Source organism: Neltuma alba, unplaced genomic scaffold (genome assembly GCF_004799145.2).
Source record: "Neltuma alba isolate B1F8T4 unplaced genomic scaffold, ASM479914v2 tig00010342_pilon, whole genome shotgun sequence".
Taxonomy (NCBI): domain Eukaryota; kingdom Viridiplantae; phylum Streptophyta; class Magnoliopsida; order Fabales; family Fabaceae; genus Neltuma; species Neltuma alba.
This window is the reverse complement of record NW_021635252.1, coordinates 67,327-137,972: the sequence shown is the minus strand read 5'-3', so window position 1 is coordinate 137,972 and position 70,646 is coordinate 67,327. Positions and strand designations below refer to the sequence as shown.

General features: G+C 32.7%; 8 protein-coding genes across 11 annotated transcripts; 3 read left to right on the top strand and 5 right to left on the bottom strand.

Annotated features, from left to right (window-relative positions):
• Positions 1 to 9,495: 9,495 nt before the first annotated feature.
• Positions 9,496 to 11,186, top strand: LOC114755842 (transcription factor MYB20). Its single transcript, XM_028944717.1, has 3 exons — positions 9,496 to 9,780; positions 10,008 to 10,137; positions 10,269 to 11,186. Exons 1-3 carry the CDS (start codon positions 9,648 to 9,650, stop codon positions 10,942 to 10,944), a joined length of 939 nt encoding a protein of 312 aa, XP_028800550.1. The 5' UTR covers positions 9,496 to 9,647; the 3' UTR covers positions 10,945 to 11,186.
• Positions 11,187 to 27,606: 16,420 nt separating this feature from the next.
• On the top strand, positions 27,607 to 30,681 carry LOC114755804 (glucan endo-1,3-beta-glucosidase 2). Its single transcript, XM_028944679.1, has 4 exons — positions 27,607 to 27,843; positions 28,575 to 29,828; positions 30,209 to 30,236; positions 30,354 to 30,681. The coding sequence occupies exons 1-4, from the start codon at positions 27,783 to 27,785 to the stop codon at positions 30,505 to 30,507; spliced, it is 1,497 nt and encodes a 498-aa protein (XP_028800512.1). The 5' UTR covers positions 27,607 to 27,782; the 3' UTR covers positions 30,508 to 30,681.
• A 62-nt stretch (positions 30,682 to 30,743) lies between these two features.
• LOC114755805 (GDSL esterase/lipase At5g37690) lies at positions 30,744 to 32,966 on the bottom strand. Its single transcript, XM_028944681.1, has 6 exons — positions 32,709 to 32,966; positions 32,105 to 32,232; positions 31,887 to 32,013; positions 31,661 to 31,773; positions 31,281 to 31,530; positions 30,744 to 31,190 (listed from the first exon to the last, which is right to left on the bottom strand). Exons 1-6 carry the CDS (start codon positions 32,941 to 32,943, stop codon positions 30,973 to 30,975), a joined length of 1,071 nt encoding a protein of 356 aa, XP_028800514.1. The 5' UTR covers positions 32,944 to 32,966; the 3' UTR covers positions 30,744 to 30,972.
• A 7,887-nt stretch (positions 32,967 to 40,853) lies between these two features.
• LOC114755797 (uncharacterized) lies at positions 40,854 to 44,674 on the top strand. Its single transcript, XM_028944670.1, has 5 exons — positions 40,854 to 41,775; positions 42,117 to 42,175; positions 42,315 to 42,443; positions 42,882 to 43,017; positions 44,096 to 44,674. The coding sequence occupies exons 1-5, from the start codon at positions 41,077 to 41,079 to the stop codon at positions 44,447 to 44,449; spliced, it is 1,377 nt and encodes a 458-aa protein (XP_028800503.1). The 5' UTR covers positions 40,854 to 41,076; the 3' UTR covers positions 44,450 to 44,674.
• Positions 44,675 to 45,569: 895 nt separating this feature from the next.
• Positions 45,570 to 48,252, bottom strand: LOC114755829 (licodione synthase-like). The gene is made up of 4 exons (XM_028944705.1): positions 48,214 to 48,252; positions 47,261 to 48,118; positions 46,494 to 46,916; positions 45,570 to 45,818 (listed from the first exon to the last, which is right to left on the bottom strand). Exons 1-4 carry the CDS (start codon positions 48,250 to 48,252, stop codon positions 45,570 to 45,572), a joined length of 1,569 nt encoding a protein of 522 aa, XP_028800538.1.
• A 4,766-nt stretch (positions 48,253 to 53,018) lies between these two features.
• LOC114755848 (THO complex subunit 4D-like) lies at positions 53,019 to 58,740 on the bottom strand. 2 transcript variants are annotated; one of them, XM_028944728.1, is made up of 7 exons: positions 58,508 to 58,740; positions 56,146 to 56,394; positions 55,192 to 55,335; positions 55,033 to 55,101; positions 54,292 to 54,479; positions 53,993 to 54,052; positions 53,019 to 53,652 (listed from the first exon to the last, which is right to left on the bottom strand). In XM_028944728.1, the coding sequence occupies exons 2-7, from the start codon at positions 56,338 to 56,340 to the stop codon at positions 53,472 to 53,474; spliced, it is 837 nt and encodes a 278-aa protein (XP_028800561.1). In that variant the 5' UTR covers positions 56,341 to 56,394; positions 58,508 to 58,740; the 3' UTR covers positions 53,019 to 53,471. The 2 variants fall into 2 exon arrangements, with proteins under 2 accessions (XP_028800561.1, XP_028800562.1); XM_028944729.1 differs by lacking the exon at positions 58,508 to 58,740 and having other exon boundaries at positions 55,550 to 56,284.
• A 2,157-nt stretch (positions 58,741 to 60,897) lies between these two features.
• On the bottom strand, positions 60,898 to 65,466 carry LOC114755846 (cation/calcium exchanger 4). 3 transcript variants are annotated; one of them, XM_028944721.1, is made up of 3 exons: positions 65,110 to 65,466; positions 64,010 to 64,333; positions 60,898 to 63,249 (listed from the first exon to the last, which is right to left on the bottom strand). In XM_028944721.1, the coding sequence occupies exon 3, from the start codon at positions 63,069 to 63,071 to the stop codon at positions 61,137 to 61,139; it is 1,935 nt and encodes a 644-aa protein (XP_028800554.1). In that variant the 5' UTR covers positions 63,072 to 63,249; positions 64,010 to 64,333; positions 65,110 to 65,466; the 3' UTR covers positions 60,898 to 61,136. The 3 variants fall into 3 exon arrangements, with proteins under 3 accessions (XP_028800554.1, XP_028800555.1, XP_028800556.1); XM_028944722.1 differs by having other exon boundaries at positions 64,010 to 64,217; XM_028944723.1 differs by lacking the exon at positions 64,010 to 64,333.
• A 3,628-nt stretch (positions 65,467 to 69,094) lies between these two features.
• Positions 69,095 to 70,182, bottom strand: LOC114755850 (HMG-Y-related protein A-like). The gene is made up of 2 exons (XM_028944730.1): positions 69,968 to 70,182; positions 69,095 to 69,807 (listed from the first exon to the last, which is right to left on the bottom strand). Exons 1-2 carry the CDS (start codon positions 70,007 to 70,009, stop codon positions 69,340 to 69,342), a joined length of 510 nt encoding a protein of 169 aa, XP_028800563.1. The 5' UTR covers positions 70,010 to 70,182; the 3' UTR covers positions 69,095 to 69,339.
• Between the last annotated feature and the right edge of the window lie 464 nt (positions 70,183 to 70,646).

Sequence of the window (70,646 nt, the reverse complement as noted above, 5' to 3'; positions counted from 1 at the left end):
AGTTCGATAGCAATATTTGACTACTTAATTCATTTATCTAATATCCTAATTAATGAGAAATAATTTAATTGAGTAGGCTATCGTCACTCTTTTTGTTCATGTGCGAAGCAAGTTGCATAAGATCATCTGCTCCCAATATAAATATGTATATATGTATATCAATTATATAAGGAATAAAATATTAATTATGTCAATCCTTTTGGAGACTTAATTACATTCGATGCTCCTCTTTTCATTTATGCTTGATTATCCACATTATTTTGACATAAGCACGCAAAAAAAAAATTCTGTTAATTTATTTTATTTACATTGAAGCAACTACAGTTTAAGTTAATGTCAAACTTCATTTAAAATTTTAATAGATATATAATAAAATTAAATCATTTTATTTTTTAAGAAAATATATATTTATAATATTTATATATAAGTGTGTGTGTGTATAACTATAGAAGGCTATGTGTATGTATATTAATTATCATAAGCATAAATTGTACAACTCAATGTAAATAACAAAATGGTGAGTTTTATTAATAAATGGGCATCATAAATATCTTAATTATAGTGTTCGGTACAAGGAGATTAGTCACTACTATCAGTAGTGGATACCTTGTGCTCAACCAAAAAAAAAATTCTTAATTATAGTGTTAAACATATTTATATAATATATTATTTTTTGCCAACATTTATATAATAAATTATATAGAAATATATAGGCCCACATACACATTCAAAATAAGGAGAATATTTAATGTGATGTACGTATAGGTTAAAAAAATTAGCATATATGTGTGTGTAATTTGTTACTAATGGGATTGGCCCTAATGAAGCAGGTTAGTTTATCATAATGTGATAAAATAAAGTTTGAACTTTCAGGAGAGATGCTTATATTTAGTGTGTAATAATGTCTGTAATATGATTACTTCTAATAAAAACATACATATACTTATGAAAGGAAAGTATGTGTAATTTGTTTCAATTATAATCTTCTGTTTGACCTTGAATAACGTTCTGAGTATTATAATTATTAGAAAGCAAAATACCGTTGCTAGCTCTAATGATAACGATATGGATGAATATTTGTCACACTTGTGATTTAAAAACTCTTGCCATACTAGAATCTCGGTCATTCAAATGTTATTTTTTTAAAATTTAAAATCCTATATTCTCTTGATAATCAAACTCTCTTAAAGAAAGACATACATTAATGTGATTAGTTGCACCTTATGGTGTTAATTAATTCTGCAACTAACCCATAGATAAGATGAAGCTTCCCTCATCAAGTTGTGTTCCTAATCCTTCATATATATAAATATATATAGAATTAATTAAGGATTAACCTGAGGTTTGTCCGAATTATATGCCTTGACTTTGTGGTCACCAGCTGAATCCATATTTTACCAGAATCTGTGTGCCTAGAACATTACAATACCATTATCAGGTTCTTGCAAGTGAAAAACCAAAACAGTTTAGCCCACAACATTGTACCCAACATTCATATGCAATCATTAATGTTTCCTTGAGAACTCATAATTATTTTAGGTTTGAGGACAATAATGATTCTACCGCATGTGTCACGGGTTTGAATCAGCCCCTGAATTATTAAATTATTTAGTTGCAAAGTAATTATTAAATTAAAATTTAATTTGGCCCCTCCAACCCATCAGATTCTTCCTAATGCAACCATGTACAAGACTCGGAATCCAAATTACATTATAAATTCAACGACAGTGCTTTATATTGAACGAAACAATGTGTGCAGCTTAAAATTTAATTTAAAGGAAAGGGATGAATAATTTAATTATTTTAATTTACCCCCAAAGTACGTGCATGCTTGGGAAATAAATGGAACAATAATTATTGCAATTAATGAATATACCTTGGAAGCTTCAAATAATATATGTGCTCTTTTTTATTAATCATGGGATTGTTTTGCTCGATCGATTAGATATGAAGATGACTACCACTCGTCCTCAAGCTTAATATAATAAAATTCCATTTTTGTCACTCAACAATCATTTGTTCGCATTAATATTCGAATCAAATAATATAATGTTGTGTCCTTAAATAGGAGTACAAGTGTTTTTCAGCCTTTGGAATAACCTTCATTTTCTTTTCAGGCAAAAAAACAAATCTTTATTCCTTTGTTGATGCATTGACTTGAGATTTGGTATTAGTTAGGGGTGACTCTCCAAATATGATTTTTTTTATGCAAAAAATTTGAATTTTTAACCATAATGGAAGAGATAAATCAAATTTCTTTCACTGGAAACTAAACTGCCCTTCAGAACACAATATAATTTTGGATTGAGACATATCCAGGATCTTAAAATATTTTGTCAAATGCGTCCAACATTTTAAAGCATTTAGTGGTGCGTTTAACAGTCTTAAGTCTTTTTTTAGATGCGTTTAGCATCCAGAATTATTTTATAGTTTATTTATCATCCTGAAGTAACTTTTTCAAATGCGTCCAGCGCTCTGAAAATACTGAAAATTACGTTTGGCTTCAGTTTTAGTACATTATTCATGAAATATTTATTTCTTTTTTATTTTATATATATATATATATATATATATAAGTCAATTGGAAAAACATAGGATTCAAGTTAGGGAAGCAGGTAAGAAATAGGAGAGGGCCATGGAATTCGTTCTGCACACTTGGATGACTATGATTAAGTTTGACAAAGACTAATCAATTTACGTACCTCAATTGAAAAATTAATTGGTGGTATTGTCTATTGTGGAATAGCCCATAGTACTACAATTTCGATTTTGAATTTTTGTGTGTGTTTGGATTCTAAGTTTCATGGTATGCACATCCGATGACCTAGGAATCTTACTTACCCAATTGTCATATATATTACCAAAGTCATTAGGAGACAAAATTATTAATTGCATTTTCAGCCTGATTGATGCCGAGACACTTTTGAATTATATGCGCAGACCATAAGTCAAAAAATAGTGCCTGCAGAAAAATCATTTTAGCTTTTTTTTTTACAAGGAATATGTCAGAAAATAATTATTTTTCAGTTTCATTTAATTTACACGTCAAACTGATGTAATTAGCTATTTATAAGTGGCAGTAACCGGTGACTCCTTATTTTTTCTTATTTGAAACATGTATGTATTTCTCCCTCTATTGTTATTAATACTACCTCTAGTGCTAAATATAAAAATTAGTTCGGGATTTGGATTTGGTTCTAAATATAAGACTTTCAATTCAATTTGTTTTTTAAATTTATAATATTTTCTCTAAAATGTCCATATTAATTGCAAGGGGTTCTACCAAAAGTAACTCCAATATACATGATTAAGTAGAGTGATTTAGAAAAGTCAACACATATTTTTTTAATTTCACAAAATTAATTATCTAGCTTTTATATTAAGAACTAATATTGATATTACTTGGATTATTATTGTAAAATATAAAATTTGATTAATGGGGATTGAGTTGAGTTTAGTAGAAAGAGAACTCCGTTATGTATGTATAGTATGATAAATCAAAATTTAAATCTATGTTAGAAGAAATATCAATATTTAGTGCTCCAGTAGTAACTCAAACACATCTAATGAAAAAAGTATGTGAGGGCATGCAACTTGTCATATTTACAAGCCAGATAAAAAGTTGTTGGACAATAAATACTTCTTGAATTAGCATATTACTCTATATATATTTTATAAGGATTGTAAAACTAAAATGTCTTAAAATCTATACTTTAAGTAATGCTAGCTATTATTTAATTAACCACTTAGCGTAAGTCACTGAGTGTCTGCCTACATTATTATTTAGGAATTAATGTTGCTCACTCAACCAAAATAGTATATGAAGAATTGTTTAATCAAGTCATGGATCACTCTTAATAATGTGAGACAGTACAAAAAAATAAATAATATATACACGTACATATATTTATGTACATATATAGAATCATGTGTCGTAAATGTGGGAATTAATTAAAGGAGTCCCACTGAGGGAAGGAATATAATTTAAGGGTGGTGATGGAAATTGATAGGTTAGCAGGAATTTTAAAGATGAAAAGGATGAGAAGAGACAACAAATTAAATCCTCCATCCCCATATTCTCTTATGAACGATGATTTCCATATCTCTTTTATTTATTGCGGCAGATAAATTTCTCCATCTTCCTCTCTCTCTCTCTCTCAAATCTCAATCAATTCGTAGATAAGAGTTCTACACAATCTCAATCCATATATACATATATATATTTGTATATATATGTACGTATATATAAGAAATACAACATGCTCATAATCAATAAGTATTGGTCCAAATGCTATATATATGCCCATATATCCCATGCTTTGGTTTCAAATTTTGCTATTTACATGAAGGCTTTGTTAATGGATAAACTTTTATAAATATTACTTCCTCTCAGATAAATAACCAATACAGGAATGTTAAGAGAATTAATTAATTTAGTTATTTGTAATAAATGTATGTTAGGTTTTTAAAATATAATTTATAATCAGTTGTAGGGATATTTTGGAAAACAAATTATTAATTTGAGATATAAAATTGATTGAGATTTTATATTTATAATGAAAGTAATCTTCTTGTCTACTTAGGACTAAAGGTAGTATATATGTGAAGTCTGTCTCAAATTTGGTGAGCCTATGAAATCTGAACTATTTAAACTTTTTCATTAGGAAAAAAAATCCTTTTTTACTTTAAAATAAAATAAATGTACATATATTAAATTAGTTTAATCAAATATAGGGGTGTATTGATGATGAATTTAATAGAGGGAATAAAAATATATATATACACACACAAAATAACATATATATATATATATATATAGGCACACACACAAAATAAAGTATATAACAATTCAAACTTTAAACGAGCTTTGCATTGTATTGTGACTCAATATGGATATAAATTATATTAATCGTTAACTAATTTAAATGGAGTCAAGTTATTAATAAAACCGTAAAATTAATCAGTCTATGCTCTCTTGACAAGTTTTTAGATGTCCCAGTGTGCTCAAGGTTTTAACTTGAGATGATTGGCTGAGCTAGCACAATTTCCTACTATATGCAATTTGTTTATTTTGTATTTAACAAATACCAAGAAACACGCCTGCATTTGAAAGAAAACTAAAAAAAAAAAAAGCATTTTCTCTCATCTTAAATATACAAATTAGATAACTAATTTACATATATTTAAAAAATTAGTTCAATTAGTTATTTGTAATAAAAGTATGTTAAATTTTCTAAAATATATACTTTAATCATGATTTCCTTTAATAGAAAGCTTCTTAATATATACAAACTATACAAACGACAGAGCTAAATTGGGAACATTTATAAATTTGTGAGGTAAAACAGATTAAGATATTGCATTTATGATCAAAATAAATTCATTATTAAATTATTATATTTAAGATGAAATGGAGCAATAATAATGAGAAACAAAAGTAAAGAGTGGGACACGTACAAAGTTACATCGCTATATTATTGGTCAATTTGCAGAGCATACTTGGTCTTTACATTAAGTCACGGTAGACTAAATAATTGAAATTTAAGTATATATGTATATATATGCAGTATATGTTGTGTGTGTGTGTGTGTAAGTTTTCTTTAATTTCGTAGGAGCTAATGTTGTCGTATTTTTGCTTGAAAGTTAAAACAAGAGACTATGGTGTGAGAGTGGGACCATCCTGTGATACTTATGTATTTTCTAACTTCATTTTCTTTTATGTACGCGTATGCAGGCTACTAATTATAACATGTCCTCGCACGTAAAAAGAAATATAGAGAAAATACTTATAAAGTCTTAATGAAAAAAATAATATAATCACCAAAATAAAATCTCAATAACAAATACTAGACAGCACGGATCATTAATGGCGTGAGATTATAGATGAAATTCAACCACGGCCCATTTATTAAAAAAAAACACAAAAAGCTTCTAAGTCATTAGATTACGGTGTTATATTAACGCAAAAATAGAGATGACAAATATAAAAGATCAGCAGTTGTGCTGCGTGCAAATGGGGAATATGTATGGAAAAACCTATTCATATGAAGACTTTTTAAATTTTGACTTCCTTGAATACTTATTATATGTTGGCTTTGTTTTTTTTTTTTTAATAAATGACAATATTTGGGTATGATTTGTTTGGGAAGGAGAGGGGAGGGATTTCAATGAAAGGGAGAGGAAGGGAGGGAAAGGGAGGAGATATACAGAGAGAAGGCGAGGGGAATGGAGGAATTTTAATAATCTTTTGTTTAAATTGATCAGAGAGGAAGGAAGGGAGGCATTTTGACATAAGAGGGGAAGGAATGAGAGCTATTCAAAAATTAACTATTTTACTCTTATAAAATTTAAATAAATTTTTTTATTTTATCAATACAGGCAATTTACAAACTTTGAAAAAAACGCTAGGTTGTGCTTTAGCCGCAAGCACAACTCATTGAGAAAAACAAAACAAAAAAATTAAAATCACATTTCTTTCCATTTTGTTATTTGTTGATTCTGTTGTGTTCAAAAGAAAAATTATATTTTTACCCTTTTTTATCTTTTATTTCCTTTTTTTAATTTTTAACTAATTAAAAGATACTTATTATCTAGCTTAAGTTAATATTGTTCTATATTGATTTTTTCAAAAATATTATAATTCTTCATCGTTTCTTTTTTCGTCCCAATGATTTTTATCATTTCATTTTTGTTTAGCAAAATTTTAAGTGGTTTAATTTTTCTAGTTGAATTATTGAATATAAGAGAAAAATAAAATTGAGTTGATTAGAGTTATTAAAATTGTAAGATTGAGAGAAGTGTAGAATGAAAGGGCCAGAAGATAAAAACAAAATTATATCATTTTATTAAGGTTAATTATGAAATTAAATATTTTCTCCCTCATCTCCTTTTTAAAAAATCCCATTTTTGAAAGAAAGGCTAAAAGGAGAAAAGGAGGGAATAGGAGTCCCTCCCCTCCTTAAAAATTGTTCAAGCCAAACAAGGGGAGGGGAGCAGCTCCCTTTCCTCTATTAAAAAATGTTACAGCCAAACGAGGAGAGGGGAGCCACTTCCCTCCCCTTCTCTTTGAAAACCCTGTACCAAATATAGTGTTAGAAGCTAATAGGTTGTCTTCATTTTGTTGTTGTTAATTTTTCATTTTACTTTCATTTAATTACTCATATTAATATCTATTATCAAGATAAATTGTTCATATGGTAATTCTCTCTTACATTAATGAGGATAATTTGAAAAACAATTATATTGTTAACATATTTATTTCTGTAACTAATGTTAACTAATTTTTTAATTAATATGATTCAATTAGTTGTTTCTTATAAGAAGAAGTGGAATGAGTGCGTATGAGTAGTTGTAGAGTTCATTAAGTGAATTAATGAATTAATATCTAAGAAGCTATCTTATAATTGTGTCCATTTTGGGGCATCTAAATTAAGAGCCAGGCCTAGAAGATACAGAGGCTGCTCTTAGTCGTGTTTGATTAAATGAATGCAAAACATTTTAAAGTTAGTTACGGCTCTCAAAAAATGTTTTATTTAAATGTTATAATTAATTTAATATGGTTTTATGGATACGATTGAAGCTGCAAAAAGCTTGAGGCGGCATAAATAAATAATATATTTCTATATAAATGCTTCTTTCGTGGCCAAAACACACATAAAGAATTCACGCGCATGCAAAGATGGCTTACACTCTCCTTTCTCTCTTCTCCCTTAATCCATCCCTCTTTTTCTTCTCACCGCTTGGGCCACAACTTATCCCATCTTTTCATTTATTATATATTTAATTCAATTATTTGACTATTCTTTTTATATAACTTTATAATATTATTCAGTGCTATTGAATCATATCTACATACTATTTCACTTGATTAGAGGTAATTCTCTTATAATATAATTTTTTCATTTATAATTTTCAAGTATTATTAAATTATATTCGTATATATTATTTTCTACTATCTTTGGTTAATTTAATAACTATTGAGTGCATTAAATGATTTTTCAAAAAAAAAACTCATACAAATATACTTTATATTGTTTTGTCCCAAAAAAAAAAACTTAAGTCAAGTTTCTTATGTCTATTATATCAAGTTCTCTAACCAAATAAGGCTATGTAAGCACATATAGCTATATTTGATTGGAGTGTTTAACATAATAAATATAAAGAACTTGGTGTAAATATTGTCCTTATTTGAAATATATTTTATATTTTCAAATATATACAAGAAAAATAATTGTCAAAATAAAGATAATGTAATTTGTGTATATATATTTTGTAATTTTTTAATGTTACATACAATTGTCCTAAATTTTGTTAAAAGTGTGCACAATGTCATTTCTGTCAATTATTTTATGCAATTTTAAAAGAAAATGATGGAAAATAAAATGATTTGTTTTGGGAATTCGTTCATAAGAATGTCCAGACAGTACATGCTCTATTTTAAGACTCTGGAAAAAGAAAGAAATATTGCTCCCATCTTAAATATAAGACTCATTCTATAATATAATTTACATAAAAAATAAATCTTATATCTAGGATTGAAGTGGTAACAAATAAGTGGAGGATCTCACGCTTCAAACTCAAGCAAAGGAAAGGCAGCGGATGGTGGATGAAGTGGCGCTTTCCGACTATGACGTGCCACGTGCGTCACGCGACGCTTCTCTCCCCAATTTTCTTTGACTATTGCATCACTCTTTCCGTTCTCTTGCGGTAAAAATAAATTATCATTTTCATTCTTTAATCAACTAAACTGTTTGAATCAATTATTCAATCAAAATCAATTATTATTTTTCGAGGGAAATTTTAGCCAAAAATTAAGATAAATAACACCCATTATGTTACCACCATTATCATTATGTATATATTCTTACTTTCTAGTACCTTTTTCAGGCTAATATAATCCTTAGTTTTTCAAGTTTGTCTTCATTTAAATTCTGGTCTTTCAAATTTCAAATAATAGGTTTTGATCCCTTAAGAAGCAAAATAATTCAGATTTTTATTGGATTATAAGGATCAATATATTAAATGTAAATAATAATACCAATTTTGTGGGGCATAAATAAGTCTTTTGTGGGGTGTGTGATAAAAAAACAACAATAAAAGAAAAGGAGAAAAATAAAGGAATAAGGAAAAAAAGAAGGAATATAAGGTTGATCAAGCATTGTAATAAAATAATGGAGGAAGAAAAAAGAAAGAAAGCAAAATAATACAAGAAAAATCCCAAAAAAAATGACAGTTAAATTTCAAAATTCCATATTAGTATTGGTTACTTCACTCTTAAAAAAAATAACTACACTCGAAAAGTAACATATCTTTATAGTAATTCCTGATTTATAATTTAAAAATTCAACAGTTATTTTTTGAGATTTTTCAATAACAAATAGACAAATTGGAGTGAGGAAAGTGGGGCGAAGAGGGGACCTAGTGAGGAGGGGTTGGTACTGCGTTTGATTAGTATATATAAGTAGGTGATGCCATTCTTTTCTCACCTTGCTCCTCTTTGTGCTTTCCACTCTTCCAAGACTTTTCACAGACTCTCTCTCTCTCTCTCTTCCCATCTCTCTCTCGTTGCATTCCATTAACTCAATCGACCTTCCTCCTTAATCTCTCTTCAATCCCTTAAACTGAACACCAATACTTGATCTCTGAAAATGGGAAGGCAGCCTTGCTGTGACAAAGTTGGATTGAAGAAGGGCCCTTGGACTGCTGATGAAGACAAGAAACTCATCAACTTCATCCTCACTAACGGCCAATGTTGCTGGAGGACTGTCCCCAAGCTTGCAGGTCTCCTTTTCTCTCCCTCTTTCTGTGCTTTTCTCAAACATCTCGACCGCATTCTCAAAATCTGTTTCTGTTGTTTTTTTCCTTTAAGAAATAACAAGATCTTCGTTTTTGAGTCAATGGGTTTTGTTATTTCTTCATCATTCACCAGCATGCTAGGTGGGTTCCTCTGTTTTCCTTTGTGTGATTAAGAGTGCTCGGAAAATTCATGTGGGTATGGATGATTGCAGGGCTATTGAGATGTGGGAAAAGTTGCAGGCTGAGATGGACCAACTATCTGAGACCAGACCTGAAGAGAGGTCTTCTTTCTGAATATGAAGAGAAAATGGTGATTGATCTCCACGCCCAGCTTGGCAACAGGTTCTTTTTCTTAGCTTTTCTCTCTGTTCCTGTTCTGTTCTGTTTCTGCATTATTGTCTTTCATTGACCCCACCTTTTAAAGTGAATTTCACCTAAAGTATTAAAATTCTGTTTTTTTCCCCCCTGTGCAGATGGTCTAAGATTGCGTCTCATCTTCCCGGAAGAACTGATAATGAGATCAAGAACCATTGGAACACACACATCAAGAAGAAGCTCAAGAAAATGGGGATTGATCCTGTCACTCACAAGCCTCTCTCTGAACAAACCCAGAATCCCGCATCACAGATTAATCAAGTACAGATAATACAACAACAACCTGTGACGACTAGCCTCAAGATTGGTCATCAAAATGGAGAGCAAGAAAAGACAGACACATCGCATGAGTCATCATCAACCTTAACTGAATCGAAAGAGGAGGACAAGGTTGAAACTCCCACACTTGACGACATCATGAACAGTTTCTGTACTGATGAGGTTCCATTAATTGAACCTGATGAGATTCTATTGCCCTCTGGTCCCACACCTTCATCTTCATCGTCCTCTTCTTCATCTTCTTCTTCAAATTCCTCCAACTTCCTCGGAGACTTGGAGCTCCCAGAATTCGAGTGGGCTTGTAATTACAGTGACGATAACAAAAGCAGCAGCAACAGTATGGGATTGTGGGACGATGATTTTATGAGCGTTTGGGATTTGCTTTTGAATGATAATGACGAGGTTGACAGGAAGATCGCAGATTCTGGTTCTGCTCTCAAACAATGCCCAAAAATGGCCATGGATCAAGAACCTTGGGCATATGGCTTCTTTTGATTGGATTTTTCTTTTACTCATAATATAGGCTTACTTGTATTGTTTTGTTTGCAAGTTCTTACAAAGAATAAAACGTTGTTACCAGAAATGATTTAAAAAAAATAAAAAAACGAGTAAATTATCAATTATCAATCAGTGAGACAGAGAGAGGAACTCTGGTTTGGGATTATCCATTTTATTTTTCCCATTTTATATGAAACAAAAATTTTATTTGTAAATGATTATGAAAGGACGTTGAACTACTCTGTAGTGGTCATATTTACTCTGCCCAGCTTGCCCTTATGATTACTCTTCATATTATTATTATTATTTAAAATAATAATAAATTTTCATTGCAAATAATAGTAATAAAAAACTAAAATAATTTCTCTTTTGAATAAAATAAACATTTCTGTTACATTTATTGCTTTTAGCCTTTATGCGCAATGAACCTCAAGTTGGAGACTAGAAGCTGCATTATTCAGCAGCTTTATAAAGAGTTCACCTTTCAATAAATTTCACTCTACTCATTCCAATTATCAAACTCCATAAGCTCGGTATTTTCAATAATTTTTACACACACGTATTCATGTTAATAATTACAAAATGGAAAAAAAAAAAAGCTGAAATTGTCATCCATGGAAAAATTGCTGAAAATCTCGTATTACAAAATTTATTACCTAAATGTATTTAAATTTATTTAAAAACCCAAATGTAACATATTTTGGTAAGTACAACTTTTCTTTAATTATGTGCAACATATCTATGTAAAACAAAGCTCTCGCTCAAGGATCTGGATACTTTAGATACCTTGGAGCAATAAGTTTTGCAATGACAGATTTTGTCAACAATTTTTCCAATTTTTATTTTGCCTAGGTTTATTTATATGAGTCAAGGTATAAGTTTATGAACTCTTTTTAATGGAATATTAGTTCACAGTCAAATAATAAAATTGCATCCTTTTAATTAACGTGTAGAAATACGCATTAACATGAGCGATACAAGTTACATGAAATAATGGATATATTTTTAAGAGGTGTGATTAACAAGTCGTATTAATTAAAAAAATTATACATAGTACAATTTCTTAATTTATTCAAAGTTTATATCTTATAGGCACAAGACCCGCCTGGATATATGAGTATTGGATAACATGACCTTCTGAAGCTGTGAACGTCATTATTTGCTTAATATAACTTGCTGTGTCTAGCTGTTTGGAGCAACGATAATCTACATAGCTTACGGGACTTGTTATAATTATATTATTTATCTTGATATTATGCTATATATTTTAATTTAATTTATTAATCTAATTATATGACTTTAAACAACTAGCAGATTGTTTATTCTACAGTTGAATACATAGATGCGTTAGGGGAATATAAATGGGAATGTACTTTTCTTATCAATTTTAATTTTCTCTAAGATATAGTATTTGTGATACATACATACACAAATATATATATGTACGTATTTTTGTCAACTACCTTTTATCCGTTATTTTTGTATTGTTTGGAACAATGCAAAATCTAAAAAATGAGTTATATTGTACCGCCTATTAGACTTTTTAAAGGGAAGTATAAATACAGTTGCATCTCTTGGCTCAAATAATCAAATTTTCAAAGAATGCTTTTTAAAAAAAAGAGTTGAAATTAATTTTTTTATTGAATATATATTAGTTTTTAATGTTAAAGGCATCAATATCTTTATTTTATATTTAGAGCATTTAATTATAAAAATTATTTTTAAAAAGCACTAAAAGTAATTTTTGAAAAGTCTTTTAATTATTTTTTTAAAACAAAAACAAATAGCTTGCTTCTTAATAAATTGTACTTCCCCCTTGGTTTGTCACACATAAAGCCACGGCATATTTGACCAAAAATATTTATGTTAAATAATTAGAATTGATAGAGATGTCTTAACAGATTGGAAATAGAAATAAATTTCTATTACCAAAAGCTAATTTTTTAAATTCCGATAGCGATCCAAAGAAATTGTTTTTGACTATTTATTGCATTGTGAAGCAAGCATATGAAATTTATGCACACAAGATTCCTTGGATCAAACTGTTTGACTAATTTAAATATCAGCGATGTCTCTTATAACCTATAAAATTATTTTTAGATTCTAGCTTCTTGGAGGGAATTAAAAAACAGTACTGCTTCTTTCTTTTTTTTATTTGCCATGCATTTCATTTTCCATATAATGAAATTCTTCACACTCGATTGGCCTAAAAAACTCTTCAGCCTTGGCCTATCATCTCCTATAAACCCCCAAAGAATATTGTCTATCATACCTTTTAATTTAAATTAAACATAAATTTTATATTGTCTATCATAAATTAAATCTCAAAATATATACCATGACGCTAAGTCACTAATTTTTTGTTCAAATAATGTGTCGTCCCAATTTAATAACTAGTACTTCCTCAAATCCTAAATGTATGACTCATTTTATAGTATAATTACATTTAGAACTGGATGGAATACCATTTTATCATCATATTCAAAATAATAATAATACTCCTCGTATTAAGATCTATTTAACTAATTTGATTAGATTTAAAAAGTTAGGTAAGTTGGTTAATTATAAGAAATATGATATATTTTTCCTAAAATACTAATTATAAGAAATATGATATGTTTTTCCTAAAATACTATAATCATCTTCCTTAAAATCCTTCTTCTCTTTTCTACTTGATCATAATTGAGAGAATATCCATAAGGACAGTTTAGAAAAAATTGATAAATATAAAAAATAGGTATTATATTTAGGATCGAAATCAACTCAATAATTAGGTTCTATATTAAAGACCGGACGAGTATTATTATTATTATTATTTACTTTTTTGGCCAACATTATTAATTGATTTTTTAAAACAACAGGGTTGTGTCAATGGTTATCGTTTATATGTGATTTATGAATATATTACTAATTAAATGCGTAACTTGGAAATGACTTCAAAGATTGCTTCACCATTTAATTTAAGCCAAAAACTTAAGCTATGAGTAACGGTGACTTGCATGGTCAAACCGTACACTCATATTATCTTATTACAAGTATATATTTGATTAATAAATAATGACAAAGCCCCTATCACCATTTAATTAAAATAGCAAAAATACTAGTATATACATACCACTCATAAGGTACAATTTTTAAATTTTCGGTTATATGCAATATTATCATTTACGCAAATTTATACTCTTTAGTTCTATTTATAAGAAACTTCTAGTATATTTTATCCTAAGCAAGAAAAACTTTAAACTCTATTAATTCTTCATTAAAAAATAACAATTTTTCAACCTTGTCTATATTTAATATATATAGACCTTCCAAAAAAAAAAACTATCTACACTATAATAAATGAAAAAAATAGTATATTCATGATAAAAATTTAATGAAGTCACTTATAAATAGGATCAAGAAAAATCTTCTCTCTGTCTTATAAATAAAACAAGAGGAATATTAGTTAATTAATTAATAGAAAAGTTAACGTCACATGAATTAAATTTTTGTTTGGTCAAATAACGTCACATTAAATTAAAATTCCAAGTTTCTACTTATTTTACCAGTTTCATATTGACATGGATGCATATGATTGAACCTAGCCTTTGTCTTCTACTCTCCAAAAATTGGTTCCATATTTGCAATTTGTGCAAGTTATATTTAAATAAGAACATATAATTGAGTTTTTTAAATTGATGAAAAAATTTCAATAATTCACATCCCCCATCAGGCAAACTATTTAAAAATTAAAAAATAAGTGAAAAAAATTGCGATGTTCTATCCTTGCAGTCAACAACAAATAATAAGAAAGGCACTCAAATAATGCATCATGAGGTCCAAAAGCAGCAAAGTTTAAAGATAGTTCAGCGTTCCGGTCAAAAAAAAAAGATAGTTCAGCGTTTAGGACCCAGCCATATTTACCTTTATAAATTTATAAGAGTATTTGAGTAGAAACAAAATCATAATTTTAAAAATAATTTTATAATATACAAAATAAATATGTGAAAGAATTTATTTCGATTATGAAAAAGTATTTTCAATTTCCAAATACTAACTACTGGCTCTCAAGGCCACAAAGGTACGACAGATCCTGTTCAAGTAAGGTTGCTCAGCAGTACTTTTTTTTTTCCTTGGTTGCCAGCTGCTACTACCCCTTTTTTTTAACCAGCATTCGTATTATTTTTTGGTTTATTAGAAAAATAAACATATGTCGACATTAATCTTATGTTTGACTTGTAAACATTTGTCTTTTCTCTAAGATAAAATTACGATTAGCATTAAAATCAATTACTCAAATCATCCCAAGGTTGTGGCCAAAAAAGACGAGGCTAATAATATCTTGGTGCGAATTGACGGCAGTTATATACTCTCTCCAATAATGTAGAATTATTTGCTTCAAAATATAAATAATTTGGTGAGTAATTAATATTTATTTATCAATTTTATTCTTATAATCAATACTTATGTTAATCTTTGAGTTTCTCTCTCTTTTTTACAACCATATTTAATATAGTATGAGTAAGCTGAAAAAATTTTCAATTTAAAACAAAATTAATGAATTAACTACTATTTCTTTATTCTGGTGAATTAATTAAAGTGGCTTATATTGTGGACAAAAAAAATTAACATTGCTAATTTCTTTCCATTTTCATATATTGAATTGATAGTTTTGAATCAAATCTTAGAAAGTGAAGTGATAATTGAGAGAAAATTTGGAGACTAAAATTTATATTTTCTTGAAAATAACATTGCTAATTTCTTTCCATTTTTAGATTTTTGATAAAAAATTAGATCTAATGTTTGTCTTAACCATGACAGGGGTGTTCATAAACTCAGCTCAAGGTAGGCTAATCCATGGATTTAGCTCTGAACCATGGTTATACCATATTTTTAAATTTAAAATTAAATAACCATATTAAACTTAATTAGCATAAAATGGAATAAAAATAGTGTTTCAATTGTGACTTTAAGCATTTATATAAGAAAGTTTGAAAAAAAACATAGAAAATAAAATCAGAACAATATAAACTCAAAATCTTTTTTTCCTATTCAACCATCATGAAATTGACAAAATTTCAAATATTTCAGCCATTCTATTTCAAAAAACCGAGAAGTGTTGAAAATATTCTACAGATTATGATGAGTACTAAGATTTTCCTTTAATTTTTTTTCCCAAATTCATAACTTTGCGGATTACTTAGTTGGAAACCAATTTGACGATAGATCGATCATTACAGCTAGCTAGATCAAAACGCAATATATATAATCGATCACAACTGGCAAGCAAAATACATATATTAAAAGGGGAAAAAAAACAAAAAACAATTCAAATACGCGTAAGAAAATATTAATATCAAAATAGTTCTCAGATTTTTTTGGGGGCGGGGGGAGAGAGAAGCCAGAGGAGACATGGCAGAATGCTTTGTTTCCTTAATATATTGAAAGTGAAGTGACTGCAAAATCATTCAAAGATTATGACTTAGTGCAACTCATTTATGTATAGCTGTTTGAATTGTTCAAATGTTGAATTGCAGGCGTTCACACTCTTTTTTTCCCATCCACTTCCTCTTTTTTTCTCTCTGTCTCTTTAAATTTCTTCAAGTATCTATATATGGTCTTCCAAGATTCAATAGGTTTCATTCTATTTTCTCATATCCAAATATATATATATATATATATATATATCGTTATCTTTCTTTAATTTCATCTCTTGTGGTTACTCTGAACATTATACATATATACATGCCGTGTCGGCTCCACTCTTTCTTGTACAACTTGTGGAACTTTAGGTCATTAAATTTTGTTATTAATTTTTTAGATAATTCTCTCAAACTTGAAGGGGTGTTTAAAAAATAACTCTGTTAGACTTATATGTAAATAAAGCTTTTATTATGGCGGGTTCATTTGCATAAATTTAAAAATTTACTAGGTTTATTATCAATTTTTGAAGGTTGAGGAGACTATCGCGTATAGTTCAAACTTCGAAATATGGTATTAAAACTCAATTTAGGTTAAGTGGTCAAATCAGTGAATCAGTCTCCTAACCAATTTAGTCAAGAGTTTTGAGCACTTGAATGAGTTGGATTCTATACTATTTTGTCTCCCCTTACTAAGCTTAAAGCAACGTTGTTTTGACTTTAAAAAAAAAATAACAGTTCAAATGTATGGTTTATACATTTGTGTGTGCAAATGTTCTCTTTATTTATGCATTAACCCCCTTTTGTATTTAAATATTCTTTTGAAGATTATGTATGAATATTTTTATATATTTTAATTAAATTATATTATTTTAATCATAAGTGGTTTTATTTTAATTTATACACGACTAAACCGCTAATAATAACTATTTTGGCCAGTTTAATGATTGGTCTAATTTTTAGTATATTTAAAGATAAAGGAATCATGTAGGTATCCTAATATTCTCTATAAAAGAAAAGTAAATGTGGGCATCAAAATATGCTCCTAATTATTTTGGTAACAAAGATGGATGCTAATAATGACAAAACAATTCTCATAATGAATTAACTGGACATATATATACTTCGCCTGGTAAAAAATATGAATCAGTTTTAACCATCTTATTATTAAAAAAAAATAATTCATTAAATTTGTCTCAAATACATTAAAAAAAATTTCTGAATTTTCCCCTTTTAAAATTTGCCTCCTCCCTCTTTTTGGATATTTAATGTGTACTACTAATAAATAAAAGTAAAATTTAAAAAATGATAGTTTATTACTCTCTTCATGACTCATATTATGAATCAAGGATTTCTTTTATAATTAATGCGCCCTATTTTTTAAATAGAACGACTGAGGGGGGAGAGAGTGTGTGTATATATAACACTCTGGACCTTAATATAAAGAGTTAAGGTGCAATTTAAACCATGATCTTATTTTTCAAGTACAATTTTGTTTCTAATTTTTCATTGGCGTAATTTTGCCCATAATCTTCAGGTGCCGTTTTGCCCTTAAATTTTTTTTAACAGGTGCAATTTTGCCTTTTAGGATCAAAATTGCACCCCAAAAAAGATTATGGTCAAAATTGTATCATTAAAAAGATCAAGAACAAAATTACACCTGAGAAATATGATCTAGATTAAAATTGCACCTTAACCCTAATATAAATCACTTGTAACGCGGCATACCAAAAAATACATTAAATTGATAAAAAATTTTAATTTTATCCTTATGAAAGTTTTCTTTTTCTCTCTACATTTATAAACCATTCTCATATCAATTTAATAAGGATAAAATTAGAAAAAAACATTAAATATAATATAGTGACTTAAATTTGGAACCAAAATTTTTCTCCACAAGTAACTTGTATTTAAGACCGGAATGGTGTGTGTGTCTATATATATATATATATATATATATATATATATATGATTCTCAAAAGATGTGGTATAGTAAGCGTTGAATGTTAGCAATAAGGAGTGGTGACCATCGTGCGCATCACTCTCAAATCTCAGTCCCCTCCTTTGGAACTCGAAAGGACGACTGGAATGTTTAGAGTCACCAGTTTACAATATTGTTCAACCAAATCCCACGAAAAGTCAAAATCACACTACTCCTCACTATTCCTCTGTTTGGTTGGTCCGATTGCCTTTTATTTTCCTTTTCTTCTTCTTTCTTTTAATTTGTCCATTCATGAAGCAACACACGCTTTAACCAAAACTATCATTCTATATCTCCATGGATCTCTAGCCTGGCTTCATGTGATATTTTCTTTGACTTTTACCAGATCTTGTGGTTTCTTTTTTTTTTTTTTTTTTTTTTTATTAGGCCTTCAGCCATTTAAGGCTTTTTTTTTGGCCGACAGCCATTTAAGGTTGGAATTAACAATTTTGACTAGTTTTTCTTTTATAATGATTCATAATGTTCATAATTTATAAATATAGTGTAAAAATTTCTGTAATAGGTTGAACTTATAAGAATATAGATAATTTGTAATTATATGTACCCCTTGATTCTTATATGTAAGTCATTTGTACCGTATTCTTGCATGTCAAGAAATATATAACGTATTAAATTGATAAAATTTTTCACGCTCACCCCATTAAAAAAGGGTATTGAAAAAAATATCTCATATATTGTTTATCATCTTTTTTTTATTGTATTCAATATAAGTAAAATTGGAAAAATATCATTAATTAACCTACAAGTGACTTCATACAAAAACTGAGTGTTAGCCATTACTCCAAGTTAAAAGAAGAGAGATAGAGGAGAATTTGATTGTGTATACTCCCTCTGTCTCTTATTATAAGATCCACTTAACTATATTACGTGGTTTTAAAAAAACTGTTAAAACTAGTTAAAAATAATAAACATGTTGGAAATGTATTCCCCCCAGGATATGCTCTTATTTATAAGTGGGTAGGTGTGAGTGAGGAAAAAATAGGAGAGAATGTATGGGAAAAAATAATGAGAGAGAGTACATTAATTAAGGATAAAGTGGATAAAAATATATTTATTGTTTAGATAAACCCAAAAAAGATCCTATAAAAAAACAAATCAATTCAAAAAATTAGATATTATAATAAAAGACGGAGGGAGTACTCTCTCTAGTCCTTAATATAAGAATAATTTAGGGTTTGAGTTTGATCATAAAAATAGGGCCTTAAAATCTAGTTTGTCTCTTATACTTATATACTAATCATTTTTTTTTTCAAATTATCCCTATTGACTACACATATTAAGAAAATTTGCATCAAAAGATAATTTCAATACTAATGATTTAATAGGATATTTTAAGAAAATCAACATATATTTTTAACAAATAACTAATAATTTAACCGGTTTTCTTAATATTATCCAAACTAGTTAGGTAGAGCTTATATTAGAGATCGGAGTTAATAAATAAAATTCACATCTTGCAATGCAAGTACAATTTTCCTTCTTTTCTTTCTATCTCCATCCAAATAAATCATATGCAATCAACTTTATAAAGGATCAAAACTTGAGCGTGTAGTGTTATGACCCTATTCACCTTAGTAAAGTTTCTGATCGTGTTCCTTCAATCAAGCAGTGGATTGGCCAGCTAAACATTATAACAAAGGGTCACATTCAGAAATGATAGTTTGGGGCCAACAGAAATGAATGGGGAGCAATACCCGAAACACAAGGAGAGCTAAATCAAACTAAAGTTGAAGAGGAAACATATATAAACTGCATTAACATCACATCTTAACTCAAAATAATAATATTCAAATTTATAGCCGATCCTTTCACTTGTATATGTATATGTTATTAAACCAAATTTTAATTTATGCAACATGATACCTTCCATATCAAGCCAAATTCGCTCACAGTTGACATATCATAACAATTTATTTCTTAGGTGAGTGTATGGTTGAGGACCAAACAAGTACTCTCGTGTTGAAGACACCATGAACACCAAATTGCTACCCAAGCTGAAATTAGGGCCAACTCTATTTTTAAGGTTTTTTTTTTTTGAAATCATAATTATAAGTATTTATAAACATATTTTACGTAAATCGATATAAGATTTCTTTCACATAATTACTTCATATTTTATAAGTCGTGATTAAAAAACTACTTATAAACCATTTTAAATGGACACTAAGTTTCAAAACGGTGTATAATATGAGCTCTTGATACAAGTCTTATTGTGACTAAGCCTTTTGGAAAGACATAACAAAAATATTCTTACAAAAACGTAAAGGAAAAAAGTTAGCAATTTTGTATTTTTCTTAATAAAAGGACAACATAACTGTGGTTGGTAATAATTTAAAAAAGTTGAATACACATTCGCAAATGATAAAAGGTTATTACATAGTAATTTGTCGGAGCAAATTCATTGGTGATCCTAGGCATCAAGTCATGAGTTTGGTACGAGGTATGAAACTTATTTGTCATTTCTTCAAAAGCAATTAATCGTGATTATAAGTTCATCACACTAATGATCTCTCATTAACATCATGGTTTTAGTCTAACTTATTCATATACTTCTTGACTACATATCAATAATTACAACTTTGACCTTTTGTCGCTACTATATGCAGCACTAACCTAACATGGATCCCTTTTTTTTTTTGGACCTAAGATCGCCATATTTCGTTATATATGTGTATTTATATATAGTGGAATTTGAGAAATTTGTGATGGACTCAAATATATATGGACGGGATAGATGATAATTTACAAAATATTAAACAATTGTAATTATTTTCCTAAAATTTAATTCCTATTGAAATGTATAAAAAATTTTAAATAAATAAGAATAAAAGCTCGCACGCTCGAAACCCAACAAAATGTAGAGAGAAATATTAAAAATAATTGCATATTGTGCAAAAGAAGCCTTACTATTTATGGTTTGTGCATAATATATTTTCCTACCCATTTTACATTTTGTACCGATGACATCTATTTATTAAGAGTTTAAAAAAGAAGTTTATAACAAGTCAAAAAAAGGCTTGTAATAAGCTGGGAATCCATTTAATTTGCCATCAAACTATTATTTAATCATATATAGGCAGTTGTTTAAAAGTAAATATAGATTAGCCAATGACCAAAATCCAAAATCATTTTTAATTATGTGCAACTAGTTTTTCTTGGCGAGGATAGAGAAATAACTTTTTTCATAATAGGATTTATGTATAACTTTAGGAAAAATTAATTAAAAAACTAAAAAAATAGAAAATTATGGAGGAGGAAATAGATTAAAAAACATAAATTATAATTAATGTATAGTATCATTTAAAAGTTACAAATTAAAAGAGATCAAAAGGGAAAAGACAAAGCCAGAAAGCATTTGAGCAGCCATGCAGTGTCATTCATCAGGATCACTATTCATGAGTCATTTGGCCTTTTTTACATATCAATAAATATGCTATTATATTATATAAAGTTAACAGCTTAATATATTAATCTCCTTTTTCGGGTATGGTCCTCCTCTCTATATGGTACAAGTGTGGACATAACAATCAGCTGGATTTGCGCGTGCGCATAAACACCTATTGAAGTTGGGGTTGGAGAAATTTAAAATTAAGCACTTTTTTTTTCCCACAATTGAGGCCTAAATACAATAACATATAACGTTATTTTTCACAAAATTGTCCACAAATACTTGTTTGGAGATTTTTTTTTATTAAGTACATGTATTCTCTTGTCGAAACGATTTTTTTGAGGTATTGTCGGCAATATATATAGGCACCCCTCTCAATAAAAATTTAAATATTGATTTGCTATATTATGAGAGACTAATCCTTTCTACTAGACTTAACCACAGTTGGTACTTATTTGGAAAATTAATTATCCAAGGAATTTAACATTATATAATGTTATATATAGGAATTACCGGTACTGTGTGAAAGAAATCATGCATTTTCTAAATCTTAGGAATAGTTGAACAATTAATTTTTTAAATAGGTATTTATTGACAATTTTCTCATAAACGCTATGGTTAAGAAAGGCCATTAACAATAGACTCATATTAATGTACCAATTCTTTTTTGGGCTCTATAGAGAAAGTTAAAAGGAGTCAATCAAAAGAGCGCCACATTATTTTATATATATATATATATATATATATATGGGGGAAAAAGATAACTGTTTAAAATTGAAAATTGATGAATTAAACTTTATTGGACTTGGTTTGGTAGGGTTCTTGACGGTGCAACATATGATGATAAAGGAGGCAACAAAGGCACACATATACGAGTCATTGCCAAAAGGAACAAAAGAATATAAAATAAATTTAATATTGTACTTGTCTTTGATGTTGTGTGTCTTCCATAGCACACACACTACATTTTTAACTAATCAAAAGCTAAAGAAGCTTTGCCCATCTGATAACTAATTATTAAAATTGTTTCCTAAAAAGAAAAAAAGGGAGAGATAGGGTTTTTTATGAAGCAAGATACATGTAATGGAGCAAAAGAAAAATATGATGAAGAAGTCGGTAGGGATGGCTCAAATACATACCTGTCAAAAGTCTCTGAAACAGAGAATTTGAGGATGAAGATTCACAGGATAATATTAATTGGCCGGTCACTTCAATAATTATATATTATCCAATTGCCAAAAAAGCTGAAAAGTTCTATCGAAATTTATCCACGATCATAAAATATTTGGTATCGTTTATGTATATATTAATTAAAAAAAAATCCAAACGCGCATGAATTCCATTGGAGGATTTAGTGGAACTTTGGGTCCCATGTGCCACTAACAATATTGCCTTCCACTTCAAAGTGTTCAATGAAATAAATCACAGAGAGGAATTCAAATTGCTCACCGTCTACCTGGCATTTCATTATGATCATAAAGACTCAATGCCGCAATGATGCGTCCGCTTCTTCTTCTTCAATTCTTCTTTTTTTTCCTCATCACTGCTCTTTTCATACCTCAAATATAAAACCCTATACGTCATATGTTTCTTAATATTTTTTCATGTTGTTACTGTTGGCCTCAGACCAATCATATGCCCACACTTGGCCAGTCAATTCGTAATGCTTTCATCATTCTCACACAGTTCAAGAAAACTCTGCTGCAAAATATTCAACCCCACTTCGATCTGTGACTTAAGCAACGTTCTATCTTGACGCAATAATGTGTGTGTGTGCTCTCTCTCTCTCTCTATCTATATATATATAGACTGCTTTAATGGTTTTGCCTGCATGTGAACGCTGTTCTTACTCATGAATACGTGGAAAAATACAGAATACTTAAAAGGAATGAAAGAAAGTGATGATGGGGTCCATACTCCGTAGAGAGAGAGAGAGAGACACTTTCTGTTGTGTGATAGGGTTTTTTAATGGGTATTTCATGATTAATCTGTTACACGATAGTATATATACCACTGAGCTGAGTGTGCGCGCGCCCACGTGTATATATATTTAAGGGAATAACCTTATTTGTGGAGCCACGTAGTATCGGTTTCTCCAATGTTCTTGTCTTCTTGAATGTTCCAGAGCGTGGGGTTCTGGGGGTCCAACACTGCAGAGAGCATTAGAGCATGATAGAGAGAGAGAGAGATTAGGGTTTAGGGGAGAGAGAGAGTGATGAGGTGGATGAGCTTAAGAAATACAAGTGTGAAGAAGCATTATGGGTACAATCACAGAGAGGCTGACTTTTGTGCAAGTAGTGTACATACTGGGAGAGTCATTGATATGATCGAGTGTGTATTAGCGTGCGAGCAAAAGGGAAAATGAAGTGTCACATATAAGCGAAGAGATTTGAATTGAGTTGGCAGAGAAAGAGAGTGAGTGGTTTGCTATTGGTTTGCTTGAAAAGTGGAGTAATAATAATAATAAGATGGGTTTTTTGCTTTAGTTTTCTGGTATTTTTTGTCTAGGAAAAAGCACTTTGGCACTTCTTAAATTCGAGAACCTTCCCCGTTTATGATGATTCAGCATCAACCTCATCATTGCCTTCAGAAAGTGAATTCAACTTTATTCCTATTCCGTCAAATGCTTAATTAAGTCTTACCCTCCCAATTATTTCTTCCACCATATAAGTTTTTTATCCATCTTTTCTGTCTTCATATCAAATTTAATACTATCTCTACTACTTAACATTTATAACATCTAATTATGAGTTGAATTTGATTTTAAATATAACACAGATCTTGATCCACTGTACTAATTTAATTAACTTATAAAATGATCGATTTATATAACATAATGTTATACATAAGTATCTTATAAAGATTATATCACATTTAGTATAATTAACTAATTTATTTAATTTATTTAATCAATTTAAATCTATTAAGCAGCTTTTATATTAAAGATTAGAGAAAGTATACATTATTAATTTAATTGGAGGTATTTTTTTATGCATTTAATGAAATCAAATCTCTCATGCCATGCTCAATCAATATTGGAAGCACGTGTGTTGGTGGTAATATTTATGTTACATTGTTGGCCTGGCTAGTGACTGATAACATTAATGCTATCTTTTATTCTTAATATAAGAATTAATTATAAAACTAATTTAATTCTAAATATAAGATTTCACTCTACTTTATCTAACATATTTATCCATTTTGCCTCTCAAGTAATAACTATAAACTAAAATTTATGTGAGTTAGGTTTTAGGGATTCACTAGGGTGATAACATGCCCTCAGGCTCAATAACCACTTACTCATTGTTGAGCACTAAATGTGAGAACCTCTTTTAGCGAAGATTGAAATCTTAGTTTATTACGTTATGAGAGACCAACTATTTCTGTCCGGCACAATCCATTAACTATGTTTTTTTTTTTTTGATACAATCCATAACTATGTTTTGATTCTACCATCTTGAGCAAATGTAATTGTTTTTTTGGGATAGGCCCACAAACAGAACCAAGCCCATCTTGACATCCATTTTTCATTTCCCGCGAACTAGTCCATCTTTTATTGTATTTTTTTTATTTTTCCGTGCTGTTAAAGAGACTATGCTTGGGGGTAGGCCCAATCATGATAAAAGCCCAAACCATGGGCCTGTAAAGAAATGGGCTCCATATAGCAATCTCCTTCACTAATCGTGGGTTCTTGCAAACTGTTCAAAATGGGCCCATATGTTCCTCTGGCAAAACCCTTTATTCAGGCCTTGGTGGGGTTGGCCCATCATGTCATGTCTCAATCTGATAATTACCCTTCTACTGAAACTGGCCCACATGCCTCACTTAATCCCTTCGGAATCTTCAGTGACCAGACAAGAAAAAAAAAAGAAGGAAAAATCTCTCCTAAATTCAAAGTGTTGGAATTTAGTTAAACTTTTGTATATTAAAAAGAAAAAGTTGGGATATAGAGTGACAACTCAGGGCCTTGTTAAAAAGGTAATGCCAAATAAGGACATTTCATTTGTGAAAAGCTGTTGTTGGCCCAAAAATAATCATGAAAAAAATCAAGAAGATGAAGAAGAAGAAGAAAGTTTGCATAATAAAAATTGAAAAAATAAAGAGTGATCAGATCCTCATATTAATTGTCCAATTAGGTTTTAAACTGTCACTGTATACGTATAAGGGTTATGTTACATTTTGATTCAATTTTAGTTTGGGTCACTCTAATCTTATAATAAGGATTTAGTCTTAAGATTAAATAGAGATACCAAAACTAAAATTCATTAAAAATATAGAGCCATTTGTCAAACACGAACAAAAAAACTATGAAACCATACAGATCAAAAACTATTTATTTAAAACTACAGGAATTAAAATAAAATTTGACAAAATTATAAGGATTAACAATAATATTAACCCTACGTATAAACATATAACACCATGTCACTGTATGTGTTTTTTGGAAACGTGTCGCGGTACTTGTGCCTGCAGACTGTTGAGGTGATGGAGGATCTATGACGCTGGGGCGCAGTAAAGAAAGAAAGAAAGAAAGAATAATGAGAAAAAACAATCAGTGTTTTGAATTGTTAAGACACGAAGCAGAAGCGCCATAGTGCCCGTTTGGATCAGCGATTGGAAAAGCAGCTTATAAAAAAAGTAACTTATGAAAAAGTGAAGTTGATAAAAGTTGAATTGGATAAGTTGAATTGTGTTTGGATTAGAGTTTAGAAAAGCTAGTTTATAAAAGTGAGATTGATAAAAACTTGTTTGGATTATAGCTGAGTAAAAGTAAGTTTGGCTGAAAAATTACCAAAATGGAAACAAAAATGATGCTTGTGAGAGGAAAAGGCAAATGGGAGAGGAAAAAAGGACCTGACATCGCGGGCAACAGCTCTTTTGATTTTTTTTTTCCCGCCAAAAGCTCTTCTGGTTTAAGTTATAAGCTCCTTCTTGCAGCTTATAGGAATTAGACGTTCAGATAGGCTTTTTTAATATAAGTCCAATTACTTTTAAACTTTGCCAAACAGGTTCGATTTGCAACTCAGTTTATTTTAAACTTTAAGCTCATTTTAAGCTGTTTTTGGGTCAGCGCCATAAAACTGGCTAGTTAATGTTAAAGATTCTAAATTGCAACGAAGGCCAATGATTAGATGGTTGAATCTTATAAATATTAGAAAAGCGTCCCGATAAGTTCACGTTACATGCGATCAACAGTTACTAAAATAACGGTAAAAGTGAAAGTGTTCCTTGTTTCTTTGTTATTTAATAGGAATATTGTTTTCTTTTGTCACAAATACTACTTGTTCTTATTATTGCCTATATTACTTAGCTTCGACTGACCTTTTAGATTGGTGAGGCGCAAGAAAATGCCGTTTCAAACCATAATGTTCTCATCATAGCTATATAGTATGGGCTTAGATATGGCGGGTAAATATGACCGTTGTTGCTACTGTTTGGATCTTTTCGATGCCTTCAAGGATGCTGTCCTTTTGTTTTTGTTTTCGTTTTTTGGTTGGCCGGAAGGGATGGTCTTTGCCCTCAAGCATTGTTTAATGGTACAGGAGGAGGGGCCCACCTTTTAAATTGTCGTCGAGAATGCCCTGTTCATGCAGCTCCATGTCACCACACAAAAACGAAACTGTCCTTCTAAAAAGAAACGAAATCTGATACTTTAACGGCTAGGTGTGCCCTACTTCTGTGTTATACCAGCCTGTAAACAAATAAGAAAAATCCCCCCATTAAATCATTTTTGTAAAAACAGAGGGGAGAGAAGAAAAAGGTGTGTCCCTCAACTCCTTGATTTTCGCTTCTTCTACCTCTAGCTAGCGTGGTTACAGTGAAAGAAAAGAAACCCCATTTACCATATCCTTCCTTGTTTGATTTTTCTGACCATCCTTCCTTCCACGTGTGATCCCCTCTCTCTTATTTATTCTTTCAAAGCTCAACCCACCTTTGCTTGTTCATTTTCTCACATTCATTCTCTCTTTCTCTCAAACATTCCATAGTTTTCTCTAGATTTCTTAGGTCATTTTGTTTTCCTTTCTGGGGGAGGTTTGAATCTATGGCTTTGCATTTGCTTCTGCTCCTTCTAACACTCCTTGGAGCTTCTGCTGCTGATGATGGTAAGTGATCTCTTTTTACTTCTTTACTCTCTGTTGAGTTCTGTTTGCTGAGATCCAGGGTTTTCTACTGTACTAGTCTTGCATTCTGAATATTCCTCTGTTTAATGTTCAGTTTCCCCCAAAGAACCACCATTTATCTGATTCCTTACTGTTAGAGGTCTCATTCAGTTAAGGGTATATTTACTGGGGGTGAATCGTTGCACCGTTTCAAGCCTTCCATTTTCACTGTCCAAACCCTACCAAGAAACACCGATAGTGTCCATAAACTCTAGTCTTGCTGCGCATGTTTTTAATGAGAGCATGTATATTTTCTTCTCGGGCTGCTCCTTCTCAGATGCTATTGGTTTTATCAATACTATTAACTTGAAATGATATGGAAAAAGCAGATGGGTCAGTCATTTAATAATTTAACTGCTTGAATATGGTCCCCTATTAGGATTCAGGCTGATTACATGCTGGTAGGACTTTGCTCCTTGCCCTTTCATTCAGTCATTCAATGTGTTTCAGCCCCACACCTGATTTTGTGCATCACTTTATAGCGGCTTACTTACAGTTGGGAGGCTATTACTGGGAAAAAAGTTTCCTTTATTGCTTTCACAATTTCAGTCTCCAAGAAAACAAGAACTTCTTTAAAGAAAAACTCTGCTTTTGACACGCATTTTGGTTAATCAATGAGGATTTGAAAGGCTTGTGACTTATGCTTAAGGGCTCTTCATTTTTGGTTCTCGCAGAACCGTTTATTGGTGTGAACATTGGGACAGATCTATCAGACATGCCACACCCAACACAAGTTGTAGCGATGCTTAAAGCCCAGCAAATTCGGCATGTTCGGTTGTATGATGCTGATCAAGCTATGCTTATTGCACTTGCCAAGTCAGGCATTGAAGTTGTTGTATCTGTCCCTAACGAAGAGCTGCTGGCAATAGGTCAATCAAATTCCACAGCTGCTAACTGGGTCTCGCGCAATGTGGTGGCACATTACCCAGCCACCAACATCACAGCCATTTGTGTTGGCTCTGAGGTTCTGACAGCCCTCCCAAACGCAGCCAAAGTACTTGTCAATGCCATTAAGTACATTCATTCAGCCCTTGTGGCAACAAACCTTGATCGCCAAATCAAAGTCTCAACCCCCCTTCCTTCCAACATCATCCTTGACTCATTCCCTCCTTCCCAGGCCTTTTTCAACCGATCCATGAACTCCATTTTGGTCCCATTGCTTGATTTCTTGCAATCCACTGACTCTTACCTCATGCTTAATGTGTATCCTTACTATGATTACATGAAGTCCAATGGTGTGATTCCATTAGAATATGCACTTTTCAAGCCTCTCCCTCCAAATAAAGAAGCTGTGGACTCCAACACTCTCCTTCACTACTCCAATGTCTTTGATGCAGTGGTTGATGCAGCCTACTTTGCCATGTCCTTTCTGAACTACACCAACATTCCTGTGGTGGTGACAGAGTCAGGCTGGCCCTCAAAGGGCGATTCAAATGAGCCTGATGCTACTGTTGACAATGCTAATACCTATAACAGTAATTTGATCAAGCATGTGCTGAACAAAACTGGCACTCCCAAACATCCTGGGATTGCTGTTAGTACATACATTTATGAGCTGTACAATGAGGATACGAAGCCTGGGCCAGTGTCAGAGAAGAACTGGGGATTGTTTGATGCAAACGGGGAACCTATTTATATTTTGCACTTGACAGGATCAGGAGCAGTTTTGGCTAACGATACCACTAATCAAACTTTTTGTATTGCAAAAGATGGTGCTGACCCTAAGATGGTCCAGGCTGCACTAGATTGGGCATGTGGACCTGGGAAAGTGGATTGCTCTGATTTGCTTCAGGGACAACCTTGCTATGAACCAGACAACGTGATTGCGCATGCAACTTATGCTTTTGACGCATACTATACTAAGATGGGGAAATCTCCTGAGGCATGTGATTTCAATGGAGTAGCCACAATCTCTACCTCAGATCCAAGTAATATCTACCTTCCATGAGATTCTTAATATCCCAAGATTTATAAGTATACATAAATCTTTGCAGACCAAAACTAATCATGAAAAGATATGTAAGCATGTTGAAAGTTGAGATCTACTAAAAAGGATACCTGACATGCTTATGCATCTTTTCATAGCTAGCCTGTTCTACCATGTGCTCATTGAATCTACCCTAGAATTTATCCTAAATATTGGGCTACATTAGCTTTAAATTTTTCATAATTATAAAACTTTTTTAATGTTAGTGCTTTTGTTTGAAAGATTGGAGGCTTCCAAGAACCTCCAAATGCTATTTTTACTCTTCTATTGTAAATACTGCTAATGAGTCCTCTTTTTTTTTTTTTTTTTAAATGTCTGCAGGTCATGGTTCGTGTGTATTTCCAGGAAGGTAAGAGAGATTTGAATCTTTTGTTTCATATCATAAGCTCTGTCGTAATATCATAGAGCCCTGTTTTGGCCAATAGTTAATTGCCTGTCAGTGATTGGTTGTTGTGAATATGTGCAGTCTTGGCAAGAATGGCACCTTGTCAAACATAACAGCACCATCAATGAATTCCACAAGTTCAGATTCTTCTGCCAGCGATTTCCTTAGCTCTGAACTGAGAATCAGAAGCATTTTGATGGTGATAGGATTTTTAGTATGGGGACTGGTTTTGTAAATTTTGTTAGATGGTCACAACATCTGCTACTTCCTTCAAAATTTTGTGGTAGATGCTGCTACTTATTTGTTTGGTAGCGTTGATGAAATCAGTCCGTTTAATTTTGTACAAAGAAGGAAAAACAGCCTAATGGTTTGCATTGAATTAGGCTTCAATCGAACTATGATATCATTATCTGTTTTCCCAAGCCATGCCGAGCTTAGAGATTCATTTCACCAAAAGTTTATTCTTTTTCAATGTAGAATTAATTATTCTTTTTCCTCATCTCTTGACTAATCCCTGTTGACTGGAAAAGTTTGAACTTACTCTCACCTTACAAAAACTCAAATGACTCATAATAAGAGAAACAATTTTATATGCTGTAACACAACTATAACGATACTGCTGCGTTCAAATTTAGCAATGCTGTTTTCCGTTCTATCTTAAGATTTGTACTGAACTCTGTTTCTTGGGTCATACGAAATCTTAATGGGTGGGCGCTGGCGCTGGTGCTGCTGAGGGAGCAGATGAGAAAAAAGATGAGAAAAACTTGTCAGCAAGCACAACATTTGCTGCATCTGAAGGATGAAATGCATCCCAAAACACATATTCTCTTCTGTTCCTGCATAACTTGGAGTTTGGCAAGCATAACCCTCCTACGCTTGTGTCCACATTGCAACAAGAAGTATTTGAAACCTTAAAACCTGCGTAACACATGAGCAACCAAGCACAGGTCTGTCAAAATCATCCTTCCTAGCTGTCCTCTGATATATTGATCAAGAACTATATATTACCGTATGTTGTGGGGTTATTGATCAAATCCAGAACTAAAGGGTAGGTGTCTGCAAATGCGAGTTTTGCACTAGGAAGGCGACGGTTGAGCGTGTGAATTAGATTCTGTACTCGGGAATTGAACTCCGAGACCCATTCATTGACTCGCTTCAAGCATTGGCCGTTTCTTGATTTCACCCTCTGAGAAGGAATGCACCCTAGAGGGCCAAGTCCATGGAACACTATCTTTCTTGCTCCCAGCTCATACAGTCTCTGATACATACATATAGTCATTTTAATGCCATCAGAAAACTGAATCTTTCATGACAATATCACTGCATGTCCAATGTACTTTTCAGAATGGTACGAGTTGATGCAAAATGTAAATGGGCATGATTTATACCGTTAGTTGTTTATCTAAAGTTGATATCAGAAGCTCAACGAACTCATCATGAGTGTATTGTTGACCATCTGGTAGAAATGGCTGCAAGAAATTGTTCACGTAGTCGTTGCTCCCTGCAAAAACGCAATTAAAAATATGGTTTCTTGTTCAAAACAATGGATGTGTAGATATAATTATAGAAAGGGAAGAAAGCGAAAGTAAGTGTTTGAATGCGAAGCAAGTGTACCCATCCCAATAAAGTACAAGGCTTCATTGCAAAGCTTGTTGGCGGCTTCTTGGCCAACTTTTGCCTTCATGATTTGTTTGCTTTTGTTGAAATTATTAATCTGGTCGTCAAAAGACATCCTCTGAATCTGGAAGGTTTAAGAAAGAGAAAGATTATAGTTAATGGTAATAAGTTTGATTAGGGGGATGTGAAGATGACTGATTTGAGTTAGAGCGTACGAAATAAAGGCCAGTATCATTCAGAATGCCAGCTCCTCCAGAAGCAAAATTGACCCCTTTAAGAAAAGCATCATCATTTGGAGACAATGACAAATATGGCGGTGGTGATGGGATTCCTAGCTTTTCTGCTGCAAAAGTCCATAAAAGCTTACCATCGCCAAAAAGGCTTAGCAACAAAAATTACTGAACTTCCAGAATAAATCATCCAGATTAGTTATTATATATAAACATATTGCATACAAGGAAAATCAATCTCTAGTACATAATAGGACTCATTATAGATTCCTCTATAACCTGAAGATGTAAATGGGATACTTTTTAAAACGTTTAGTCAGCTATATAATTATAAGTATTTAACCAGGTATATATAAAACCCTCTTCAGGTCTTCATATAATACTGACTCCAATTCTAAAAAGAGAAAAACAAAAGAAGAGGAAGCAAAGATAAGTGCACATAAATAAAATCTGAGTCACAAATAGTATGACTCATCTCAGACTCTCTACAGTGTATATCATAGAGTGAGTATCTAGTATGAACTAATTAAAGGAGAAAAACAGAAGAAGCAGCAACGAAAAGAGGATGAGATGAAGGGGAGAAACGTACAGATGATATCACCAATAGTTCTGCCATTAGAGAATCTTCCAGTTGGTTGGCCCCCAGAATAGTCAACGCCATACCAGGGATAGTTGGACTTTGCCAGAGAATACTGCAGATAGTTATTATTCCCCACATCTGTCAATGAATCCCCAAATACATACGTAACAGTATCTGCCATAGCCATGCTTGATGATGACAACACCAACACGGCCAAACACAGTCCTGCAATTTCCATCTTCATCTTCTCCAGCCTCTTCAGATACACCAGAAACTCACAGGCATTCTATAGCAGTCTCAGATATTTATGTTTACCTGTTCATGTATGCCTACTTCTCCAATATGCTTTATTAGGTGCCACTTTTCTAAACCACAAGGATTCTTGAGGAGCAAGACTAGTTATTAATGTGGTTTTCATTATTTATTCAGGTTAAAGTCATAAACTTTGTGTGGTTGTTGGCTTAGGTTTTTGAGTCTGCAATGTTAGTTCTGCTAGTTTCTTCATTGTGGTTGTACTCGTGCTTATATTTCTCTACATTAAATTTAACTTCTTGACGTTTTGTGAGTTAAAGTTATCTGAATTTTACTTAAAGTTTTCTCAGATTTTCCTAGGATTAATTAGATGGGAAGTGAAGTGATCTGATCAAGCAAACTAGACCATTGATGCTGATATGGAAATTGCATTCAAGATTGTTTACCAACCAGGCTATCAACTTGAAAATGTAAATCTAGAATCCTCAGAAGTAGGTTTGACCCTCCAAAAATTGTCAAATCTTCAATTTATTCTGTGAATTAAAGCTGCTACATTTGGTTTTATTAGGAATTTTGGGTAGTAATCTTCTACCGCATATTGAAGACCTTTTTGTTTTCTTAGGTAAAACTTTATGGTGGAGGGGTTTGATTCTTCGAAGATAAGTCTCATATTGGGTGAGAAACAGAGTGAAAACATTATAATTCTATATATAAAACGACATTGGAAATGGATCCATACTCGTTGGCCGCTACACTAGGGAACATGTTTTCATTTGTTTCCTTAGTATTAGAAAACTTATATTTTATATGGTAAAATTCATAAATATTTTTAGACATTATCAATTTTGTCTCTCATAAGCTTAATTATTATTATTATTAAAAAAAAATGGCACACACGCATGCGCACATAGCCAATAATATTAATTTTATAGATTATCAATGGTTTATAAAATGACTTCTCACAATTTTTAATATATTTACAAGAAGAGGAACATGCATAAATAGTTGAACAAGAAAGAATAAATGACTCACATACGTGCGCACACATCACATAATGTTATTCACACAACTTTAGACTTAATTTAGTTGCTTCTCCAGTACAATTATAGAGAGATAGACAAAATGATAAAATTCACCTATCATGGTTGTGCTTGATCAGTTTCAAGCACAAAAGCTAAATCTTATATTAAAACCATATTAGGTTTTTAAATTAGATTAATTATTGACTAAATTTATCTCGCATGCATTCATATTATTAATATCTTTAGTGTAGTTAAATTGTCGTCGAAGGCCAACAGCTTCATGTCTCAGTGGTATGAAAGTTCTTATATAAGTGAAATTTTATGAATTTGATTCTATTTTGTAATCTCAAGTTATAGATTATATATGTTTAAGTAAAAAGAAATCCTTGTTTAAAGAGTCATGCATTTTCTCATCTTGTTCTCTTTTTGTAATAGGATTATTTTTATTTAAAATATTGATGTATATAATTTAATAAATATCTAGACCATTTTGCTCCTTAGGAGATTAAAACCTGTGGTTTGAAATTTCAAGGGTTAAAATCAAAATTCATACAAACTTTAGGAATTAAAAATTATATTAACTCCTTTTTCAATTAAATATTAACTTTGGAGAAAACACGCATTGAATTATAAGGACCTAATAAAAAGGAAAAAAATTATAAGAACTTGATAAAAAAAACATGTGAAACTATAAGGGCTTAATAAAAAAAAATTATAAGGACATGATTAAAAACTAATTGAAACTGTAAGGACTTACATATTAATTATTCCTAAATCTATATATAAAAGGACATTGGAAATAGATCCATACTCCGCTACAAAAAAACAGCCAATTACTGACGGAATTAGTGACAGAATAATTTCTGTCACTAATTTTTGAGGGATTACCCACGAAAATTTCATCACTAAACTTAGCCACAAAATTAGCAACGGAATTTAATCCGTCGCTAATTAGCCATGGAATTTTTTCCGTCAGAAAATTATGTGGCTAAACTTTTATAATTAAAATTACCCATGGAATTAGCCACGAAATTCTTTCCGTCAGAAAATTCTGTGGCTAAAATTTTATAATTACGATTTGTGACAGAATACTTTTCCGTGGCTAAAATATAATATTTAATATAATATAATATAATAATATAATAAATATATAATTAATCATATGAATATTAAATAAAAGAATTAAATTTAAAAAATATATTTATGAAAAAAATTATTTACTACTTAAAATTCGAAATTAGTGTCATTGGAAATTAATATTATATTTAAAATAATTTTTTAAAAAATAAAGCATTATAAAATAAATAGTAAAACAAATATCTAAAAATTATTTTGTTACAAAAATAGTTATGATTAAAATTATCATATAGTTTATTTTTAGTTTCTAATAATATATATATGTATATATAATTATTTGTGTAAGGGAATATTATATATATATATAATTTTGCATAATAAGTCAGCAAATTTATTACAGTTCAACTAGTGAAATCACACACGTACACAAATGAGGTCTTTGGTTCGAGCAATGGAGAAGTCAATTTGAGGAGGAATATATAGTGGCGACATGTGACAATATAAGGTGGCATGTAAGATAGCAACATGTGGCGGCAGAGTGAGGTGGCAAGGACATGTGGAGATGAGGTCGTGATACGTGGCATGTGGATATGAGGTGGCAGTGACATGTGGCGGAGGAGGTGAGGTGGCACTGACACATGGCGGCGAAGGTGAGGTGGCAGGGACACGTGGATATGAGGTGGTGACATGTGGCGACCAAGGTGAGGTGACATTTTAATTTTTTTTAAAAAAATATATTAGTGACGGAATCAAAATTTCATCGATAATTAGAGACGGAAAAATTCTGTCAGTAATTAGCGACGAAACTTCAATCCCGTTTGAAATTCCATCGGTAATCCAATTAGTGACGAAAAAATTAGCAACGGAACCAATTCTGTCACTAATTCCGTTAGTAATTTGATTCCGTTGCTAATCCGTCACTAAATAAAAATTCTATCGGTAAATTCCTTCGCTAATCAGATGTTTTTTGGTAGTGCTTGTTGGCTGTTACACTAGGGAACATGTTTTCATTTGTTTCCTTGGTATTAAAAAACTCAATATCACCACACAATAAAAAAAACTCATATTTTACATGGTAAAATTCATAGATATTTTTAGACATTATCAATTTCGTCTCTCATGAGCTTAGTTATTATTATCATTAAAAAAATGGCACATATGCATGCGCACATAGCCAATAATATTAACTTTTATAGATTATCAATGGTTTATAAAATGACTTCTCACAATTTTTAATATATTTACAAGAAGAGGAACATGCATAAATAGGTGAACAAGGAAGAATAAATGACTCACATACATGCGCACACATCAAATAATGTTATTCACATAAGTTTAGACTTAACTTAGTTGCTTCTTCAGTGCAATTAGAGAGAGATAGACAAAATGATAAAACTCACTAATTATGGTTGTGCTTGATCAGTTTCAAACAAAAAAGCTAAATCTTATATTAAAACCATATTAGGTTTTCAAATTAGATTAACTATTGACTAAATTCGTCTCGCATGCATTCATATTATTAATATCTTTCGTGTAGTAGTTAAATTGTCATTGAAGGCCAACAGCTTCATGTCTCAGTGGCATGCAAGTTCCCATATAAGTGAAATGTTACGAATTTGATTTGATCTTGTAATCTCAAGTTATAGTTTATATCTGTTTAAGTAAAAAGAAATCCTTGTTTAAGTCATGCATTTTCGCATCTTGTTCTCTTTTTATAATAGGATTAATACAATTTTCAGTTTTTTAAATTTCAAATCATAGTTTTTAATCTTTCAAGTTTATTTTTCTTTGAAATATTGATCTATATAATTTAATAAATATCTAGACTATTTTGTTTCTTAAAGAATCAAAATCTGTGATTTGAAATTTCAAGAGCTAAAACCAAAATTTGTTCAAACTTTAGGAATCAAAGATTATATTAACTCCTTTTTCAATTAAATATTAACTTTGGAGAAAACACGCATTGAATATTTGGTATGAAAGCTTTGATTCTATGGTTGGTTCCTGGAAGGAATTTTGCACCATGTGTTGTTGTCTTTTATTGAATGTGCTTTTGTGATTATTATTTTATAGAAATATTGGAAATAAAGCAAGCCCCACGGCCGTAATTTTACATTAAAAAACTCTTTGTTGTCTTGGAATTCCCATCAGAAACAAGGTTTTGCGAATAATGAATTCCTTAAGGAAGAAGAAAGTTAAATAAAGCGAGGGAATTTTCCTTTCCTCGAGACTTCAGAATCAATGACCTGGAAAACGTATTCCGCCCTTTTTCTTCCTTTTTTTTTTTAATTTGATTTCTTTAGGGGGGAACATTCATTCTCAACGACCAAAATTATCACAAGTAATCGCGTAGCGTCTCCCATTTACCAGGTTATTATTAAATTATGAGAGCCTTAAATTTCATAATTTGCATAATTGAAAATTAACCTTTTTTTAATAGTAAAATATTTATGCAAGTTGATGCGCAGGTTTTATTAGATTAATCATTCTCAATTTTAATCATAACCATTCATTAATTTAATTAACATAATAGCTGAATTCAACCAACATTCGTCAAGTATTTGTCTTGTTTCCTAGAATAAAGCGGACCAATCTAGAACATTTTGTTTTTTTTAAAAAAAAGAATAATACTTGAAAAGTGAAGATGGCTCCTGGAATGAAGAAGAGTAATCATGAATTAAGAAACAAAGAAAGAAATAGTAGGCTTCAAATGGAACTTTCGGGTAGTAGTTAAAGACATTGCCAAAAAGATGAAATGTGTTTTGTGTGTTGATCTTGGTTAAAACCATGTTTTGGTTTTTTAAAAAACAAAAGTGAGAATAACTTCTGATTAAATTACCAAAACCGATGCAATAGCACCAAAAAAGCTAATAGCTTGTTTGATGTAAAGCATGAATAAAAATTGGAATGATTTCTCAATTTTTCAAAAGTTATTTTGACATCAGTCAAATAAAATATTACCTCTAGTTCTTAATATCAGAATTAATTGGAGTCTAAGTTTTACACTAAATATATAGAAATCAGCTCCTTTGCTCTATCCCTTCATCCTTATTAGAATAGATTTTTAATGATTTTTTTTTTGGGTAGTAGATTTTTAATGATTTAGGTTTGACACATTATAAAAACATTATTATAATTTTACTTTAAAAATGTGTAAATAAATTTCTTAAAATATGATATGGAGAGTTTACACTGTAGCTTATTATTATAAAGATATTTTATAAAAATATTATATTAATTTTACTTCAAAAATATATAAATAAATTTGAACTAGATAATTTGATATGATTTATAACTATAGTAAAGAAAAAATAAAAAAAAATCTATTTTATAATAATATGCCACAATTGTGAATTGATCAGATTAGATTTTAGTAGCTCAAATTTATTTATATATTTTTATAATAAAATTATAATAATATTTTATAAAATATTAAATCTAAATGGTTAAAATTTAATCTAACGATAACGAAGATAGTAAAAGAGTCTGGGCAAAAGAGGGAAAAAAAAAGGATTGGTAGAGGAGGAAATTTGAATGTAAATAATTTAATAGAGTTTTTCTTAAAAAAAACTCATATTTTTAATAAATAATTAATTTAATTAATTTTTTTGCCTCTTCCTATTAGTTAAACAAATCTATATTTAGTACAGGAGTAACAGGACTAATGCATGAGTGAAAGGGTAAAGAAGGAATGTTGGTTGGAACAGGCGGAGTAATGGCGTTCGTTAGGTGGTGCGTCTGATGACAGAGTAAATCCAAGCCGTCCACTTCGCATGAGCTGTTTGATTTAGACTTGTCAATTATTATTCATATGATCTTGTCTATAACCCTTAACCATTTAATATGGGGAGCACGTTCCTGATACTATTTTCTTATTGGAAAATTTAAATATTTTGATTTAGTCATACAATTTTTTTTCACTTTTAATATGGTCCCTATATATAGATATATATATATATATATATTAAAATTTAACCCTACACTTTTCAAATTGTAAGAACTAGTCATTATAATTTCATTGAATGCACACGCATACCTTCCTCATCGATTGAGCAAGAATTATTATATTGCAAAAGATTCTTCAAATAACTTCCTCGTTATGCCATCAACACTGCAATAATATTGATCTTTTGATCTTTAATGTAAGGATTATTTAATTAATTTGAATAGATTAAGGTGACAAAAATTTGGATAAATTAAAAACCTAAATATATGAATTGATTTAAATAAATGTGATATGATTGCCTTTAAATACTCAAACGTAATATTAGATTATATATTAATTTATAAGTTAGATAAATTAATTTAAAAAATAAATATATGAGTTAAAATAAATTAACGTCTCACATTAAAACTGACCCCAACAAGCTTTTATAGTTATGATTAGAAGAATAAGACGTAAAGAATACATTTCATTATACTTGTTTCTAGAAATGCACGTGGATGGGAGATTGAAGCAAATATAACATTATACATCAAATGACATTCAATCAATAATACATGAAAACTAAAAATAAGAGGCTAACGTAGAAAATGAAAGGGAAAATCCAAAATAAAAATGACTGTTGAATTTCAAAATGACAAATAAAGAATTACTACAAAAATCTATTGTTATTTGCTTTTTGAATGTAATTATTTTCTTTACAAATATAGTAATGAATACTGATTTGAAATTTTAAAATTCAACAGTCATTTTTTTTTATAGATTTTTTCAAAATAAAATCCCACGGAAGGAAACCTTATTTATATTGTCCTCCATCTAGTTCATTGATTCTACATCTTTGAGAGAGCACATTGTAAAGTCTCAACATTAAATGAGAGACTTTGACCAAAACCTAATTTTCCTTTCTTTCTTTCTTTCTTTTTTTCCCACCAGCATGACCAAAACCTAATTGGGCTGTTCACATTTAAACATGAGCACAAGATAACAAACATTTGATTTGGATAAAAGTTTAGATTTGGATAGATGCACAATTTTTCTCCCTTGTTTTTTTTTTTTTGAATTAGTATGTAAATATATTTAGTCATTGGAATTTTACTTTTTTTGTTTATAGCACTTAACACTAAGCTTACGGACAATGTGAATGATTTTATCTGATAAGCCACTGCCCACTGCCAATAAAATTAAAAAAGACTCATAATTTTAATGTCAAATGTCAAGTTTAAATATATATGCGTGATTACTAATAAATACATAAATTGACTAATTATAAAATATAAATACTTATGATATTGAAGAACAATTTTGTAGATACATATAGCTTTATCTATTTGTCTCTTGTCAGATAGGTTTCCCAAACCATTTTATTGAAAAGCAAATATTTTAACAAGTATAACTAATGCGTGTTACAAAATGGAGGGATATACTGGAGAAACAAATAAAAGTATGGAGACCGGATTAAAATTAAAATAAATAATAAGGAGTAAATGTTTAATTTTAGTTAAAAAGTTACTCCTCTTATCCTTAATATAAAACCCATTTAACTAATTTGATTAGATTAAGAAATTTAGGTAAGTTAGTTAATTATAAAAAAATGACACGTTTTTTTTAAAATACCATAATCATCTTTTTTAATATCTCATTTTCTTCTTCTATTTGATTACAACTGAAAAAGTATCTAGATAAGTAATTTAAAAAAATTAATAAATATAATAAATGAGTCTTATATTTAGAATAAAAATTAACTCAACAATTGAGTTTTATATGAAGTTGCGGAAGAGTAAAAATAATGTCTTGGACAGATAGGCAAGCACATAAATGATTGAGACCCGCATTCATCCCGGACACAAGCAATGAATCCCTCTCACTCTCTCTCTCTCCAGCTCGTAGTTTCAGACGCGAATCTTCGAATTCCATGTGAGCAACCCATGTGGTGAAAGCATTCAGCTTTACTGCCTCGCCGGCGATGCCTCTCACACAAATCTAGCTTCCGTTGCTATCGGAGAACCCAAATATTCCCACTTTCTTTGTTCAATCCTGCAAATCTCCATCGTTCTCTCTCGCCCACAAGCTAGATTTCGCCAACATGTCTTTAACTTGCGGGGTCGAATGCGTCTTCATACTTGGCTTTAGTCGCTGGATATGGAAGCGCTGCACCTATGTTGGTTCTTACGACAGCGCCACCTGGCCTTCCGCCACCCCTGATGAGTTTGAACCTGTCCCTCGCGCCTGCCGATTGATCCTCGCCATCTACGAGCCTGATCTCCACAATCCACGTTACCAACCTGCCGGTGGGTTCCGTCTTAACCCCGCTTGGGTCGTCAAGCGCGTCTCCTACGAGGAGACGGGGGGCCGCACGCCGCCTTATCTCATTTACACTGATCACGACCACCGCGAGATTGTGCTAGCCGTTCGGGGACTTAATCTTGCCATGGGGAGCGATTACAAGCTGCTTTTGGATAATCGATTGGGTCAGGAGATGTTCGATGGTGGCTATGTCCATCACGGTCTGTTGAATTCTGCTATTTGGTTGCTCAAAAAGGAATCGGAGACTTTGAAGCAGTTGTGGATTGACAGTGGGTCCGATTATAAAATGGTATTTGCTGGGCATTCTTTGGGTTCTGGTGTGGTTTCGTTGTTGACGATAATGGTTGTCAAAGAAAGGGACCGACTTGGAGGGATTCCCAGGAACAAGATTCAATGTTTCGCGATTGCACCTGCGAGGTGCATGTCACTGAATTTGGCGGTCAAATACGCGGACGTCATTCATTCTATAGTGTTGCAGGTGATCAACTTCCTTCCTTTTGACCGTTGACTGAACTATGTGTTTAATTTAATGTTCAGTTTCTGTTGTCATTGAGTTGGGGGTTTAAGATCATTCCAGCAGTTGAACTGCACTTTTAATTTTGGACAAACGAGGATTCTGAATTTCATGAGCTCTGATATCTTTTATTCGTGTCATGGGCAGTTTTTGTCGTTTCTTCCTTCCCTCTTTCTTTCTTTTTTTTTTTTTTTTTTGGGGGGGGGGCTTTCTTTGCTTTAGATTTTCATTCTTATTTTGTTATTGGACTATTATTAATCTGCACTGATGGTGCTGGCTTACATTATCTTATTTCCATTATGTAGGACGATTTCTTACCCAGAACCGCAACGCCATTGGAAGATATATTCAAGTCAATCTTCTGGTTAGCGTTCTGCTCTCATGTCCTTGACTTTGTGCATAAAGTTTAAAATGCACATAACATATTGTACATTCACTTTGTTAATTTAGTGGAGTAAATTACTATTATGGTCTCTTAAACCAGGGCTTGATGGTTTAAACAGCTTGCCCTGCTTATTATTCTTGGTTTGCTTGAGGGACACCTTCATACCAGAAGGAAGAAAGCTTAGAGATCCAAGAAGACTTTATGCACCTGGACGAATGTACCATATCGTGGAAAGAAAATTTTGCAGGTATTGAATTTGTGACAGTTTCATCCATAGTAAAATCCAGTATAGTCATGAAGCTAGTGAAATTTTCTTTCAATTTTTAACTTGACGCAAACTTAGTTGGAAGGTGCGGTATATGACAAAATATGAAGCCTATTTAATGGGTAACTTACTTTGATTTCTAGCATAAAGAATTGCTGCCTTAGATTAAGGTTCTTTAAAATTCTTTTAGCCAATGGGTTCGACTTTGTTTGGAGCTGTAATGCCTATGCTGCATAATCGTAATGGAAAACACTTTCTTCTATTTGACTGGACTCGGCTAATTCCAATGTTGCTACTTCTTTCAATAAAGTCAGAATTTAAGTCTGATGTCTCATATTCATTGCTAAATCTTGTCCTGAACTATGTCTGCCAGTACTTCGTTGTGTCATTAAGAAGTTCCTCGTGGCTTGGTGAACACAGATGTGGGAGGTTCCCTCCAGAAGTGAGGACTGCTATTCCAGTTGATGGGAGATTTGAGCATATTGTCTTGTCTTGTAATGCAACATCAGACCATGGAATTATTTGGATTGAAAGAGAAGCAGAGAAGGCCTTAAATGTAAGAGGAATTAGGATTGAAAATCTGTATGCCATTTACTATGTGTTCTGCTTTTCTTCAGAGTTATTTAGTTTGCCTACGACAACAAGATACGCTGTATATGGAAGGAAAATCACGATCTTTTCCCCCACGCAACTGCTACAATAAAAGATTTGATATTGTAAGCAAGTCAGAGTTGGACTGTTGGATATTAAGATTTTTCTCATCTTCATGCTAGAGGGAATCAAACATTAATGACCTTTCTTTCAGGAGATGCTGGATATTTTTTGAGTCATCCAACTAAAAGCTTTCATAAGTGGGCAGTTAGGCAGTTAGTTATGTTGACAGGGTTTCCATATTTCTTTTTGCTTCTAGGGTGTGAATTCTGCTGTTTAAGTTGAAGCCAAGTATCCAATTTTGATATATCATTATGAACTAGGGGTGCCTCCCATTTTTACGCCCTTGCCATTGATTGTTTTTTCCTGTTTTTTAACTCTGAACCGTAAACCACTTCTAGGAAGATTTTCTCCTCCATCTTCGTGCTGAACCTTGGCCCCGTGGGAAAATAATCCACACAACTGCAGGTCCTGAATAGTTCTCAATTGGGGAAATTCTTAGCGTGTGGCTATCTGAACCTGCTTGTGGTTGAAGAACCTGCTTATTGCTACTTCATGACATGATTAGAAATGATCTGTTCATTCGAAACCTGTCCTTGGTTTTCACATGAATAAGACAACAATTCCATGAAGACTATCCCCCCCCGGGGGCGCACAAACTTGGAAACTTGTTTTCTTGTGTATTTTTTTTTTTTAATTTTTGGTTATCTCTTAAATACGTTATTGAATACGTTAGATCAGTTGATCGATGGCTTACCCATTTTGTAGTTAAAAGTTAGCTGTTGTTGCTAGTTTTCAAAAAATCGAACAGAATTTTAAACATAGCTTCTATAGGGAGGGATGGTCACACAGTTTCAGCTCCTAATCCGTGTCCAAAATCTTACTTATCTCTTGAGTCTTATTTTCCTCAAATCTCCATTTGCTATGAGCAAGTCTTTCATCTCTTCTGCACAAAGACTCAGAATTGCTGTTTTTATTTTTAGATGATGAAAGGCAGCAGCCAAGAGACCGTGATGGCTCCTCCAGCAGTGCAGAAAATGCAGAGGTTGCAGACAATTGAGAAAGAGCACAAGGATGCTTTGGAAAGAGCTGTTAGCTTAAATGTGCCTCATGCAGTGGAAGCTGCAGAGGATGAAGCCTCTGAGAGGAAGGAAGAAGAAGAGGGAGAACCTTCCAACATTGATAAGAGCAAAGATGGAACAACTAGCAAATCCGAATCAAGTGCTGGAAAGCTGAATTGGGATGAAGTTGTTGAAAAACTTTTAAATAAGAATGAATCAGGAGACCTGCGCCTCAAAGGGGATACAAGTACAACAGATTCAAGTGTCCCAAAATGACATCTGTTGTTATGTCAGATCTTTAGGTTAAATATATTTTAGATCACTCTTATTGTTCTTGTCATTATCATCATTGCTTCATTGTACATTTATTATGTAAAAAGATGAGTGTAAGGCGTCAAAATGTGTTGGTCCTGAATTTTTTTGTACTTGATGTTCATTTATGAACTATGTACTATTCCTTTTTTAAAAGAAATGGAAAGCATTCGCATTTAATTTTTTCTCAAGTGTCTCTGTTCGTTCAATAGATCTCTTCCGTTACCAGAGAGGATGAAGTTTAACGAAACTATACATGGTTCCTTCTTTGTGACTCATGGCATTTGTGTGTGTTTGTGTGTGCGTGTTTATCTGGTTTTGTTCCTGCGATTCCAAGTCAGAGATGGAATAGATTTTTTAACTATCTTAATGCGTTGAAGGTAACCCAGGTTTGCAAATTTTGATATGTTGAGTTGAATTACACAAATAAATCTTATGTTATAAAATAAAGTAATATAAAAATAGATAAGAATAAAAGAGTCTTAAGAAATAATATCTCTAGTTATTAATATAAGAGTTAGTTTAATATTTAATTTGATCTAAATATAAGACCTCAATCCAATTTGCTTATCATATTTATCCATTTTTTTATGGTAGTCCTTATAGTAATTGCATATGTTAAATATTTCATTAAATAATAGTTCTAGCTAGTAAACATGTTTAGCAAAGATATTTTAGAAAAGATAACACTTATTTATTACAAATAACTAATTTAATTAATTTTCGTAATCTACTCAAACTAGTCAATTAGCTTTTATATTAAGAAATATTTTTTGAAGTAAAAGTCAAAATGATATATATATATATATATATATATGTATTAAAGGGAGTTACAGAGTTTGTAAATAATGGTTACACGTGCTTATTAGCAAGATTCTTTTCCTTTTCTGTTACAATCTTACTAAGAAATATTATTTCAATCAAATATTTTAAATTTTAGAATCATTTTTTAAGACAACAAATTAAACAATTTTAATTATAAAAATGTTTTAATATCTTAATTTTAAACATAAATTATGTTATTCCTCCAGTCTTTAAATACAAGGCCTATAATTTTTTTGACCCGAAGTTGTCCTTAAAGAATTCAAACCAAGTGGAGTGGGCCACATATGGGCCTTGCGATGGGGACACATACAAGTTCATGGGCTCGTGGAACAGTCAAGTCCGGCCCCTCTATCATATCAACCTCGTCAACTTTGTTGCCATCAGGGCCTATGGGCCGAAAATCAAAGCACTGAATGAGGGCGGCCAGCACTATGGGCAACTCTTGCATGTCTAGAGTAATACCAGCACACATCCTCCTCCCACTCCCAAATGGAAAATACTCAAAGTGCTTGTTTGGCATCACTTATTTTGAGCTTATAAGTAGCTTATAAGCTCTATAAGCTCTATAAGCTCGATTGGCACAATTGAGTCTGTTTGGATCAGCTTTTCTGTAATCGGGCTTTTGTCTGAAAAGCTACAATAAGCTATAAGCTAAAATTAACAGCTTATGGCTTATAGCTTTTGAAATATGGAGAGAAAAAAAGTTAAGAAATTTATTACCTCTTTTCGTTCTTATTATAAGTTTCAAATAACTAATTTGTAGATAATAAAAAATCAGTTAAAATTAGTTGAAAGTAATGAATAAGTTAGAAATATATTTTTATTTTTAAATATGCTCCTAAAAATATACTTTTATTTTTTCATGTTTCACTTTATATTTAAAATATTTTTTATGACTTCTTCATATTAAATTATTTTAATTTCATTGTATTATGTGAAATTATTTTTTTAATCATGTTTCATTATTTATTAAAACTCATATCTATTTTGGTCATTTTATAACCAAACTTACTTTTACTCAATCATAATCCAAACAACCTTTTACTAATCTCACTTTTGCAATCTAGCTTTTCTGAACTCTAATCCAAACACAATTCAGCTTATCCAATTTAGCTTTTATCCAATTTCACTTCTCTATAAGTTACTTTTTTAATAAGCTACTTTTCCAATCGCTGATCCAAACGGACCCAAAATGTTGTCCCCTCACATCCAAAACCCTCTCACAATTACCTCCTTCTACGGGCCTTAAGAATCGTTCGGGCTCAAATTCCATTGGGCTCTCCCAGAGGTTTTGGTCCCTGCCCATGGCCCAAACATTAACTATAAGCACACTGTTCTTTGGGATCACGTAATTCTCAATCCTGCTCTCTACGATGCACCTTCTTACAACTAAAGCCACTGGCGTGTGCAAACGCAACGTTTCTTTGATGACGGCTTGGATGAAGGGGAGTTTTGAACCGTCTGATTCATCAACCAACCGCTGATTTCCAACCACGTCATCAATCTCCTCGCGAGCTTTTTGGAGTAAATGGGGGTGGCTGATAAGCTCTGCCAGTGCCCATTCTATCCCTGTTGCTATAGCACCTGTGGCCGCTGTGAATAAATCCTGAAACACCCATCAAATTTATTCACGGAACTAGTTTTGGTGATAAACACCCTAAACTCGTCAAATTATCTATACCTCGTTAGATTTGATTTTTTTTATTTTTATTTATTTAAAATAATTATTTTCATCTATATAGAATTTAAAATAGAGATAATCTCTTAACTATCATTATTTAAAAAAAATACTTTTTTCTCTTTAAAAATAATTAAGTAAAAATTTTAAGTCTAAACCACTCAAATTAGATATAGATCACCATACAGATATGATCAAAGTAATGAGTATTGAAGTTGGTTTTTTTATTCACATTTGAGGGAGGGGTAAAAAAGGAATCTACAATTACTTACCATAACTAAGCCTTTCATGTGAACCCTTGTAATTTTGACATGGCAGCTCTCATCCTCCGCAAGATCAAGCAAAATGTCAAGAAAGTCCTTATCGCCATCGTCTTGTTTCCTGCCATTTTCCCTGCCTTGTTCACGTTTCGTAATGATCCTCTCCACTAAATCATCAAACCTCTGATGCAGATTCTCGATTCTCTTCCCAAACCCTTGCACGTCCACCTTCTTCAACACTCCAACAAAATCCGCCACGTTGAACTCTCCGAACATCGTCGTTACCTCTCGTATCACATCCGTCGCCTCCTCCGATTCTCCGATCATCATCTTCGATATCAGTCTGTTCGTCATCTTGTGTAGCTGCTCTGTCACATTCACCGCGTCACCAGACCTTGCCTTTTTAGCGACGAGCTTCACAAGGTTTTGGCACCCCTGGGCACGCAGGCTCCAAAATCTTTCTGTGCCTCGAGAACCTACTAGTTCGTTCAAGGTTAGCTTCTTGACGAACTTGCAGTAAGGTCCGTTGGGTGAGAAAGCCAGAGAGGTCTCGTATGTGAGCCGTTTAATGGCAGTGGATTCAAAGCGAGAGCTGAAGGAGAGCTCCTTGTCCTGAAGGAACAACTTAGCATAATGGGGATTAGAAACAACGATGCAGGGAATGGAACCCAGGTAAAGAGAGAAGAAGGGGCCGTATCGAAGAGAAAGGCGGTGGAGGGAGTGATGGACGAGGGGACCGAGGAGGTGCAAGTGGCCAATGACCGGCAGCCGCGGCCAAGGAGCCGAGGGTAGGTGTCCGGCACTTCGGCGGAAAGATGACAAAGGAGGGAAGGAAGAGTGTGAGAAGAAGCACCTGAAACTCCATGGTGGCTGGGATTAGTACTCTCACCTAGTTTGTTAATTTGGTGATGAAGAAGTTAAATTAAAGCATAAGAAGAAACTAAACATATGAGGATGGTATATACTAGGCTTGAGGGATAAGTGGTCAACGCATCATTACGCATGCGCCTAAGCATTAGTTATTCTTCTTTAATTATTTTTTTCTCACTAAACTTATTTAATTAGTTTAATCATTAATGAGATGCACATAGGCTACGTACGGCTGCTTGGGAAAAAAAACTAGAAATTATGATAGTCGTGGTTATTACTCCTCCGGTCCTTAATATAAGACCCATTTAAATAATTTGATTAAATTAAGAAAATTAGGTAAATTAGTTAATTATAAGAAAAGTGACAGATTTTTCCTAAAATACCATAATCATCTTTTTTAATACTCCCTCTCCCTCTTCTATTTGATTATAGTTGAGGGAGTATCTATAGGGGTAATTTAAAGAAAATTAATAAATATGAGAAATGGGTCTTATATTTAGGACCAAAACCAACTCAAGAATTGGGTCCTATATTAAGGACCGGAGGAGTATTACAATTGATTTAGTTGACGGAGACTCATATGCCGGTTAGGTCTTTAAGCAGGAGTGACAACTATTAATTAAATGATAATAAAACTTGTTTAAGTAATAATCATGTGGCTTAGTTGTTTTGTATCATGTGGATTAGTACTCTTATTTAATTTGTTAATTCGTTGATGAAGAAGTTACATTAAAGCGTGAGAAGAAACTAAACACATGAGGGTGATATATGGACTTGAGGGATAACTGGTTAACGCCTCACTACGCATGCGCCTAAGCATAGTTATTCTTTTTTAACTACTCCTCCGATCCTTAAGACCCATTTAACTAATTTAATTAAATTAAGAAAGTTAGGTAAATTAGTTAATTATAAAAAATATGACACGTTTTTCCTAAAATACCATAATCATATTTCTCAACACCCTCTCTTCCTTTTCTACTTGATTATAGTTGAGGGAGTATCCATATGAGTAATTTAGAGAAAATTGATAAATATGAGAAATGGGTCTTATATTTAGGATCAAAACCAACTTAACAATTGGGTCCTATATTAAGGACTGGAAGAGTACTTTAACAATGAGATGCGCATGCGCCTACGGCTGCTGCGGGGGAAAAAAATAAAAATTATGGTAGTCATAATTATTACTCCTCCGATCCTTAATATAGGATCTAATTGTTAAGTTAATTTTTGTCCTAAATATAAAACATATTTCTCATATTTATTAATTTTTCTTAAATTACCCTTATGGATTCTCCCTCAACCATAATCAAGTAAGTCAGAGAGGAAAGATATTAAGAAAGATGATTATGGTGTTTTAGAAAAAAACATGTCATATTTCTTATAATTAACTAATTTACTTAACTTCCTTAATCTAATCAAATTAGTTAAAGAAGTCTTATACTAATAACCGGAGGAGTATTACAATTGATTTAGTTGAAGGGGACTCATTTGCAGATTAGGTCTTTAAGTAAGAGAGACAACTATTAATTAAGTGATGATAAAAGTTTTTTAAGAAATAATCATGTGGCTTACTGAAGGACAGAATTTAAGTCAAATTATTTATATTCTGTAAGTTTGCTAATCACACCAATTTTTTTTTTTTTAGTTGTAACAATGTGTATATGCCCTTGTAAGTTCACCTAGAAACTTGATCTAGGCTGTGTTTGGATGAAACTAAATCATGGTTTGGAGAATAACTTCTGGAGAATAGATTTTAGAAAAAATAGATTTTGTGAAAAAGTGATTCTGAGAAGTGAGAGTGTTTAGATAATTGTTATCAGAAATACTTTTTATATGTACAAATTATTAAAAAAAGCATAAGTTAATATGATAATTACATAAAACATAGATTGTATGATATATTTTAATTTGAAGTAATAAAATTGTTAATAATATATTTTTTACCAACATAATTAATAATACATAAGATAATGTAATTAATAAATAATTAATATGTGTATATTTATTTATAAGATATAAGATTAAAATATGTTTATAAAAAAATTAATTAAGGGGTGTTAAAGTCATATTATTGTTGATATTTGCTCTAATAGACACAACCATACTCTCTAATTTGAGTTAGAAGCAGAATGGATTCACTTCTCCCGAAACCATGGCTTTGAGTTCCAAAACCATAGTTTTGACCTAAACCATGGTTTCAGATAATTTGTGCCTGTTTGGGTTATTTTTTCCCAAACCATGGTTTGGGTCTCCAAACCATGGTTTGACCTGCTATCCAAACAAGGCCCTATTTGATGTAAGTGACTTAGCTTAAATTTTATTCTTCGCTGAATAAGTTTTCCTAATTAGGGAGTATATAGATATGTGCCCACACTTTCTCATATGAAATAGTTCCTTTCTTGGTTTTTCCATTAATCAGTCACACCCCACTTATCTTCTTCTCCCTCTTATCCACCCTCAAAAGTCACAGTTCTCACTATCTGTAGTTATCTACCTTTATTACTGCAAATTCAAGTTGGAGGCTGAATATGCTATTTTAGCTACTACTTTGCTTTCTTAATATAAAATTCAGCTGACTAATTTGAGGAGATTAAATTATATGTTACATAATTTTTCTAAAATACTTATAGATATCATTAGATTATATATCAGTTTATAAGTCAAGCAAATTCGTTTAGAAAAACTAATAAACATAAATATTTTAAGAATAATTTATTTAGCTTTCTTAATATCTCCAAATTAAATACCAATGCCCTACACACCAATAAATAAAATAGAAAAGAATGGCATTTAATTTCAATGCAAATAGCCAGGCGCATGATGAGATCCGTCATATGTCACTGTATATAGTCTGTAGGGCGCTATAATTGTTGGGAAATTAAATTTTATTTCATAAGGGATAAAAGAAACAAACAAATAAACTTAAAATAAGAATACATACATTGAGTAAAAAAGACAACACATAATTATAGTTGCATCCTCATAACACACACACACACAGGCTTTTTTGGTCGAGCACCGGTTGAGCTGGTACGGTGCAAATATTAATTCTTTGATCATAATAGGGTTCATAAATAAAGGGTATATAACGTTACCACAATGAAGAGATACTTCTGGAAAGTCTAAACTCCAGAGCTGCATGAGGTATTTAAGAAAGTCAGACTTTCTAATTAAAATGTACATACAAAACTCCAGAGCCGCATGAGGTATTTAAGAAAGTCAGACTTTCTAATTAAAATGTACATACAAAACTTACTTTCCCAAACTTACTAATTAACTAGAGAACTAGTCTCTTAACGAGTCTGGTTAAGAGTTTTGTACAATTCATACAAATTGGATTTTATATTTCTTTTCTTTTCTTATTAAGCTTGAAATGAGACCATTCTGAGTTTTAAAAAAATAGCAATCCATTAAATTTATGCTTTAATAAATCTATTTTGTTGGGTTATGTGTTTATACATAAATGATCTACATTCATATTGGTTAATACTTTTTATTTAAATATTATTTTAATTATGATCGGTCTGATCTTAATTTCAATTACTATCTCTTAAAAAACCACCTCAACCAGCCCAATACCTTGGCATAGGCTTTTAATTAGTGTCTAACAACTGTCGGGAGTTAGCTTAACTGCAAAGTCTTAAACTCCGAACAAATTCATGTGATGTGATGTGATGGGATCCTAACATTATGATGCATGTGGGGTTGTAGTTTATAAACGAAATTTTATAATTAGAATCGGAAGTAGTAACATTATAATTAATGATGAGCACTTAGTGACTTGTAATGCTATTGGGCTTGGATTTCTCCCTTAGGGTGTGTTTGGATGAAACCAAACCGTGGTTTGGAAAAGTGATTCTGGAGAATAGATTCTGGGAAAAATAGATTCTGTGAAGAATAGATTTTGTAAAAAAGTGATTCTGAAAAGTGAGAGTGTTTGGATAGTTGTTATCAGAAGCACTTTTTATATATACAAATTACTAAAAAAAAGATATAAGTTAATATGATAATTACAGAAAAAATAAATTTTATGATATATTTTAATTTGAAGGAATAAAATTGTTACTAATATGTTTTTTACCAACATAATTAATGATACATAAGATAATATAATTAATAAATAATTAATGTGTATATATATTTATAAAATATAAGATTAAATATATTTATAAAAAATATGTTTATAAAAAAAAATAACAAGATACATATCATATAGGCCCTCACACTCTCCCTTTTTTCTCCAAAAGCAAAAAAATTTTGCTTTTTCCAAAACCATGGTTTTGACCTAAAACCATGGTTTTGGTTTTTGGAGAGGGTGTTTGGGTAGATTATTCCCCAAACCATGGTTTGGGTCCCCAAACCATGGTTTGGAGTGTCACCCAAACACACCCTTAGAATGCAAATCTCGAGCTTTTGAGAGACTTTTCTTCCTTTTCGCCAGAGAGATTTTGAGAGCTTTAGATCCAGAACATCAAAAACTCTCTTTTCACCCATTTTTCTTTTTTACGTTTTAATTCTCGATCATCCCCGGCCCCTTCGTGCACGCGCCTCACTGCAATTCTTTTGAGCTTTGTATTTGATTTTTGCCTTCCGCATCACATTTTGCTGAGTTTTCGCCATGTTTGTGAAACGGCAAGGAACTCGAGTTTCCCTCATCTTCTTTTCCTACAATTTCACTTGAATGATGCTTGATTGTTCATACGATCCAATTGTCTCCTCTGCCAAAAAACTCCATGTGGGTATGGGGTTCTAAGTTCAGCCACACGACTTTTGAAACTTCACAATTTTTATTTCTCATATTATGTATCATTCGAATACGATGAAGCATTTGAAATTAAGAGTGCACATTGTTTATTTTAAATTAGTACGAGCAAAAAACATAACATCTTTAAATCTTTTGACTCATAATGAATTGAAAATGGACTGAATTATGTCAGGAATTATGTAAATCCAAAATCACATACAACCCGACTCGATTAGAATTAGTTTTTGAGCCTACAAGGGTAGAGTCAAAAGGACATAGAGATCAATCACATCAACCCGATTGGCTTTATACAATCACTCTCTTGAAGTGAAGACCAGATTCTAGATGAGATGAAAGACTGAAAGTCAAAATCTACGCCAGCAATTAAGATACGGAGTTAACCAAAAATAGCACCCAAACTATCTAACATCTTAGGTAACTTCCAGAATCATCCACTTCACTCATTTAGCCCAAAAAAAGATCTCAATAGGACCAAATAGAATGCAAATCTAACACACTGATGTAACGGGTTCAGAAGCAAAGGAGAACCACTTTTGTACAGGCGCCAATAGCATGCATTGGCTAATATTTATAGTACTGCTTAGGAAATCATGAGATGTGCATGGCATCCGCATGATAAGTCTCCAGTTCCTTGTCAAGTTCCTCAGCAGACTTCTCAACCCCATCCTTCTTACCACGCCCTCGACCGCGACCACGACCGCGACCCCGTCCACCACCTCGACCACGCATACCCCCACCACCGCTCCTTCCACCACCACGGCGTCCCCAGCTGTACAAATATTATTTTAAATTAATTAAAATCCAATTTCCGGATGTCAAATATCTATCGCTTACAAATTTATATCATGCCAACATACTGCTACCCTGCATAGACTACAGAGGAAAAACAGGCATTTTAGCATGTACAATGACATACTTTGAGATAATACTAGACCATCAAATATCTTGGCCCCGAATACCACAACTTCCAAAAAGTTAGTCCTCTTGAAGAACCCATCAAAACAAAATTGAAAATTCATACATTTGTATGGACTAATTTTTCTCAAGAAACATTTTAGCAACACACCATATACGACAGACATCCCACGTCTACTGATAAAAACTCTTACCCTGCACCACGATTAAACATAGCAGGACCTCCAGCTCTACCTCCAGGTCGACCTCCAGGCCTGCAAAATATCTAACCTCGGTGAACATTCAAAAAGGAGTTATGAAGCTGAGAAATGAAGGATAGGAACACTGAATAAAGTGAAAGGAGAAATATTTTTAGCATTTGTTTTGGACAATTTATTTTTGCATTACGAGAGAAATCATGCATTAAATACCCAGCATTGAAACATAGAGATAGACAATATCATGCTTAGACCAAAAAAGGGAAAATAAACTTGATACACAAATAACGACTTACGTCATGACAACTGTCCTCTTCCTCTGCCCATTTATCCCAGAAACATTCACACGAGCTGATACAGGCAATTCTGCATTGGCACCAACAACTTCAATCTTCATGGGCTTTCCATCCAAAAGTACATTATTGTACCGTTTAAGAGCTGCAAATGCATCGCTCCTTCTTGTATAGACAACTTCAGCTGAACCCTGTAACCAATAAAAGAAATAAAATAACACACTAATAGTGTAAATATTGAAAATTAAAATTAAAATGACTAAAACATGCAAATCAATACACATTTGCCTCGCCAAGAGCCCACTATACTTTGCACCCCTATACATATATCAAGCATTGCTTTCCCACTAACAAACACACCTAAAAAGTCTAATTGGCATTCACAACCCTGCAGCTCAATCTTTAACAATTTCATGCTGTGATACTAATATCTTCAAGATTTAAACCTCAAGAAGACAGAGGCAAGGACAGGCAACACAACAATACTGAGAAAGTAATGTCATGAGGTAGCAAATTTCTACACGTGAGATGAAAGCTCTCCCCCAGATATCAGGCAGGGCATATCATATAAGGAAGACAACACTAGATTTATTCAACTAAAATAGTATAGTAACAGACAGAAAAGGATAAAAATAACAGAACCACCACAGGTGGCTAGTGCACCCACTTGAGCCAATATAAAGACTAATCAACAAAAAAATATATGATAAATGAAACTGTAGTAATTGAAAGCCCAATACATACACTAGGACGACCATTTCTGTCATAGTGAACTGCATAGCGCTTCAAGTCTCCAATCTCCGCAAAAAGTTCCTGAATTGCAAATCCAAGTTTCAACAGGACTTCAAGAGAGACTGGTTAGGAACATTGATTATGTTTGAAAGAATATAACATGATCTGTACCCTTATATCTTCGTTGGTTACTCCATGGTCCAAGTTGGAAACATACAACTTTGTGCCCACTTCTATTCCGTGTATACCTGCAGCTTTTAAGCTATCTTCAAATAAATCGTGCTGCCATGGAAAACGCCTGGTTCTGCGAAAAGACTGGCAGGAGGAAACAGAGCACATCCACAGTGGCAAAGAACACATGTAAGAAGATATTCACCATCTTCAAGAATAGTTAGAGATCAGGTAAATCTCCACAAAAATATGAAACTGTTTATGAAGCAGATCTGACCAAAGTAAAACATTTAAGAAATTCCATACTCAAAAATCATTAGTTTAGGCGAATGGAGGGAAACAGGAGTAAGAATTCAACCCACTGCACATAAACGGGTGCTATGCTACAAGTGAGAGCGCCAGTTCTGATGTTTCGTGAAGGAAGCTCCTTTGCAAAATACGGTGAACTAGAGAAGTTAACTGAAATCTTGCACCGTAGAACCAACTTAGAAAGAGGATCCATTAAAATGCTGGTCCACACAACCAATCATCAAACACTAATAGCCGCCTCATCTAAATCAAATGAATTAGCATGGTTTAGAGCATTTAACCCATCTTATAGCTATATGATTTTTGTGCTCCTGGTAAGAGCTCCGTTTTGAAATACATCTAACGAAGTTCCTTCATGTTATATGCCAGGAGCGACCAATATCAGAGTTCTGTAGCAAAGCCCCCAAAAACAAAAGCAAACAACTCTTAGGTGCATGTTAATCGCAACATAATGGAACTATAACATAGGCATCGAGGACGCAAAATGACCAAGCAATAATTGAGCTTCTCCGTGGAACAATATTAATGAATTGCTCTTGCTTTTCGGTTCCTACAGCGCTGAATAAGATATCCTCTCATATTTGGGGATTTTATAGTATATCAGATTCTCAATCACACGCATAAGCATCCATTTAGTTAGCTTGCCTTGGCAATGGCATAAGCAGATGGCCGAGAATTAATTCCCAGAGGAGCTCTACGAGCTGCAGCAGGCATCCTTCCACCACGAAGATTCTGACCTGCTCCACGGCCACGGGGGGCTCTGCCACGCCCTCTACCCCTCTCCCTGTTACTTCTGGTTTTTATCCTGTCATCAAGTGACATATCCAAGGAAGTAGCCATTGCACTTGCAATATGACAGAATTGTATTTTTCAGGAAATGCTACTAATGAAGACCTGCCAAATATGCCAAAAGAAAACAATACATTTAAGTCAAATCATTGTAACATAAAAAGCAAATATACAAGATAGATATAAAAGTGCAGTTAAAGGCAAGAAATGAACATGCACAAAGCATTAACAGGAAGAAGCCTCTGATGATCCAGGCAGTGAACCTTCAGTAAGGCATACACCTCTGACACCAATCCAACTTACACTCACTTTTCCTATTTGAAAGAATTTTTTATTTTGCAATGCATTAAAGGATAAAACTGTGCACTGCAAGCTGCGTTAATTTTAAGTAAATCCACTCCCAGTTGCTTTCTTTCATTTCTCAACCTACAATGGAGTAGCCACTAAAATCCACGTCCATCCCACCCACCCCTGTTCTAAAGGATAAAACTGTGCAGTGCAAGCTGAGTTAAAGGACATTTCAATAGTTGATATGGCTAGCGGCTATTGAAGAGTCGATACAAGCAAATTAGCATAAATATAACTTGCTGATAGACACAAATATCATCTAACAAATTTTCAGCAGTGAAACAGACACAGAGTGAGAACCAAAAAGATAATAGAGAAGTACTCCCTCCGTTCCTTATTATAAGAGACATTTGATGCTTATGGCATGTTCCTATATATAAGAGACACTTACAAGTTGTCTCTACTTTTTTGTGTTGATTTACTATTTTACCCATATTTATTATCTCCAACTCACACTCTCTCTCCCTCCCACTTCTCTTTCTTTGAATAATTTAATTTTTCTCTCTCATACTCTCTCTCCTTATTAATGAGGGTATTTTTGGAAAAAAATTATACTTTTTACACATTAATTGTTCTTAACTAATTTTAACTGTTTTTTTTATCAACGTATTTCGGTTATTTGTCTCTTATAATAAGGAACGGAGGGAGTATATTATAAATTCTATCCATTACAACTGCATCTGATGTTTCTTAGAGGATTTCAAGGCTGTATCTTTTGGTTAGCAGACGTGAACCATTATACTTTATCTTAGACACCGACTAATTTTCTACAAACTCAATGCTCCGAAAAAAAACAACTTCTAAGATAACTGCATATTACAGCGTTCCAAATTTAGCCATTCCCTATTGCCTCTAGACGCTGGAATTTTAGTCTTCCAGACTCTACAATGTCCTTTCACCTTTGACTACCTAAACATAAAGACATTGAAGAAACAGGAGAGCAAATAATGAAAGCCAAAACCCTGTTTTCCTCATGCTGGAAACCAAAAAAGACCTAACTTTTTCAAACCTTGGTTGACTCAAAACCTAGGTCATGGAAAAGCGTATTAATGGTTGCATTTGCGCGAAAAAAAAAAAACAAAAAAGATAACAAATTTCAAAAACAGCATCCGAACATAAATAAAACACATTATAGCAAAATCAAATTCAACCAAAACTGGGTCTTAGCTAACTCAAATCAAAACACATCCCTAACCACAAGTTTGATAAAGGAACACAGCAAGATGATAGTTGAGTCATGCTATGATGATAAAGGAACGCACTTCTTGGCAATCAGATATAGCCTAATTCATACTTTCAAACCGTGAGAACCGCAAAATAGTTCGAAACCCCAACCTATCTGATGATCTACCGGCTAACGAAGGCTCATGGATCACAAGTCCAGGACCTGCCAAACTTAAAGCACTAATAGCGAATACTACTTCAGCAGTCCCTTATGCACCTTTAGCAGCTCAAAAGTGCATATCTAATCATGTTCCCTTTATCATCACAAACTGCATAATCCATGTGAAAATCATGTCCTCAAATCCATCCCTTTCATTGCCGCGTTTTAGTATAACTATTAAAGAGCACCTAAAGGAAGCCCACAAGCAAAAAGGGAACCTACAATAACCCAGCTTCCAACAGGTGACCACAACGACAAGAAGCACTAGATCAAGCAACCCGGACCCCAAGTTCATTCTTGAAGAGGTCCGTAATTACGGCAGGAGTCTACTCCACTAAGTTCGTCATAAAAGTTCAGATTTAGTAGCAATATGAAAGAAATCATTATACACAAAGCCCATTATAAAACCCAAAAGAAAGAAACACAGATTTCATGTGAGCACAGAGCATGAAAGCGTGACAAGCCGACAGGAAAAAAAAAAAGTACCTGGAAATTGCAACAAAATCGTACGATGAATATGAAGGAAGGGATGCGAGTCAACCAAGAATTGGAAAGAAACAGATTTGGAGAGAGGGGGGGAGGTTGAGGGAAATTAGGAGCAAAGCTATAAGAAGAGCGAGCGACTGGGGGTTTCGTAGTGAATAGAGACGAAAGATCTAACCATGCTTGTTCAGTTCAGAGGCGTCCTAGGGTTTCTGAGAAGAGGCTGGGATTTGTCGACGATGCTTTCGCCTTGCGCACTTTAAACGCTGAGACTGAGAAGGGGCTTTATGTCTTTTCGCCTTTCCTAAGTTGCCGTGTTGCGTCGCGGGTGTTGGATACTGGCCCTCCATCCACGAAACACGGTATATATTCTCACATCTCAACGGACACTTTCTCGCTTCTGAATTCTTTCTCACTCAATCAAATATCTTTAAAATAATTAGGTAAAACCTTCTATATAGATATTATATTAAGAATTACCTATTATTTATATAATTTTTTGGCCAGATATAATGTATATAAGTTACATCTATAAAATTGGATTAAAAAATCACGTTATTTATAACTTATTAGTAGCCCATTTTTATATAAAACTTACAAAAAAATTCACATTGTTCCTAAATAAATAAATAAATTATTTTTATATAACAAATACTAGAAGATGACATGTAAATTTAGAGGCGGACATATAAATAGGATTACGCAAATTGGTGATTCTTTCTGGAAAAAAAAAATCATATTTCATACAAAAATTGGATCTATATTTTAATTTACCTATTATATGTACAAAAACTAGAAAATAAATGGCACTCCTGTCTTTGAGCAGTAAAACTTGTCAAATTGATAAGTGACTGAGGGTCTTTGGCCAAAAAAAAAAAAATAAGTGAACGAGGGTAATATTAATGATGATGGTGATATTAATACTGGTGATGCATAAATATTAAATATAACATCATATAATATCTTACATCCATATATAACTAAGAATTAAGAAAAAAAATAAATATGTGTGTGTGTGTAAAATATTACAGTCAAATCCATCCATTGTTGAGTGATATATCGTATCAAATATCTGCCTTTGAAAAAAGAGCAATGGATCAAATTGAAATTTCTTTAAAATTAGGCCAAATCATCAAATGTATTAAATACATAAGATTTCGATGTTATTAATTATGTTCTCACCAAAAAAAAAAAAAAACCTCCAAAATATCACAACCACAATATAGCAACTCAAAGCAAAACGTTTAGCTTCCTCCTTCTTTTTGCCTTTGGCAAGAGTAAATTCCCAGAAACAAAAACCAGAATACCACAATTATAGCCGGCCAAAATTTATCTAGGTCATTCACCATTCCGAAAACGTGACCATTAAGTATCAACAAGCAGATATATTCACAGCATAAGCACTTCATAGGCCTCAAAATAAATAAAAATGACCCAAAGAATATCTATTGAATTTCAAAATGACAAATAGGTGATTTTAGCAAATTTGGACCTGTTAAAATTATTATAAAAGTAGTCAAAGTCATTACAATAGTAGTCAGTATGACCTGTTTATTTTTTTGAAATTCAATAAGTATTTTTCTACCATTTTCCCAAATGAATAATCAGATCTCAACCTTGGTTTATGAATTATGAACTTGTATAATCGGATCTCCAATTTCAATCACACTCCTCTTCAAATTTCCCATCCCAGTCTTGGATCCGACCCGCCTCTGAACCTAATGGCTTTGTCTCTCACAATTGGAGAGACACAAGTTCTCAATGAGAGAGCAACTTTTGATATGGAAATGTAAAATTCTACATTCAAGTGTCACGCTGTATGAATTAGATTTTCAAGTTTATGTCATTCTGCGTTGCTAATTTTTCTGACGAATTCAAAATCATAAAGTTCTGAGTTTAAAAAAACTAATTATAATAATAAAAAAATAATGTAATGATTTGAGATGTTTTTATCTGAGATCATGACTTGTAATTTGTTGTTTTTTATTTGAGTAATTAATTTTAGTTATTTTTTTATTTGTATGCTCTGTATTATTGGTTAGTTTCCTGTTCTAATTATCTTGACTTTTTAGTTTTTTATTTTAATTCTGATCATAAAATTTAAATTGAAGTTGCCTACCGCTGACAAGCTGAAGCAATCCATTCTGAGTTTGATGAATTCATAGTATCGTGATGTGAAAGTTTGAATCATACCGCATTATTTTAAGAAAAGAAGAACAAGACACCTAGCAAAATTGACCGTTAAAACAAGAGCTATTACTCTTCAATTTGGTTTCACTGAGTTGTATCCACGCAACAAGTTCACTTGCTGCTTAACTTCTTGATTCAAAATTTCGAGCACAAGAATGGATACAGCCTAGACGAATAACAAAAGGCGCAACACAATGCTCAAAGGAAGAACAGAAGCATAAGAAGACATATTATTAGATCAACCTACATGTAAATGTTGTCTTGGATGTACAACTACTAGCATTTTTGCTGGTAAAACATACAGCAGCTTCAGAACAAGGAATTTCTCTAGTCTAAAAAATCAGCCCTAAGCAAGACAAAAACTATACAGCAGATGACCTTGTGGTCTTAATAGATGTAGAACCCATGCTCAGTTTGATCACAACTCTCAACTTCTCAAATGTCAAGCTAAGCCAGGCACTGGAATGAGCCCCACAGCAGTGGACAACCTGAAAGAAAGAAATATGATATAAAGGGTGATGAGGCCCACTCCTAGTTTTTTGTCAGGATGCATGTCATTGCGAGGTAGAACAATAAGAGCCCAGATCAGTGCTGAGATAAGAAATCCCATAGTGTAAAATAAGCTTCGGTCTTCGGGAACCGTGTATGGTTCAGGTTTTGCAGACCAGGCCCCTAGCAGCATTGAGATTCCCAAACCAATAAGTGTGTTGAACATGGGACCTGCATAGCATCCAGATAAAGCAATCTGAACTCCATCTTCTCCATTTATTGCCAATGCAACATTTGACATCAAATCCCCCATTGAGTTACCCCATGCTAATACAGTTAATCCCAGGATAGATGGATTAACTCCTAAAATTACACCAAATGACAACAATACAGCAACAAGCTCATTTGCAATCATGTAGAACCACACTATGCTCATGACAAATCCTCCAAGAACCCAAGCAACCAAAAACCTGCGCGGTGGATAATCAGGTAAAGTGTATTTATAGGCAAGAACACCAAGTGTGCATCCAAGAACACCACCAATGAGGTAGGAAAGTATAGCACTCAAGTAACCCACATTATCTTGAGTGTTCCACAAAATGGCCAAGAGAATTGGAGCCAGTGAAGCACTAGCCACACCATACTTTTTTGACCAAACTTCCTCATGGACCAAGGGAATTGTTAGCCGTCTAGGAATTGTCAGTGGCATCTCCATCAGTAAAAATAGTTTTGCTACAGTGAAGGTCGAGTGGTTGTTTTCCTCACTCCCATCACTCCATCCCCAAGGAGGCCTTTCATCATTTATCATATTAGCCTGATTTGAATAGATAGCAACATGTGAAGACCACATCCACTGTGGCAAGGAAGGAGGGAGATGGGGAGGATCATTGTCCGTCTCTATGTCAAGCAAAGAGCTATATACGGAAGACTCTTCTTCAGATCCAAGGGCGAATATACCTCCACGGACAGGAAGCATTGGTGTGACAGCATCCAATTTTAACCTTCGTGCATGTTTCCAAAATATCTCATTTGCAGCAACAAAAAATGCATAAACAATGTAAATTGATACAAAAGCAATGGCTGCCCCAACTCCCACTTGACCAACAACCAGCATCAGCAAAAGTGATAAAAGAGTGAATAGAAAGAAGCTAACATCCCTTATAAAGCATCTTCTATCAATTTGAATTCCTTTACCGGACACACAAAGAGAGACAGTCCCAACAACAACACAGGTAACAAACAAAGCACCGCCTAACACGCTATTAAGCCCAACATCCCCTGCATCTGTACCAACAAAGGAAGCAATACTGGCAAACACATCAGGTGCACCATTTCCAAGTGGAAGGAGCACAACCCCAGCAACAGTTGGAGGAAATTTCAAGAGCCTCGAGAGAAACTCAAGAGATGGACAGAAGAAGTCTGCAGCTGTGTTCCCCAGTAAGTAAAACAATGCAGCTAGCCATATACCCAACACTAGGTAGCCCAGCCCACGAAAATTTTGACATGTACAATATAAAAATCTTATGTGATCAAAACTTCCTCCTGAATTACACTGTGGATTCGCCTTTAAGTATTCACATGGGCCAGAATAACCATCATGGACGAATAACCCAGGACAAAGTTCAGCACTATTTGCAGTCAAATTATTCTGATGAGGCTCAACAGCTAGCCTTGATGAGTTAAGGCTGATTTCAACCATTTGCCGGCGAATCACTGCTCTTGGAGGCAAATGATGGTGTGCCAAATATGCAGATTGCCTAAGAAGAGGGCTACGAACGACATCTTCCCAATTGTAAAAGAAGAAAAACAAGGCCACAGAACAAAGGAAATTAAATATCCTATGAAATGTTCTGTGTCTTGAGCCAAATAAGACATTTTGCATTCTCATGTCGAATTTTTTATCCTGAATAAGACCATCCACTATGCCGCTGAACTCCAGAATATTCAAATCCAAGAAAATAGAATTTGTCTAGGGCTTCAATTTCTGGAAAATGAAGCCCCGGACTGAGAGTTGATGATACTTGAAACACTATCCAATGAACAAGTACTTGATTCCAAAAGCTTGCCTGAATTATAGCGATGGAATTAAACATGTTAGAATAGTACCAAGAACATAATAAAAATTAAGATACAAAATATAAGGTCATAACATATGATTGACTAAAAGTGAAATTGATAAGACAGAATTAAGGTAACCCACTGCATATATGGAATCCATTAATATATCCCTCTCTGGCTTTAGGGATAGTACTGTTAGAGAAAAAATGATATAAAATGAATAATTATTGCAAAAATGTTGATGATTATTTTGTAATCATATCTAAATTTTCCAATAAATGTTGAACCTTCATAAAAATGACATCACAATTTACCTTGAACAGCATGGATATATATTACTAGCCTCCACAACTTACCAATTATTTACCATAAGTAAACATTGCATAATACTACCACCAATCCTAAATATAAGAGCTATTTGGTAGTGTAATTTATGCTACAAACTAGCTCTTATATCTAGGATCGAGATAGTATACAATATCATCATCTTCATCATGCACCCAGAATCAAAATTGACTAGGAATATAAATGGAAAGATTCACGGTAGCCCATCATGAATAGAGAAATATCATTTTAAAGCCAAAAAGAATATTCATATTACTGTGTAACTAAATTTCTATCTTAATCATGCTGGTTAGACTTGATTCTACTCTAAAACCTAAGGCAACACATCCAAACCAATATTAAGCGATCAGGGTGCAATCAGCAGGAAGAAAGAAGGACTGTTAGATTAGATTATATGGGCGGAACTCCTTATGGTCAACACACCTGAAATGGACAGAACAGAGGGGATGAGCGAGATCGACGGAGTCAACGCACACCACAAAACGAGAGGAGAAAACAGGGATTGACTCACAACACACAACAAGAATGCTATGGTATGAACTTCAGAGCCATGGGCCAATCCCATCTACGTTAATACCTCAAACAACAGGAGTGAGAGGTATAAGCTGTCTACATAAGGTTGCACATCAAACTTCACCAAGGTTGAGAGGCAAAAAGCACAAGCAATCAGTCTAATGAAAGTGAAGATCACCATAGGACAGGTAATACAAATCAATCAATCGATGTCCAATGTGATCATGAAGTCACCTAAACAGCAAACACAGTGAAAAAGCAATTGTTCAAGGTTAGTTGATTGTGTAAGAGTCAAACATGCAGCACCTCAAGCAATTAGATTGGGACCTCAATAGTACTAACAATACAACAGTATCCTTGATTTGAACCTTCAAACATGCCTTACAGCTTCACAGTACGTTCTCAAAAATGATTGACCATAAGTATCAAATTAGATAAGGAACAAAGTAGACCAAATAGAAAGCCACAAGATTCCAATGCAAAAACAATCACTTTGGATGGTCCCCCTGGAATAGGGAAGTCATATTTACCAAAGAATGTAGCTACATAGGCAGAATCAACATTCATTATATATACTATATTGCATTACTTATGGCGCAGATGTGGGGGTTGGCTCATTATGGAATGAATACTGTTATATGGAACTCAATCAAGGATGTCCTAACCAAAAAGCTATTTCAATTTTCACTTAACGTGCAGATCGATATTCCCAACTCAAGTATTGCATTTATAAACTTCAGTTTTTTGGTTTTGTTTAGTGTGACTTCAACTTCTAATGTACTTTTATGAAATAACTTCGACGCTTCTTGGTTTATCCTAGATTGCAAGTCAGAAAATTTTAAGTTCGACTAATTGTGAGAGAAACTAAAAACAAAGAAGAAACGGGGAAATCTGAATCAAAGAAGAAAAGGAATAAAACCAGAAACATGAAACCAGAGAGTTGAGACATGTACGAACGAGAACAAGGATGAAGAACATAAGAATCGATATGATCTAGGAGAGATACTCACCTGACGACAATGAAGATGGATAGAGGAAGAGAGGCGGCGGCGGCGACTGCCGGACCAAGTGGCGGCGGCGACGACGGGGGGAGGAGAGGCGACGGGTCGATGCGGGAAGGAAAAGGCAACGCCCGGAAGAGAAAGGAAAGGGGTTGCCGTTCACAAGTTAAAAAGGCGTCACAGGAATATCTGGGGAAAAAAATTAAAAAAATGCTATGGACAATTTTGCCAGGATACGAGAAAAATTTTCTGATTCTCTCCCCCGAAAGAGGACAATTTGGGAGGGATGAGGAAGGAGGGAAGGAGGAAGGGACAAAAATTCTCCATTTCCCCCTTCTTAATTTTTTCTGAACCAAACAGTCTTAATTTTTTCCTTTCCTTTCCCTTTCTTTTCTTCTCCTCAAGAAGCCCGGCCCCCAGCCAAACACTACGTTAGGCTTTCACTGAAAGGGATAAGAATCGCGGACGACGTCGCTGATGCTTCCCCTTTTTTCGTCATAACCATATATGCTTCATTTTTTTATTAAAAAGGTTGGACATAAATATTAAAATGAGAAAATATTTGATAGAGATGATCAATCTTCCAAAGCGTATTGCAAATTTGTGCTCATGTATTTGCGCTCCCGTATCTCTAGGATTTGCTATGTATTTTCCTTTTTTCAGATAAGGAGAAGACCCACACGGCACGCAAGCCGTGTCCCCCCCCCCCTCCTTTTAAGCATAGGTTAAGGCCTAGTTTAGATTCATAATTATAAATGCCTCTATAAACATATTTTATATAAATTAAGACAATTTTTTTTACACACTTACTTTGTATTTTACAAATTATAATTAAAAAATTACTTATAAGATATTCTAAACGAATTCTAAATATTTATGTTAGCTACTAATTTTGAAGAGTAAGAATGCCTCGTTTAATGAGTTATAACTGAAAAGTATACTTCAAAACACTTAAATTTGTATACTTCGCTGTAGAAGCGAGTTACTTACCCCTCATATGCTTATTGGTATTTGTAATGTATCTTTAATCCTATAGCTGGTATGGGAGAAGAGGAGGAGAGAGAAAATTTTTTAGTAAAATTAAATTAACAAATTAAAAAAGTGGCTCACAAAATTTTATTAAAAAGAAGATATAGGACAAATGAGTAACAAAGACTCATTAAAAGTTTGTTCACCTGTATATATTTTATTTTCTTTGGTTCAAAATATAAGTGTCAAATATTTAAAGAGGCTTGTTTTTTTGTTTCTATTCACTTTGAATTTGTCTAATCAATTATTACATTTTTTTTAATTTTACTACTAATTAATTTTATGTCTCTCTCACCTTTTTCCCACTCATTCTTTTTTATTTATTTTCCACTAATTTTTTCTCTCACTCGTCCTATTTAAAAATAAAAGCGTTTTAAAAAAATAAGTTACAATTTTTACATCTTTATTATTTTTAATTAAATTTAACTAAACATTTTAAATTTAATAAATTAATTATTTGATCCTCCTATTTTGAAAGTACGCACACAATTAGAAAGAAACCGATAAATATGCAATCACGTTAGATGGGTTTTCAATCCACGTAAACCGACAATCAATAATAAGGGACTAACGGTGCCATGATGTGCGTAATTTTAATAATCTTAATATAGTTATATGAGCATTTTAAGAAAAAATATGAATTGTCTTTGGAATTTCAGATAATGCCACATATTAGAATATGCCACTGCCCAAAATAATCTCATGTTTTTTTTTGGTCAAAACAAAATAATCTCACGTTTGAAATGGATGTAGTTTTATTTTTAAAGAAAACATTTACTTCCTCCAATCGCTCCTATTTATAAATTATTTTACTTTCAACATTTTTCACCAAATATAAAAAATCTTAAAATTCATTGACACTTTTCAAAAATTAAATAAGTTTTCCATTTTGCGCATGTTAAAACATCGAACAGGGGATACAAAGAACAATCATAATAAATAATTAATGGAATCCCTTGAAGAAATACCACAAAACTCATCCTTTACATCATTTATAAACAGGAGGAGGTAAACACTTTTTTTTAAAATCCAAAAAAAATACTTTTTAAATTTTAAAATTTCAAATCAGTTTTACTTACTACACTTTAATAACAATTGACTACATTTAAAAAACAAATGACAATATATTTTTATAGTAATTTCTTATTTAGTACTATTTTAAAATTCAAAAAGCATATTTTTGAAAAAAATTTCCTTCTTTTTCAACCTCTATAATATTTTTAGTATAGTTTTGCTCTTACTTTAATGAAGGTGCAACTTTGGGGGGAAGAAAAACATCACTAATGCCCACTTTATCACCCTTGTCGGAAGCTAGCCTTCAGGGCTTCAGCTTTAGCCCTCCAATTGAGCCAGCAGCCCGTCACTAGAGCTTTGGCCACCGTCTTGGTGGAGCTCCGATACAAAGGGCTATGATTTCTTAAAACAAAGTCAGCTCAAGAAGTATAATAAATGCTCCCTCTGATCCTATTTCAAACCTTTAGATTTAAGAAAGAATGTGATGTATTTTATAAAATTTAATTTATTTTAATATTTAATACATTTTTTAAATTTTTGTTCTTAATTATTTATTTTTTTCTTTGGTATATTCTTGTTTATCATGTTTTTTCACATATTCTCTTGTATCTTTTTTTGCATTTATTACAAAAGTATATTTAAAAAAATATATTATTAACTTATTTATTACTTTTAAGTAATTATTCAGTACTTATGAATTAATTATTTGAAAATTTTAATGAGAATTGTGAAGAGTATTGAAGTAGTTAATGAAAAATAAAAAATAGCTTTTGGTTAAAAGAAATACTCTCTCTGTTCCTTATTATAAAAGACATTTGATGCTTATAGTATGTTCTCATATATAAGATACACTTAAAAGTTGTCTCTATTTTTGTATTGATTTTCTATTTTACCCCTATTTATTTTGTCTCTAACTCATACTCTCTTTCCCTCCCACTTCTTTTTCTTTTAATAATTTAATTATTCTCTCTCATACTCTCTCCTTATTAATGGGGATATTGTTGAAAAAAACATTATACTTTTTACACATTAATTGTACTTAACTAATTTTAACTGTTTTTTTATCAACATAATTTAGTTATTTGTCTCTTAAGCAGAGAGAGTAATAAATACTAGCTAATAAAAAGCGGTGGACATCGTAAAACATCATCCAACTGTAAAATTTGAAAAAATAGGTTGCCTTTCACTAATCAGCAAGTATTATAATAAAGGAAGAAGTGCAATAAATATTCATTTTACACTTGGCCAATTACTTACTTACATTCCTTATTTATTATACTTAATTATCTTTTCTTTATTAGTACCTTTTTTCTTTTTTGCCAGCATGATACTTAGTTAACAAATGACAACATATTGCAACAAATTTTACAATTAAATATTTTAGGATATATTATATACAACACTTGGTTAAAAATTTACTACTTTTTTTGACAATTATTACTATAATATTTCATAAGCTAATTTTACATTAAAAAAATTAAGATCTAAATATGATAATTATTTTCATATAATTGTAAAACTTAAATTTCGCAATATCTATGTCATTGAATACATAATCATTAACGACTACATGCAATTGCTTAAAATCATCGCCAACATTTATCTGTTGCTTTAAGCATTGAAAGTTTAGCCAGTATCTCATTTACTAATTTAAATCAGTTTCAATTTTTAACTCTTTCTTGGGAATGTAATGGTCAATATATAAAAAAAAAAAAAACTGCAAAAGAATCAATTCTTCAAGGTCAAATGCAATGAATCAAAATTGAAGAAAGCTGCCTGAAATGGGGTGTCCTTATTTCCAAGATAACAGCCCATCTGGAGACCAAAGTGGGATATGAATTTAAAACCAGCCTTAATTTATAGCACCAACAGCCAACACATTTTGTCCGATGCTAAATTGCCATTAATTAATCCGTTGAAATCAAACGACTAGAACGAACAGAAATCCAAGTTAGAAATTAGAACCCAGAATGATATCATTAAATCAAGTCATTTTCTCGTCTATGATAATTAGAAAACCAACAAGGATGCCTCTTCATCAGCGAACTTCCACTAAAACTACACTACAGCTACACAAATTTTACATCACAATTACACCAACACAAACTACCACATCCACTTCACCACGGCGAGAGAAAGAAGAATAAAGGGAAAAAAGAGGGGAAAAAAAAAGATCACTACCCCTAATTGATAAGCCTATTGTTCAACGCTCACTTCCGTCAGAGTGGGCTTCTCCTTCGGCGGCCGGCCTCTGCCCCTACTCACAACTGGCCCAGTTTCCGGTGAAGTTCGGGCCACCTTCTTGGGCCTTCCTCTGGGCCTTCCGCTGCCGGTTGAGGTTTTGGGCTTGGACGAGGCATTCGGGTCCTTGGGTGGACGGCCTCTGGGTCGGGGCGGAGAAAGTACGGTACCCGGAGGCAGTGGAGCCTTAGCCTTGGGTGGCCTGCCCCGGCCTCTCTTGGGTGGGGCATTCGGGTCGGGTTTCATGTAGTTATTCTTGGCGAACACGAGCTCCCCGGCGTCCTTCATCCTGTTCAGATGGTGAGAAAGCAACGTGGAGTGGGTCGCCGGCAAGTCGCTGTAGGTGGTCTCTATGTGCTTCGCGATCGCCGATTTGTTCGAACCATTGGGTTCGTTCAGAGCCTCCAGAGCTTTCATTATCATCTACAACAACATACGCATACGAAACAAAGAGAGGTAAAAATTTTGCTGTAAAAAATCCCGGATCTGTTCACTGCTCAACTAAATTTCTTTTTTCCAAAAATACCCAGAGTCTAGCGAAACTCAGATCAGAATGACTGTCACAGCTAAGAAAGAAGATTACCTCTGGGTACGGAGGAAGAGAAGGAGGAGGTTCAGTCGCCATTTTAGGTGGAGAGAGCGAAGCTCGTCGTGAACCCAACGAAGCTCGGAAATTGAAACTTTAAAAGAGACGAAGGAGAAAGAGTGAGAGAAATTTTTTTCACAAAAGGAACTGTTGAAATTTAGTTTGGCACCAGCATCGATCCGGGGATGGATTTAAAGGAGAATAAATAGATTTTTTAAAAACCGAAAAGAGAAAGAGGGGATTAGAAAAAGGAAAAAAAAGGAAAGAAAGGAAAAGCAGCGCCATCCCCTTTTCCCCCTCTCCTACTCGTTCATCTTTTTGAGGGAATAATCGACGGCTGGGAATTATCAAATGGGCGATGATCTAAGGGCGTAGTATTTCGTGTGAGGGGGTCACCTGGATCGATGACGTGGCGGGATTTTGAAATGGGCATATTATCCTCCATTTATTTATTGCTGCCTTTTTTGTTTTTTTGGGGTTCCATTTGTTTTGAATGAGGATTTAGGTGAAAAGTCCGTTTATTTTCCGTGGGGAGACAGGAACTATACATTTCTCAACCGATTACAAAAAGAGAACAAGGACTTGTCTGCCTGTTCTGGGCATTTACAACCTAATCAACACTTCTTCTTTTTTTTTTTGTCAATCAATCTAATTTCACAAAAACAGTTTTTAATTA

What these genes read in the sequence shown, in the direction of transcription:
- LOC114755850 (XM_028944730.1), bottom strand. Translation starts at nt 70,009, where the DNA reads ATGGCGACTGAACCTCCTCCTTCTCTTCCTCCGTACCCAGAG. An exon ending in CTCTTCCTCCGTACCCAGAG is followed by an intron (nt 69,808 to 69,967) that starts GTAATCTTCTTT and finishes ATGTTGTTGTAG; the next exon opens with ATGATAATGAAAGCTCTGGA.
- LOC114755829 (XM_028944705.1), bottom strand. Translation starts at nt 48,252, where the DNA reads ATGCGTAATGATGCGTTGACCACTTATCCCTCAAGCCTA. An exon ending in ACATGAAAGGCTTAGTTATG is followed by an intron (nt 46,917 to 47,260) that starts GTAAGTAATTGT and finishes TGGGTGTTTCAG; the next exon opens with GATTTATTCACAGCGGCCAC. An exon ending in GGGGACAACATTTTGGGTCC is followed by an intron (nt 45,819 to 46,493) that starts GTTTGGATCAGC and finishes ATGCCAAACAAG; the next exon opens with CACTTTGAGTATTTTCCATT.
- LOC114755846 (XM_028944721.1), bottom strand. Translation starts at nt 63,071, where the DNA reads ATGAGAATGCAAAATGTCTTATTTGGCTCAAGACACAGAACATTTCAT.
- LOC114755848 (XM_028944728.1), bottom strand. Translation starts at nt 56,340, where the DNA reads ATGGCTACTTCCTTGGATATGTCACTTGATGACAGGATAAAAACCAGA. An exon ending in TAACCAACGAAGATATAAGG is followed by an intron (nt 55,102 to 55,191) that starts GTACAGATCATG and finishes TTTGCAATTCAG; the next exon opens with GAACTTTTTGCGGAGATTGG. An exon ending in ATGTTTAATCGTGGTGCAGG is followed by an intron (nt 53,653 to 53,992) that starts GTAAGAGTTTTT and finishes ATATTTGTACAG; the next exon opens with CTGGGGACGCCGTGGTGGTG.
- LOC114755805 (XM_028944681.1), bottom strand. Translation starts at nt 32,943, where the DNA reads ATGAAGATGGAAATTGCAGGACTGTGTTTGGCCGTGTTGGTGTTGTCA. An exon ending in AACTATTGGTGATATCATCT is followed by an intron (nt 32,233 to 32,708) that starts GTACGTTTCTCC and finishes GGACTTTTGCAG; the next exon opens with CAGAAAAGCTAGGAATCCCA. An exon ending in CAATAACCCCACAACATACG is followed by an intron (nt 31,191 to 31,280) that starts GTAATATATAGT and finishes TGTGTTACGCAG; the next exon opens with GTTTTAAGGTTTCAAATACT.
- LOC114755804 (XM_028944679.1), top strand. Translation starts at nt 27,783, where the DNA reads ATGGCTTTGCATTTGCTTCTGCTCCTTCTAACACTCCTTGGAGCTTCT. An exon ending in AGCTTCTGCTGCTGATGATG is followed by an intron (nt 27,844 to 28,574) that starts GTAAGTGATCTC and finishes TGGTTCTCGCAG; the next exon opens with AACCGTTTATTGGTGTGAAC. An exon ending in AATCTCTACCTCAGATCCAA is followed by an intron (nt 29,829 to 30,208) that starts GTAATATCTACC and finishes AAATGTCTGCAG; the next exon opens with GTCATGGTTCGTGTGTATTT.
- LOC114755842 (XM_028944717.1), top strand. Translation starts at nt 9,648, where the DNA reads ATGGGAAGGCAGCCTTGCTGTGACAAAGTTGGATTGAAGAAGGGCCCT. An exon ending in GACTGTCCCCAAGCTTGCAG is followed by an intron (nt 9,781 to 10,007) that starts GTCTCCTTTTCT and finishes GGATGATTGCAG; the next exon opens with GGCTATTGAGATGTGGGAAA. An exon ending in CACGCCCAGCTTGGCAACAG is followed by an intron (nt 10,138 to 10,268) that starts GTTCTTTTTCTT and finishes CCCCCTGTGCAG; the next exon opens with ATGGTCTAAGATTGCGTCTC.
- LOC114755797 (XM_028944670.1), top strand. Translation starts at nt 41,077, where the DNA reads ATGTCTTTAACTTGCGGGGTCGAATGCGTCTTCATACTTGGCTTTAGT. An exon ending in TTCATTCTATAGTGTTGCAG is followed by an intron (nt 41,776 to 42,116) that starts GTGATCAACTTC and finishes TCCATTATGTAG; the next exon opens with GACGATTTCTTACCCAGAAC. An exon ending in GTGGAAAGAAAATTTTGCAG is followed by an intron (nt 42,444 to 42,881) that starts GTATTGAATTTG and finishes TGGTGAACACAG; the next exon opens with ATGTGGGAGGTTCCCTCCAG.